We start from the raw sequence: 72,089 nt of genomic DNA on the forward strand, positions 1-72,089 counted from the left end.
GAGAGGAGAGGAGAGGAGAGGAGAGGAGAGGAGAGGAGAGGAGAGGAGAGGAGAGGAGAGGAGAGTCGGGAACAGGCAGACAGCAGGGCTGTTTAATTATCTGACTGGCCCAGCAGGATCGGCCACAGCCGCGTCTGTCTGACAGGCTTCCTCCCTCCTGGCCCGGGCCGGTCTCCACGCCCCAGTTGCATACTAAAGCTAACCCACATCCCCTTCTGTACTGAGAGCCAGGCCCACTGATACACACACTGGAGGCTACATGCTACCAGAGCACACTATTCATATTTCATGCTCTCTTACTGTAAGCACACGCTACGTTGACAAGAGGAATATGGATGGATTTGGAAAAAGAAACCCTTTCCTCTTTCTCATCAGCTTGCACAGGCCTAGAATGCATTGCCACTGCAATTCAAATCAAAGCGTTCTCTGCTGCTATGTTATTCCATCGTCAGCTCCAGAAGAAGTGAAAGCTTCAGGTAACCCTTCTTTGCGAGCTTGGCTGTGTGTCACTTCATCATTGTTTTGCACGCCCAAACCACTCGTCCTCGGGGGGGAATCGCAATTCACTTCTCAAACCGGATGAACTTTTTCAACGCCATTCTAAAGTGCTGGTTCATGTCATTAAATATGCAAGACAAGCATGTAGTATACACCCCTTGGCTTTTGATTTGGCCTGAGGGAGAGAGTTTCTATCAAAATGATCTGCTGTTGACACTTAGCCCTTTGTGTTCTGTGAGAGCTTGTCAGATGTGCCAATGAAATGTGGAAAAATCTAGAGGGACCGAAACAAATTCTTGCAAAGTCCCCTTCAAACAACTGACCTTCTGTCCCCAACAGTTTGTTTAATCTGTTAATCAAGGATGCCTTTACGTTCCCTAATCCTTGTAGAGCACCATCCTCTATGTTTTACTAGCCTTGTGAAAACGATTTGGTCCGTTGATGTTGTTGAGTGGCATACAGTGTGCCTCTCTGCACAGAGAGCAGCTCCAGCGGATCTGAGTAATCATGAACAACAGGTGTGCTGGATGCTGTTACTTCCACTGCAAACAATTTGCTTTGAAACCCAAAAAGCCGAATCCAAGACAGGGAAAACTTCCCATTAGTGCTGCTTGTTTTCTTTCATGGACCACACAAGCGTGCGCATGTACGCATATATATACATATACACACAATTGCGCGCACACACACACACACACACACACACATGCACACACACACACACACACACACACACACATGTACACACACACACACACACACACACACACACACACACACACACACACACACACACACACACACACACACACACACACACACACACACACACACACACGCACATCCTCTTCGGAAGTCAATCATAATAAACAACATGAAATCATACGAGCATGTGTCTCCTTAAACACACACACACACACATACACACACACACACAAACTGGATCCAGAGACAGAAAAACCGACTCATCTGCACTTTCTCCTTTCCTTTCTTCTGGGTCTGTAGCTCTGCTCTGGTGGAGAGAGAGGGCAGAACAGAACAGAGCTAGGGTCTGTAATCAGAGCCCCGGGTCGTCCGCCGTGCCCTGGGGCCAGACATTCCTGAAGAGATCGCCGCCCAGACATCCAGCAGCAGCCAGTCAGCACCGAATTCCAGAATAGCAGTGCCCCCGCTAAAAATGTTCCTCTAGACAGGAGAGCCAGGGAGCGAGGGGAACAGGACCGGGTGCAGGATGGGGGGACAAAAGAGGAGAGAGGAAAGGAGAGGAGAGAGGAAAGGAGAGGAGAGAGGAAAGGAGAGGAGATGGAAAGGAGAGGAGATGGAAAGAAGAGGAGAGAGGAAAGGAGATGAGATGGAAAGGAGAGGAGAGAGGAAAGGAGAGGAGATGGAAATAAGAGGAGATGGAAAGGAGAGGAGATGGAAAAGAGAGGAGAGAGGAAAGGAGAGGAGAGAGAAAGGAGAGGAGATGGAAAGGAGAGGAGATGGAAAGGAGAGAGGAAAGGAGAGGAGAGAGAAAGGAGAGGAGATGGAAAGGAGAGGAGATGGAAAGGAGAGGAGATGGAAAGAAGAGGAGATGGAAAGGAGAGGAGATGGAAAAGAGAGGAGAGAGGAAAGGAGAGGAGAGAGAAAGGAGAGGAAAGAGGAAAGGAGAGAGAAGGAGAGGAGATGGAAAGGAGAGAGGAAAGGAGAGGAAAGAGGAAAGGAGAGGAGAGAGGAAAGGGGTGGTTTATTCCATCTCCATTCACCATGTTATCACAGTGGCTCAGAGGGAAAGGAGGACCGGGGAGATCTGAACTTGTGACCGGCGTGTATACAGAGTGGCCTTCACTCACACACAGCCCCTAGCTCCTTTTAAAACAACGTGTCAGCTATCTGAGGAACACACGCTCTCCTGTACTCAGGCCTGCTCTGGGCCCGACCCTGTGTTTATTTTTCCGGCTATGAACGGGCAGCTCAGTTTACAACACCCACCCTAAAACCCTCAATGTGGAATATCCTGACGGCTGCTTGCAGCAGCAGCCAAACGTGCCAAGGCAGCACTGACTAGGCCAGATCTTAACTGCTGTTCTTGCTCTATTTGCAGAAATTCTCCTAATTGGCTCTCATTTAAAACCGTTTTTTCTTCAGCCTAAAGATTAGTCATCTGTACAGAAGTATTATTTGCATTTTATATAGATTCTCTACCCTGTACGCAGCAAACTCCTCTCTGCGGGTTGTCTTTTGTCCATTGCAGCTTAGTTAAATAGAATGGAAAAAACAGTGGTCCCTTTTGACTAGACGCTCCGAGGCCAAGCTGTAGTAGGATCCAAACCCTAATGTATATCGACTTCCATGTCTCCCAGGCAGAATCAGGGTCAAAATATAGGACCGGATGGGGGATTTGAGTCTGGGTATTGGGTCTAACCCCCTCCCCTCTCCTTCCCATCCATGGATAAACTCACAGGGTTACCTTCAACAGAAAGGGGGGGGGGGGGTGAAGGGAGGTAGTTCAGAAGGTCTGGCAGCTGCATTTTATTTGAGGGTCAAAAAGTGAAACGGGTTTTTCCTGAAGAAGCCAGAAGAAAAAAACTATTATTTGAAACTCAGGTCAAATCAATGTCAGTAGTTATAGTGTGTAGTTCTGATTTGAACATTGCCGTTTTAATCCATGCTATTGCTGACTGTCTGCATTATTTTACCTAGATGATGACAGACATCAGATTTATTACATAATTATTCCTTTGTACCTAGCTACAGTGTTTTGTAACTTCCTATCTCTGTTCTGACCTGCTATTCATTTCGGGAAACTGTTGGCTGAAGACTGATCTGAGTGCAGCACTGAGGTAAACCTGGCTCATAGCCCAGCCTCACTAAAACTACGGATCCTAAAGAGCTGCTCAGTCTAGTTCCTTATTTCATCCTGTTCATTCACCTCTGATATTCTCCCTCCGAGGCTTTTCCAAACACACGTTATGGAAACTCAATGCCAGGAATCTAGTTACAAATTAAAAAGACTGATTCATAGTGGTGTATAATGAATGGTTGAATTTGTTAGTGTTTTCAGGGCCCAACAGTTTATGAAGCACAGCACCTATAACAGTAATGATGTGTGAGACTAAAAACTGCTGGAGGTACAGTAGTTGTTCTGTAAATATAAACACGTGACAGATTATACCCTATATCGTGTAGATATTGAGTAAGCCAGCATGATATTTGGGGAGAAGTTTCTAGATCCCTTTAGATATACCATGTTTCTCTTCCTGGGCTTGTTGCCCTGTCTGGTCTGGACAGCACGAGCCAGGGGTGCCGCCCCACACATCAGCACCAAAGGCCAAAGACTCCTTAGCTACAGCCAGCCAGACCAGCCAGACCAGCCAGCCAGCCAGTCAGGCCAGCCAGCCAGCCAGCCAGACCAGCCAGCCAGCCAGCCAGCCAGCCAGACCAGCCAGCCAGCCAGCCAGCCAGCCCAGCCTGCCAGACCAGCCAGCCAGACAGACAGACCAGCAAGCCATCCACTCCCTCTTAAAGTGGATCAAATTAACCTCACAGCAGAAATGTTCTCCAATGACAACCAACCGATTCTCTCAGTTCTGCTCTCACTAACAGAAACTATTCTTTCTCCAAGACACACACACTCACTCCCTTTCTTGTCTGACCTTGAAGTTTCTCAGAGAGATCCCACTGGGCACAGACGTTAGTTCAACGTCTAGCTTTGATATACATTTGGTTGAGTTGTCAGCTAATGTGAATTCAATGTGAAATCAACCAAAAATGTCACCCTGTCAGTGGACTTAGGTTAAAAGTTGGGTTCCCTGACGTTGATTACTTTTTGCAAATACAATCCGTTTTCCACTTTGATTCAACATCATCACATTGAATGTCTTGGTTGAAATTACATGGAAACAACGTTTGTTTCAACCAGTTTTTGCCCAGTCGGATTCGACCAATTCTCCAAATTTGCAAGGAGATTACAGTAGGACTTAAATGCCAAGAGAAGCAAGACAGAGAAAAAAAATGAACAACACAGAAAGACAGACGCAGAAACACAACTTCTTTGACGTGATCCATTTATTTGAGTTGGTACAGTACTACAGTAGACGGTTTGTAGTAGAGGGACACATGACGTTTGGTTCCTCACCAGAAAATGTCTTGAGACTTATTCATACACGATGAAATCAGATTGTAAATCCCAAAACACATACTCGACCAATGCTTTCACAATGAAATGAGACATCATCACTCCCTTAAGGCTGTATCCCAGACAATGACATCTCTCCATTTACGTTATGAACACATCCCCAAGCAGGCCAAAGCATGGACAGAGTAGCTTTATACATAAAATGAAATGGCTTAATCGCCAATAAATACAAGTATAAAAAAAACACCTTGATAATAATTAGCATTATCAACAAAGAAATACCTGGATCATACAATATAGAAAGGGCATTCAACTTAAAGCACCTTGGCAGTCCAGGTTCAAAATCAGAACCATGGCAACAGCCAAGAAAAAGAATGAGCCGTAACAAAAATAATACTTAAATAACATAATAATACTATTATTATTATTGTCTTAATACCATTAATCCAGTCAGGTTTTTCCTATGATTAAACGATCTGCTACTAACGGATATGCACCAGTTAATTCCAGTTTGGCAGATAGAGTTTAATCAGATTCTTTCCTTTGTTTTTCCTGATATCACTCCCTTAGTTTAGGAATTCCCTGCTTTGGTACAGATGGAGTCTTACCATGACTTGTCTGGGGTCAAACAAGTGGTTGTCAATGTGATGGCACCTACAGGTATGTGTTTATCCCTGTGTTATGTTATGTGTTAGCATTTTAGAGAGGTCACGGACATAATAAGAGGCCATGGATTTCCCTTTTGGGGGGTGTCAATGGGCACCTCTTTCTTTGGAAGTGTACAAATGTACAAGGCCCTGTTCTCTGTGGTTGGGTCACCAGGCTCTATAACACAGTCGGTTCTCCATCTACGTGATGTAAGTTCACAGGTACAACACTGCAATATGACTGATCTTAGGTCAGCTGTTCTCACCCCTCAGGTGTACCAAAACAGAGGAAATATTCAGATCCCACTGACGTCAGATCAGTCCTCTGATCTCTTACGGCCAAACTCAGGGAAGAAATACTTTCTGCCATAACATAAAGCAATATAAAGTTTCTATATTTTGGAGAATCAAAAACAGAAGCGTAATGAAACAAAATACTAACATAGTATAATTTTATCACTGTAAATCCAGTTGACAATAAAAGGCAATACAAAGGGCAATAAAATGCAATATAATACAGAACGGGTCTGTCGTTTCAATCAATACCCAGGACTTTGCACCAGCAGACCTTTGACAACATTCAACATGTTCATTCTGCTGCTTGGGGGTTGCTATAGTTTCCCATGCACATGTTCTGATAATATATTGGAAGTATCAGTCACAGATCTGACGCCCCATCCCAGGGTTAAAATGTGTTGCACACTAAGGCCATTCTAAACACGCCACACAAACACATTCCACAGAACACACTTCGGCCTATGACACAACTTTCTTTAACAGCCTCTAGCGTTTGGCTTAAAACAATTCCTTAACACTAAAGTAGAAATATAACAAAAGCCTGCCAGGCTATTATTGTTGTAAAATTAATTCATTTTCAGATGGGTTTTCCCCATCTATGGTTAAAAGTTCCAGGGGCACATTCAGAACCCAATCCATTTCATCCCCTGAATCATTGAAGCTTCTTCCCATCTTTGGTTTAAATAAACCACAAAAAACCCACAAAAAAACGTTCAATTTCCTTTCTTTTTACTCCGAACTCACTTTCTCTATGTCACTTTCACTAGTCTACATATCTGTTTCCTTCAACTCTTTCGCCCTTTCCAACAGGAAAGGCCTCTCAAATCGCACCATCACCAGGAACATTTCTCTTTCCCTCCAACACTTGTTTCCCACTCAAACCTCTACTACACTCTACCTCTCACTTTCACTCCACCATCATTTTCCTCTCTGCTACATGCTACTTTCCTCTAATAGAAACAATAGCTGGCTAATTATGCTAAGTTGACATAATGGCCCTGTACACACAGCTGGAGGCCTGACAGCACACACACCACAGAACCCCCCCCCCCCCCCCCCTGCCAGGTGCCGATAACATCTCCCGCACCAACACGTCTCCAGCCATTGTCTGTGGAATGTGCTGTGTCATTAGAGCACTGAAACAAATCCTCCTGCTTAGCCCTTTGTGGAGTGGGAAGGGGCGCCTGGGTTCAAAATGAACTAGGCTATAACATCCACAAATAACAACCTGAGCATTGTGTGGGTCTGCACATGACATGGACACTCTTAGAAAAAATAAACGGTGCTATCTAGAACCTAAAACGGTTCTTCGGCTGTCCCCATTGGATAATCCTTTGAAGAGCCCTTTTCGGTTCCAAAAGGGTTCTACTTAAAGCCAAAAAAGGTTCTACCTAGAGCCAAAAAAGTTTATCCTATGGGGACAGCTGAACAACCAATTTGGAAATCTTTTCTCTAAGAGTGTAGGGTTTCTTTGCCATTTCCAGCTGGTATGACTCTGTAGCCTAGTTATGCCAATTGAGAGAGAAGTCCTCAAACCAGAGGCAACTCCAGCACTATAGACAGACAGACAAAACAACCACAGACATGGCTGTTTATTTGCCAAGAACATTCCAGGGCTATGAGGGCATCTGAGCCATCTACCTTCACTAAGGTGAGCAGCTCCAGACCCCTCCAGCTCGCCTGTCCAGGTCGTGTGTTTAAACCAAATCCCCAAACTGCTGACACATCTATGGGGGAACAAAAAAACAAGAAAGCACTGCATGAAAAGGCTTGTTTAAGACTGTCATCTCTCTGGGCTTGGATCTTGTTCCTGGCAGTGTTTTTTGGGGGACGGAGACGGGACTGTTTCCTCTAAACTGCTGTTTTAGGTCTGTGTGACCCCTGACCTGTGACTGTGTAAGGCTATAGGCTGCTGTGGGTTCCATTAAGGTCCTGGGTCTCTCTCACCACATTCACATGTATATGAATCAAAACAGCACAACTGGTGACAGGTTGGCCTGGCAACCATCTCTCTCCACTTTCAGGAAATGACATACATAATTTTATATAGATCTAAAAGGCACTTCCTACATATTCCCTAATACCATATGCTAATTTATAGGACATGCGCTTTTATGGTGATATACATAGCTGCATGTTTTACTTATGCGGCCATATTAATATATCATGTATACATGTTTCATTTTACTGGGTAACATAATAATTATATATGTCAATCCACACAAAGGGTTGGAGACAATGAGCTTTGGACTCTTCCAGTACTGCCAGAACCCACCAGTTTTCTATTCAACTAAAATCTACGCAAATATGAATAAATAATTAACATTGTCAGTTATTTTGGCGCAAGACCCTGGTTTGTTTTTTACAGGAAGTAAAAGATCCCAAAAAACATGTGCTCTGTGTGAGTTCTAAGGTGCTTTTTTAAACTCCAACTCAATTCATGGCTCGCTTCGAGAGCCAACCAGTTTCTGGTTGCTGCAATTGTGATTCTAACTTGCCTTTTGCTGAATATGTAAACATTTGAACACAGCAAAGTCTACGGGCGGCTGGAGGAGGCAGGCTGGGTGGCATTCTCTCGTGCCAGTGGTTTTTCTCTCTCCATCGTTTGAAAACCCTGCTAACTGAATTTCCTTTGACTGAGAAGTGCATAATAGTGTATGTATGAGTGTGTGTGTGTAATGATATAGTTTCTAACAAGGATTCAATTCCTGGTAAGAAAACAATAACCTCCCAAAAAGTGTAGGCAGGCTATCCCAGCAACACCCTGGTCAATGGTTGTCAATGACATACACATTCATGTACATACACACCAACAGAGACAGATGTTATAGCCTCAGCCTGGCAAGCTGGCTGCCTCTTCTATCCCCCCCGGGCCCTCCCCGGCTAGGTGAGGTTGCTGCTGATGTCCAGGGCTTGCTGGTACACCTGAGTCATGTCGTCCAGGTCCCCCAGCAGGGAGAAGCTGCCGTTGTCCCCCGGGGACCCCAGCTCTCTGGGGGACCGGCTGAACTTTGACCCGTGGAGCGGTGGGGCCGCCTGGAAGCCCTTGAAGCTGGCCAGTTGCAGCAGGTTTTCGGCTGACACGCAGGCCCTGATGTTGGGGCGGTGGGGGGCGGTGGGGGGCCAGTCGGGGGACAAACTGGGGGACAGGACGTCGTCCTCCAACACCATGCTGGACGGACGGCTCTGGCTACGGGACAGGCCTGAGTCACCCGCTGAGGAAGGCTCCCCGAGAGCACCAGCTGAGGGAGGGCCGCTGTAGGTGGAATACTTCCCGTTGCGCTTCAAGATGCCCTTCCTCCCCACCACTCTCCTAGGAGGGGAGCTGCAGGCGGTGACCCGGGACATGGTGGTGCCCCCTAGCAGCTCGGAGGACTCGCTGCGCTCCGGGGAGGAGTAGTACCCTGATTCCCGTTGTTGGTTGTTCTTCAGGATGCCCTTCTTGGGGAGGCTGGGCACCATCTTAGCTGGCGAGCCCCCTGCCAGGGCAGGCTCCTCCTCCTCCTCCTCTTCCTCTCTGTCGGGGCTAGAGCAGCTTCCTTCTCCCTTGGCTGGCCTGAGCTCCATCATCGCTCCACTACTCCCCAGCTCCACCTCCTCCAGGCTGGGCGAGCGCTGCTCCTCCGTCACCCTGGTCTTGAGAATCCCCTTGGGCCTCTTCAGCCCTGGCTTGTCCCCCTCCCCTCCACCGTGGGGCCCACCCCCCACTTCATTCTCCTTCTTGGACTTCTTGGGACGCTGGCGGAGGACTAGGGGCAGCAGGGTGGTGGGTTTTCCCGACCGGGGCTCGGTGCGGTTCTGCCAGTCAATGAAGCGGGCCAGCATGGGAGAGGAGGTGCCGCTGTCCCGTTGTGTCTCACAGTCGCACACGCTGCTCTTCCAGCCCCAGTTGACCCACCAGTGGTTGGCGATGTCTTCCACCGTGGCCCGCCGCTCTGGGTTCACCATCATCATCCAACGGATCAGACCGCGGGCATCTGGGAGGGGCAACAGGAGGGGAGCATAGACTGACATTCTGGATATGAGCACAGCAGAAGGCATATATGAGCCGGGTTACACTTCAGGGTTTTATTGTTGCTACAGTATTATCTAATAATAGTTCTACTTAGACCAGGGCCGGGCAACGTTAGTGGCCCCCCGTCTTTACAGCGGAGAGAAATGTTCTGTACGTTTTAGAGTCCATTTTGTGCAATTGTACACATTTTGCCACGGGGCTTAGAGAAAATGTGGCCGTTTTAAAGCAAGTTTGCTTAAATGCCACACATTTTGTTATGGGGCAGAAAGAAGATTTAGACATGCATTTCTACTCATTTTGAAATGGGGCAGAGAGGAAAATGAGTTGTTTTATAGCCAATTTCATGCAATTCTACATATTTTGCTTTAGGGTGGAGATGAATGCTTGCAGTTTTTAATATGATATCTGAAAAAAAGTTCAAATAGGGCCCCCCGGCCGGTAATTTGACCATGATAACAAGTTTAGATAGCTGGCTGCTAAACTACTTTAGCAAGCTAGCAAATTTTAGCTGACACGGGCTAATTGACTGACTATCAGTGACTGACATAACAAAAGAAAACTGCTAATACACAACCACATTTCAAAATTGCACCATGTGTATTCTACTATTCTAACTCGCAACAGTAAGTTGGGGGGGGGGCGCATGGCCGCACGTTGCCTATCCCTGACTTAGACAGTGTACTGTAGACACTCTTAGAAAGAAAGGTGCTATCTAGAACTTAAAATGTTTCTTTGGTTGTCCCCATAGGAGAACCCTTTGAAGAACCCTTTTTGGTTCCAGTAAGAACCACTTTTTGGTGCCAGGTAGAAATACTCATTTGGGTTCCACGTAGAACCCTTTTCACAGAGGGTTCTACATGGAACCCAAAAGGGTTCTACCTGGAAACAAAAGGGTTCTCCTATGGGGACAACCATAGAATCCTTTTGGAACCCTTTTTTCTAAAAGTGTAGAGTAGAGGGTGTATACATAGAGGGAGACTAGATCTTCGACTGTGTAGTTGAGAGTTTTGTTCTGCACCTGAGGACTGGGTGGGCTCTCTGTACTCCCCATTGCTGATCTGGCGGATGAGGTTCTTGTGGTCTCCTCCATCGAACGGCATGGTTCCATAGACCAGGGTGTACAGCAGCACCCCCAGAGCCCAGCTGTCTACCTACAGCAATACAAACACACGTGTCAATACACAGGTCCCTACACAGATCAGGATCAGATAGACTCAACGTGAGAGACTCAACGTGAGAGACTCAACGTGAGAGATCAATCAGTTAAATCAGTCACTGGAGACGCAGTTGAAAAGGAATCTCACATTTCCCTTTTCCAATTTCCAGTAACTGATAAATGAGGCTCAATGCCATTACTGAGTTAACAGCAGATTGTCAAAACATTAACAAGGAGCGTACTGTGTCTGAACTGGAACGACGTAGCTATGGTGTAGCAACAGCTGAAACACTGTAAGCACCGCACAGCTATACCATATTGCTCTTGGCCCTACTTTCCTTCTCCATCCCCTCAGCCATAGAAACAGTGATAAACACCAGAGTGTGGAGCCGGGAGTGTGCCAGTTTGTTTCCATGTAGACAGAACTCTCCAGTTCTCCCTCTGTCTTACTTTCTGTCTCTGTCTGTGTGTCAGCCAGAAGCCTGCGCTTTGTGACCACTAACCTAATGCAATGTGGCTTTCTTAGTAAATGGGTTATGTAAGACCAGTGTCTGGGGCATGGGGTGGAGGGTGGTTAATGAGTCCAGCAGAGATGGCAGAGCTGTGATATCCTGGCCCTGACATATCTCAGGAGACACACTGCCAGCCACTGATTAGCCAGATGTCAGGCTTGGGAAGGGAAGGACAAGACTCCTGGAGGAATGTGGCTGGCTGTTGATGGCCACGGGGTTATAGCCAGCCCAGCACTGGGACTGAGGTCTGGGACTGACTGTCAGGGACTGACTGTCAGGGCACAGGAAAGTAGATAGGGCTGCTCCAGCAGCTCCACACTGACTGGACTTCCTCTAGGGCCAAAGCCAGGAATGCCTCACCCTGAAACCACTCTGTCATTGGTTCACTGACTGAGACCTCTCATTGGTCGGCTGGCAGGGCCGCTGGGAGGGTGAGACAGGGCGAGTGCCATTGTTGTGTTCTGTTTTTGTGTCAGCTGTAATTTGTGGATTTTCCGCAACTGGGTTCTGCCATTTTAATTACAATCTCTGTTGAGTTTTTTTGCATAGTGAATTATATAAATTTAATGATTGGACTTTTCGGTCTAAAAATACAACTTTATTTTATAACACACAACTCTTCTTGCAATTCGGGAAACGCCCTGAAGAACAATTACTTTGGAATTAGTCAATAAATAGTTTGGGGCTATTTTGTCACTCTTTCTCTCTTTTTCTCAACCAAACAATTTCTCAGTCCCACCCATCATTGGCAATGAAGTTACTGGGCCTGTCTGTGTAACTGCTAAAGTCTGGAAGTTTAAAGTCTTCAAAGGGAGCTGAGACACCATCTGAGGCCTCCCACTGAGGATGTGAGAGTTGCTGGGAGTAGCAACTGACTGGAGTGTAATCCCATCAAAGAGGAGACCTAATCTCTCTCTCTCTCTCTCTCTCTCTCTCTCTCTCTCTCTCTCTCTCTCTCTCTCTCTCTCTCTCTCTCTCTCTCTCTCTCTCTCTCTCTCTCTCTCTCTCTCTCTCTCTCTCTCTCTCTCTCTCTCTCTCTCTCTCTCTCTCTCTCTCTCTCTCTCTCTCTCTCTCTCTCTCTCTCTCTCTCTCTCTCTCTCTCTCTCTCTCTCTCTCTCTCTCTCTCTCTCTCTCTCTCTCTCTCTCTCTCTCTCTCTCTCTCTCTCTCTCTCTCTCTCTCTCTCTCTCTCTCTCTCTCTCTCTCTCCCTCTCTCTCTCTCTCCCTCTCCCTCTCTCTCCCTACACCACTATCTCTCTATTAGCTCTGGGACTCCCGCCCCACAGTGCCAGGTCCTGGAGATTAGTAATAACTTCTCCCAGGGACAAAAGAAACCCAGTCTCATTGTGTCCGTCTCTGACCTCTGACCTGTGTGGTGCCTAGTCCCTACCTCTGGGCCGTGGTAGGGTCTTCCGTTGACTATCTCCGGTGATGCGTAGAGCGGGCTGCCACAAAACGTCTGCAGCAGTTTGTCCTTATGGTAGAGGTTGGATAGCCCAAAGTCAGCAATCTGGTGGGGAGACGGAGACAGAACATCATAGTGGTTTGGTAAAACATCATAACAAAGTCTCATGGCACTGACAAGGTGCCAGAAAGGACCGGCATATCTAAACTCTATTCAAAGTTACAGACTCTGTTAAACATTTACAGACTCTGCTCCAAGGTCACAAGCCAGGTTGATAGAGCTGATTAAAAATGACTCTTGCTTACCTTAATGTTACAGTTTTCATCCAGTAGCACATTTTCCAGCTTCAGATCCCTGTGCACCACGCCGTTCTGTGAAAGACAAACAGTCCATAGGTTGTCTCTAGCTCGGTACAGTAGAGGGCCATTTGTTCGCAGTTCAATCTGCTTGCTGACGGTGTGGTGATTTACAGAGACCAAACTCCTGTGTTGCTCTCAGGGGATAGAGTCAGAGTGGGCCAACTGGTCTCGTGCTGTTTCATTTCCCTGCCTCACACTCTATCGTCTTTGTGTTGACATCTGCAGAGATTTCCCCTCGAATGTGTCACAATAAAAAAAAGAGCCTGTAATTACGGACCCAGATAAATCATGTTCTCACAACAGCCCCGGATTAAAAACAACTCTGTAGTTAGTGGCCCTTTCAAGGCAGGCACTAACATGTGGTACACATAGGGAAAGGAAACACATGCAGCCATTTCAGATCTGGAAGTGATGGGGTGACTTCATTACAGCTGTGGCCGGGTTCTGTGTTGTGCTGTGCGTCTTCAATTGGTTAGCAGTGACAGGGAACACTTGTTCACATGCTTCTGATTGGAGAGGGGGGAGGTGTCTCTAATCAGCCCTCTCACAGTGCACCTCCTTCCTGTGTCAGTCAACCACACTATATCACCCCTGGGATAGGATGACATCATCCTATCCCAGCTGTAGAGATGAGGACTATGGACTATGGGGGGGGGGGGAGTATGTGGGCCAGGATCCATTCTATGGGGGTGGAGATGATGGAGTGTCCCGGTTTGAGCTAAGGGGTGATCCAGGGACATGGAGAGACATGACCGCAGATGAGGACCCAGGGAACCACGGCAGAGGCTGGGTCTGCTCAGCACACTATGGGTGACACTGGCTTGCATTGAATCTGTCCTCCCGAACACCAAGAGGCCAAGGAAAGCATAGCTAATACATCAGACTGCTTGACAATGTGAGGGATATATACGGTTATAGGCACACGGTTCTGATATTTCGCCCTGCGTCTGATTAGTAGAAGTATGTGTGTGTGTGTGTGTGTGTGTCTGTGTGCGTTTGTGTGTGTGTGTGTGTTTCTCTACAGAATCTTACCTTATGACAGTGGTGCACAGCAGAGACTATCTGTCTAAAGAAGTGTCGTGTCTCTCTCTCGCTCAGGCGCCGGCGCTCACTGATGTAGTCGTACAGCTCGCCCTTACTGGCGTACTCCATCACGATCACGATCTTGTCCTTGTTCTCAAACACTGGAGGAGGCAGAAGCAGTGGAATGGACACAGTCAGCGTGGACACACAGACAGATACCATCTGTTTCAGTCAGCGTGGACACACAGACAGATACCATCTGTTTCAGTCAGCGTGGACACACAGACAGATACCATCTGTTTCAGTCAGCGTGGACACACAGACAGATACCATCTGTTTCAGTCAGCGTGGACACACAGACAGATACCATCTGTTTCAGTCAGCGTGGACACACAGACAGATACCATCTGTTTCAGTCAGCGTGGACACAGACAGATACCATCTGTTTCAGTCAGCGTGGACACACAGACAGATACCATCTGTTTCAGTCAGCGTGGACACACAGACAGATACCATCTGTTTCAGTCAGCGTGGACACACAGACAGATACCATCTGTTTCAGTCAGCGTGGACACAGACACATGCCATCTGTTTCAGTCAGTGTGGACAGACAGACAGATGCCATCTGTTTCAGTCAGAGTGGACACACAGACAGACACCATCTGTTTCAGTCAGCGTGGACACAGACAGATACCATTTGTTTCAGTCAGCGTGGACACAGACAGACAGATACCATCTGTTTCAGTCAGCGTGGACACAGACAGACAGATACCATCTGTTTCAGTCAGCGTGGACACAGACAGATACCATCTGTTTCAGTCAGCGTGGACACAGACAGACAGATACCATCTGTTTCAGTCAGCGTGGACACAGACAGACAGATACCATCTGTTTCAGTCAGCGTGGACACAGACAGACAGATACCATCTGTTTCAGTCAGCGTGGACACAGACAGATACCATCTGTTTCAGTCAGCGTGGACACAGACAGATACCATCTGTTTCAGTCAGCGTGGACACAGACAGATACCATCTGTTTCAGTCAGAGTGGACACAGACAGATACCATCTGTTTCAGTCAGCGTGGACACAGACAGATACCATCTGTTTCAGTCAGCGTGGACACAGACAGATACCATCTGTTTCAGTCAGCGTGGACACAGACAGATACCATCTGTTTCAGTCAGCGTGGACACAGACAGATACCATCTGTTTCAGTCAGCGTGGACACAGACATATACCATCTGTTTCAGTCAGCGTGGACACAGACAGATACCATCTGTTTCAGTCAGCGTGGACACAGACAGATACCATCTGTTTCAGTCAGCATGGACACAGACAGATACCATCTGTTTCAGTCAGCATGGACACAGACAGATACCATCTGTTTCAAAGCAGAGGTTTCATCACAAAACATTTGTGGAAAAATCTACTTCATCTTCTCAGTGGACATGTTGAATATCATCTAGATGAGAACCTCTGCCAGATTCACAGCAAACTGGTTGTGTTCAAACTCCAGAGCACGTTGCATCTCTGATTACATTACATCACCACCAACCCCACCTCATGTGTCTGGCTTGAGTCTTAACAACACTTCTGGGAGGGAGGGGGTGTTTTAGTAATCAGCCAAACGCCTTGGAGAGGAGAGGACATGAGAGGAGAGGACCTAGGAGGAGAGGAGAGGAGAGGAGAGAGGAGAGAAGAGAACATGAGAATAGAGGAGAGGACATGAGAGGAGAGACCTAGGAGGAAAGGAGAGGAGAGAGGAGAGAAGAGAACATGAGAATAGAGGAGAGGACATGAGAGGAGAGACCTAGGAGGAGAGGAAAGGAGAGAGGAGAGAAGAGAACATGAGAATAGAGGAGAGGACATGAGAGGAGAGACCTAGGAGGAGAGGAGAGGAGAGAGGAGAGAAGAGAACATGAGAATAGAGGAGAAGACATGAGAGGAGGAGAGGAGAGGAGAGGAGAGGAGAGGAGAGGAGAGGAGAGGAGAGGAGAGGAGAGGAGAGGAGAGGAGAGGAGAGGAGAGGAGAGGAGAGGAGAGGAGAGGACCTAGGAGGAGAGGAGAGGAGAGAGGAGAGAAGAGATCATGAGAATAGAGGAGAGGACATGAGAGGAGAGGAGAGAAGAGGAGATGAGAGGACCTAGGAGGAGAGGAGAGAAGAGAACATGACAATAGAGGAGAGGACATGAGAGGAGGAGGAGAGGAGATGAGAGGAGAGGACCTAGGAGGAGAGAAGAGGAGAGAGGGGAGAAGAGGACATGAGAATAGAGGAGATGACATAGAGGAGAGGACATGAGAGGAGAGAAGAGGACATGAGAGAAGAGGACATGAGAGGAGAGGAGAGAAGAGGACATGAGAATAGAGGAGAGGACATGAGAGGAGAGGACATGAGAGGAGAGAATAGGACATGAGAGGAGAGGAGAAGAGAAGAGAGAAGAGGACATGAGAGGAGAGGACATAAGAGGAGAGGAGAAGAGAAGAGAGAAGAGGACATGAGAGGAGAAGAGAAGAGAGAAGAGGACATGAGAGGAGAGGACATAAGAGGAGAGGAGAAGAGAAGAGAGAAGAGGACATGAGAGGAGAGGACATAAGAGGAGAGGAGAAGAGAAGAGAGAAGAGGACATGAGAGGAGAGGACATGAGAGGAGAGGAGAAGAGAAGAGAGAAGAGGACATGACAGAGGGAGGACGAGACTAGAAGAAACTAGTAAAGAAAGGAAGAAAAGGGAAGAGAAGGGAAGTAGTCAAATAGAAAATAAATACAGGAGGGGGCCTAGTTAACAGAAGGTCCATAGTGTCTTCTTGCCTTGACCTGGACAGTAAATCATCAACTTCTCATCATGCCACTAACTTTCACCACTCGCTCCCACATTCCAAGCCCCCATTCTAAGCCCTATTCACATGGAGAAGAGATAGGAAGCCTCAACGCCCTACAGACTAGACACAGGACAACCTGTTCCACCACTATCTATCTAGCCTCCCATGTATCATTACGTCTACCGCCAGGGCATGTTGCCGTGCCAACAGCAGTGCACCATGTGAGGGATGAGAACTGTCAATGTATTTTCCCACACAACAGGAGCTCCAAGGGTGGAGACCTAGTCACCCATGAGCGAGCACCTTCACAGGCCCACCCCTCCCCTCTTCTTCCCCCTCCCCTTCGGAGAATAATCCTGTGGTAAAAACATGTTGATGCTGATTGATGGTAACCCTCCCTGATTTTGGCTGTTCCGCCGGGCAGGGCAGGCAGCACGGAAACCGGGCCAGCTGTCCTGGGGGTCGGATCTGATTGGCTGATAAAGCTTCGACCCGGGACGACCCTTCCGGGCGAGCCGTGGCGGGGGTCCGTTTGAGAGCCAGCCCCCCAAGATTCACAGTGATAATTACCTGGTTCACATAACGGAGGCCTGTTATCCACGGCCCGCTGGGCTGGTTAGCGCTAGCTAGCTGCCCCCTCCGTCTGTCACTCATTAATTCTTTGTTCCGCGGCCAGCAGGTCTCAGATCATACTAATTAGCACCTATTGTCCCACTGCCCTGGACTTTGCTTGGTCAGAGTCACGCTTAAATCGCTACTTCAGCGGAGCGCAGGGGACAGTGAAGTTACAAAGAACATTTACTTTGTGTGTTCAAATGTGTGTTGTCTGACAGAGGCCTTTAACATGGACATTTAGTGCTTTGTCATATTTCACAATTAGGGCAATGTACAGTAGTCATAAGGCAGAGCAGTTTCCATTCAAACCAGAGAATGAGTAGGAGAAATCTCCCTCTTCTTAAAGTCCTGTCTTTTCTAAACCAGAGAGGGGTGTGCTTGTCCCTGTCACACCAGGCTTGTTTTACAGCCTTTAAGTTCGCTAGGGAACAAAACACAAAACACTACACAAACAGCCGTTGTGAATACCATCTCAAAGGAATGGACCATATTGACTGCTTCAGGAAGACTTGTCTTGAAATTGTTCCCTTAAAATTGAGTTATGAGGTTATGAATTATGCTGGAAGTGACAAGCAAATGTGCTTCAATTGCTCGCAGGCCCGCTGATGGAGGCAGAAAAATATATTTTTCAAAAAAAAATCCATCAACACTACACATCTGGTTCAGCTTTGTTTCACACAAGCAGTTAGCTGTTGACACGGGCGTTGCCGGATACACATGTGTGTGTCTATACATTTGCAACACTATTCTGGGTGGGGGCCAGCACACAACAGTAAACAAGAGAAACACCAGAAACCAGGCAACCTCTCCAAAGAAATGACTGGCAAGTGTTGGTAGCAGACAGTGGGTCTGACTGCACGGCAGACGCATAGGAGGGAGCAGCACCCCGTCTCCTTGTAAGCTGGTTTATAGAAGTGTTCCCCTAATCAACCTCTCAGACACACACAAACTAGATTTAAAAAACAATAACCACAGCACTCACGGACGACTGGCCCGTTCCCAGGACAAATGTCTCTGTTTGACTGTTCGTCACCAACACGTGGGGTTTGGTAGACTTTGAACCCAATCAGAACAGTCATAGTCAACCGGTTTGGGCACTGTTGTTAGGCGATGTGGCACAACAGTTCTGACGTGGCAGAGAAAATGGTTTTTGAACGACTTGGGATATAGAAATAGGTACTAGGCATTAGTCTGATGTTGACTCATTGTTTAACTGCCCTTCGAAATGGCGGCTCAAACTTGGATTGGAAATGTAAGGTAATGTCGGCTGCATCAACATTCTCTGTTGATCACAATTCCTCTCTCAAACGGAGGTGTGGGGTCAAGTCAAAAGAGTGAATATGCAACACAAGACATGAGTGAAGCCTTTGTGTCTTGGAGGGTTGTCTAGTGGGACTGATACACTGTATGGATGTGGCGTTAGCGTGAGCTTGGGGCCTCTCCTCCCTGTGCATATCTGTGGAGTCAGGCTCAGGGCTAGCCTTCTCTCTAATGGAGTGCTAACCACTGAGGCAATCTCTCTCTACCTCTCTCTACCCCTCTCTCTCTCTACTTCTCTCTCTCTACCTCTCTCTCTCTACCTCTCTCTCTCCCACTCTCCCTCCTACTCTCCTCAGTCTCAGTCTGGCTCCCAGCTGGAGATCTCTCTAAGCACTAACAGATGTATGGCCCTGAGACCGCGGAAGACACAAGAGGAGACCTCTCAGATGTGGGAGAGAAAGGCAAAACCTCACGGACACCTCCCCCCCCCCCCCCCCCCCCCCCCCGACACACACACGTGCACGCACGTGTCCACACACTCTCTGAAAGACACTAGGCTCAGGGCTCAGACAGAGAAGCAACAGAGGAATAACATCTCAAAACCCAAAGGTCCATGATTGTATTATGACATCTGCCTGCCATAACATGGCAATCCTAGAGCAGCACCAGGAAGGGGAAGGAGGAAGAGATTGAAAGCTGTGTGTGTGTGTGTGTGTGTGTGAGCGTGTGCATATAGACAGACACCCTACCTTCGTAAATAGAGATGATGTGGGGGTGTTTCAGGGAGGACATGATCTCTATCTCCCTGCGGATGTGGACCATGTCCTGCTCCTCCTTGATCTTCTCCTTCCGGATGGACTTGATAGCCACCTGGGGAACAGAGAACAGACATGTGTTCTGGTCAGTTTGACGTGGACTACTGTGGAAAATTAGTGGGCAGGTCAAATCAAACCCACAAAAGAGGTTGTGATGATAAACCAACCGCAGGCCAAACCGCGAGTCGACACACCCACACAGCATATCACAGACACCTTGTTGCACGTACATCAGCAAAGACATTTGGACAGCCAGAATGCTTGCCCTGTTGACCTTCGCAGAATACAGTATGTCTTACATAACATAATCTAAATGAACACTCTTTGACCCTCCTTCCCAGAGCCCATATAGTGACCCGCCCGTTGTGACCTCTGCTCTCCACTCAGCCCGTCAACACAGACAGGAGAGGCACTGAGACTCGGTCATCAGAGGCTCCTGCTGTGTAATTCCCCGTCTCTTTAGAGGAGAAAAGGATGGTGCTCTCGGTGGAAAGAAACAGCGTTGGCGCATGGTGCAGTAATGAGAACTCCTTTGTACGGAGTGTTCACCCTGGTATTAACAGACAGCTGGTGCTAGGGGCTTGGTCTATCTAGTCTGTGATGTGTGTGGAGTGGGGCGGGGGCGGGGGCGACTCCCTCTAGCCTGACTCCGGTCTAATGGACATATCAGGTGGAACATCAAGGAGAATAGGGAGTTTCTGGGCTGTGGGTTTCCATGGCAACTGCAGCTCGGGGGCGGTGTGTGTGCCTGCCAGCAGGGGGAGTGGATTGATGAGCTGAACCTTCTCAACTAGCCTGTGAAGACATTACAGTAGATGCAAGTGCCAAATGAACATGATTTACACCATGCCGCCCACAAACACTTACACACGGCGTACAGTATGTAGGCTTACACCCACATCTGTTGTAAAAACTACAAACCAGAGGCCTAAGGTCAAGGGCGACAGGCAGCCTAGTGGTTAAGAGTGTTGGGCCAGTAACCAAAAGGTTGCTGGTTCGAATCCCCAAGCAGACTAGGTGAAGAATATGTTGATGTGCCCTTGAGCAAGGCACTTAACCCTAATTGCTCCTGTAAATTGCTCTGGATAAGAGTAAAAAAAAAATCGGGTCAGCAGAGACTTCCTCCTAATTGTCCTCCCCCTAGTCTCTGTTAGCTAGCCCATAGGGACGACAAAAGCTTTCCTTACTAAGAGAGAGGTCCATTACAGTGGAGGCCAATTCTACTCCAGAGCCAGGCAGCAGTACAAACCACACACTCAGTGTGCCAAGCTAATTACTGTGTAAATTCATAAAAATAACCCAACCAGAATAACTCTCCTCATCCAGAGCATGACTTGATTACATAGAATAAAAAAATATGTAAATACAAACAAGGAAAGGCCCTGTTTTGTTTCCACACACTGAGTGGTAGTCTTTAGGTCTTAGTTAGTCGCTGGTCTCTATTGGTTAAGTGTTGTACCTCCACTATTATCAACAGCATTAGTACTGTATTCACTTCCTGCCAAATCCTAAACCATGAGTGGGAACGTAAGTCCCCAGTCTGTCTTTATGTGAAGCAGCACACTGTCTGCACTGCCGGTCCGTTTTTCAATTGTGCTGTTTTTGAAGGCCGGGATCTTTCAGTTCCTATAGAAGTACAATACAGGACACACTCTACTTGGAGATGGTGATGTAGAAATAGGCTTGCAAAGGGTCAGAAACTTTCCAGTAAATTTCCAGAATTTTTCTGGAAAATTTCCATGGGAATTTGGGGAATTTTGCTTAAATTCGTAAAAAAATGTAGCTTATAACAATTGACCTTTTTGTGGGATACACATAAGGCAATTCTAGGTCTTGCGGCATATTTTGGTTCAACTATCACCAATTCAATGGAATTGCAACCCTCTGCATGCAAAGTGCATTCTTCCATCACATGTGCAGCTGATTCTCAAGATCTTGCACACTAATGAGATGCTATTGAGCCCACACTACTACACTGTCTGAGCCAAGAACTACATGCTTTCTGGTAAAATTTTATTACAATACTGGGTGAATATATTTTATATCACATACATTATTTTTTGTTAACTAGTAAATAGTAGCCTACAGCAAAGTGTATTTAAATCATTTCTAACTTGTTAACCATTTCTGCTAGTTAGTTTTTGCTACCATGTGGGTTTTAGCTTGCTTGAGCCTGCTAACTGAGGAGTGTTAATTCACCTGTTTCCATACATGTTTCATTTTAAAACATTTATCTAACAAAGGAGTTGTTTAATATAACTGCTTAACTATTTATCTGTACATGGAATTGTATTTGTTTTTTTTACCAATTGTTTTCTAATCTTTACAGGAAAATGCCACGGGCTCTATCTGATGTGTGGGGACATTTCACTGCAGCTAATGTAGAAGGAAAAGCTGTATACATTTGCAAATACTGTGCCAAATCATATGTGAAGAATGCAACAGATGCAGAATCAACTGGCCAAGTGCATAATGTTCCCTCATCACTCACAACAAGCAACCTCTGACAAATGTCCCTCTGCTTCTATTCGAGGTGAAATGATGAATCAGACACCTTATCGATAGCAACAGCTCATGGTCCTCCTGGAATGAGAAGTTTTTTTGACTCAATAAAGGAACGTAGTCAGAAAAATGCTGATGAATGTCTTGCTCGAGCTGTGTATGCAACTGGTTCACCTCTGATGCTCACAGGCAATGTGTATTGGAGAAGATTTCTGAATGTTCTTTGCCCAGCATAACATGCAGACATGCTTAATCTACTCATTTGCTGGATGCAGAGTTCCACAGAGTTCAAGTGAAGGTCAAGCAAATCATTGAGAAAGCAGACTGTATTGCAATCATCTCTGATGGGTGGTCGAATGTTCGTGGGCAAGGAATAATTAACTACATCCTCTCCACCACTCAACCGGTATTGTACAAGAGCACAGACACAAGGGACAACAGACACACCGGTCTCAACATTACAGATGAGCTGAAGGCAGTCATCAATGACCTTGGACCACAGAAAGTATTTGCACTGGTGACAGACAATGCTGCGAACATGAAGGCTGCTTGGTCTAAAGTGGAGGAGTCCTACCCTCACATCACACCCATTGGCTGTGCTGCTCAAGCATTGAATCTGCTTCTCAAGGACATCATGGAACTGAAAACAATGGACACACTCTACAAGAGAGCCAAGGAAATGGTTAGGTATGTGAATGGTCATGGTCAAGTTATAGCAGCAATCTACCTCACCAAGTAAAGTGAGAAAAATAAGAGCAGCACCTTGAAGCTGCCCAGCAACACCTGTTGGGTGTTGTCACCATGTTTGACAGTCTCCTGGAGGGGAAGGAGTCTCTCCAAGAAATGGCCATATCACAGTCTGCCAATATGGACAGCCCCATCAAGAGGATCCTCCTGGATGATGTATTTTGGGAGAGAGTGGTACGCAGCCTGAAACTCCTGAAACCTATAGCAGTAGCCATTGCACGGATTGAGTGAGACAATGCCATCCTGTCTGTTCAGACTTGCAGATGTAAGAGAAGACATCCATATTGCCCTGCCCACTTCACTGTTGCTCCAAGCAGAGGAGACTGCAGTTCTGAAATACATAAAAAGCGCAACGACTTCTGCCTGAAGCCCATACATGCCGCAGCGTACATGTTGGACCCCAAGTACAGTGGCTTGCGTAAGTATTTTCCCCTCTTGGCATTTTTCCTATTTTGTTGCCTTACAACCTGGAATTAAAATGTATTTTGGGGGGGGGTTGTATCATTTGATTTACACAACATGCCTACCATTTTGAAGATGACTTTTTTTATTTATTGTGAAACAAATAAGAAAAAAAAATAATAATAATATACTTGAGCGTGCATAACTATTCACCCCCCCCCCCCCCCAAAAAGTCTATACTTTGTAGAGCCACCTTTTGCAGCAATTACAGATGCAAGTGTCTTGGGGTATGTCTCTATTATTTTGGCACATCTAGCCACTGGGATCTTTGCCCATTCCTCAAGGCAAAATTGCTCCAGCTCCTTCAAGTTGGATGGGTTCCGCTGGTATACAGCAATCTTTAAGTCATATCACAGATTCTCAATTGGATTGAGGTCTGGGATTTGACTAGGTCATTCCAAGACATTTAAATGTTTCCCCTTAAACCACTCAAGTGTTGCTTTAGCAGTATGCTTAGGGTCATTGTCCTGCTGGAAGGTGAACCTATGTCCCAGTCTCAAATCTCTGGAAGACTGAAACAGGTTTCCCTCAAGAATTTCCCTGTATTTAGCATCATCCATCATTCCTTCAATTCTGACCAGTTTCCCTGTCGATGAAAAACATCCCCACAGAATGATGCTACCACCATCATGCTTCACTGTGGAGATGGTGTTCTCGGGGTGATGAGAGGTGGTGGGTTTGCACCAGACATAGCATATTCCTTGATGGCCAAAAAGCTCAGTTGACCAAAGTACCTTCTTCCATATGTTTGGGGAGTCTCCCACATGCCTTTTGGCATGTTTGCTTATTTTTTTCATTAAGCAATGGCTTTTTTCTGGGCACTCTTCTGTAAAGCCCAGCTCTGTGGAGTGTACAGTTTAAAGTGGTCCTATGGACAGATACTCCAATCTCCGCTGTGAAGCTTTGCAGCTCCTTCAGGGTTATCTTTGGTCTCTTTGTTGCCTCTCTGATTAATGCCCTCCTTGCCTGGTCTGTGAGTTTTGGTGGGTGGCCCTCTCTTGGCAGGTTTGTTGTGATGCCATATTCTTTCCATTTTTTAATAATGGATTTAATGGTGCCCCGTGGGATGTTCAAAGTTTCAGTTTTGTATTATCCAACCCTGATCTGTACTTCTCCACAACTTTGTCCCTGACCTGTTTGGAGAGCTCCTTGGTCTTCAAGGTGCCGCTTGCTTGGTGGTGCCCCTTGCTTAGTGGTGCTGCAGACTCTGGGGCCTTTCAGAACAGATCATGTGACAGATCATGTGACACTTAGATTGCACACAAGTGAGTGAACTTTATTGAAGTAATTATGTCACTTCTGAAGGTAATTGGTTGCTCCAGATCTTATATAGGGACTTTTCTGTTTTTTATTTTTTAACATGTAACATGTTAACATTTCACTTCTCCAATTTGGACAATTTTGTGTATGTCCATTACATAAAATCCAAATAAAAATCCATTTAAATTACAGGTTGTAATGCAACAACATAGGAAAAACATCAAGGTGGATGAATACTTTGGCAAGGCACTATATGCTGGCAAATGCATCCTGTCTGGTGCAGAGATTAACAAGGCCTATGGTGCCATCAAAAAACGTGTCTCGCCACCTCGGCCTGGATGAGGGCAAGGTTCTTGGTAGTCTGGCGAAGTTCACTTCCAACCAAGGGCTTTGGGATGGAGATGCAATATGGCAGTCGGTTTTGTGGATCTGAGGCTCTTTCACCTCCTGCCTCCATCATCCTCCAAATCCCACCAACATCAGCCGCCTCAGAACGCAACTGGTCCTTGTTTGGGAATACACACACCAAAGCACGCAACAGGCTAACCAATACAAGGGTTGAAAAATTGGTGGCCATCCGGGCAAATTTGTGGCTTTTTGTGCCTGACAACGAGCCACCCTCAACAAGATTGGAAAGTGACAGTGAAAATGAGGCCTCAGAGTTGGATGTTCAAGAGGTGGACATTGAGGAGGTCCAGGGAGAAGACATGGAAGCCTGAGAGGAAGACAACCGAAGCTTTAGTTTCTAGACTATCATTTTACAGATATATGTTGAAAACGTTTTTGGGAGATGCAATGGATCATTGGGGATTATTCAATATTCACTTTATTTTGTTGTTCAGTGAAATCATCCCATGTGAAGAGTCAACTCATTTAATTAAAGTTAAATTCGTAACTAAATTGTTTTTTTTTATTTCCATTGGAAGGATTTAATCATTTGCAATTGTCTACTTATGATAAGGTCAAATGCTTATTTCTGTCTCCATTTGATATGGTAAATATATCCAATGCAATAAACATATACATTTAAATGGTATTAATATTAATTTGCATATATTTCCATTAATTTTCATATATTCCTGTTAATTCCCATATATTCCCGTTAATTCCCACAGAAGGTTTACACCTCTTGTAACGGTTGTCTGTGGTGGAAGAAGGTGAGGACCAATGCGCAGTGTGGTAAGTGTCCATATTGTTTTAATAAGAATCTGAACACTGAACAAAAACAATAAAACGACAAAACGAACAGTCCTGAACGGTGAAGCAAAACACAGAACAGAAAATTAATCACCCACAACTCAAAGGTGAAACCAGGTTGCCTAAGTACGGTTCTCAATCAGGGACAACGATTGACAGCTGCCTCTGATTGAGAACCATACCAGGCCAAACACAGAAATCCCAAATCATAGAAAAAAGAACATAGACTCCCCACCCCAACTCACGCCCTGACCATACTAAAACAAAGACAAAACAAAGGAACTAAGGTCAGAACGTGACACCTCTGAATATTCCCCAAAATGTGCAACCCTATGTATAAATACACAAAGATCTTACTGTGGTGTGTGTGGTTTAATTTTTGAGAGATTTGTGGACGACTGGACCTCATGTATTGCAGATAGTACAGTATCAATAGACACTGCCCTTTGACCCTCATTATACTGTAAGTTATGTTTTTAATGTCACGTGTGAAATGCCTTTCTTGCAAATGCAAAACCCAACAATACAATAATCAACACGAAAAACACACGAGAAACAAGAAGAAATATGTCAACCTATTAGAGACAGCATTCCAACAATACAGCGCAGACAAAACTCCATCCATCCCACCGGGCTCGTCTCTTACTCCCCTGGGACCCTGGAGTGGGTGGGATCATTAAACACGCAGGCCTGTGTATCATCCACCTGCCAGCTGGCTGACTGGCTACAGTACTGCAGCCCTGCATTTGTCTTTAAGTGGTGGGCTATTACTGTCAGTCACACAGATGGCTGCCCTGCCGGCCTTGCCCAGCCACCCTGTGCCAGGTATCGTCCTCCTCTACAGGCTGTAGGCTGTAGTGTGTTTGATGCGAGAGGCCGCGCTCCGCTCCCCTAGAGCCTGACAACGACCGGCGTTTTCTCAGCCCATTAAAATAGATGAGTGTGTGTGTGTGTGAGTGTGTGTGTGTGTGTGTGTGTGTGTGTGTGTGTGTGTGTGTGTGTGTGTGTGTGTGTGTGTGTGTGTGTGTGTGTGTGTGTGTGTGTGTGTGTGTGTGTGTGTGTGTATGTGTGTGTGTGTGTGTGTGTGTCAGGGGAGTTAACAATAGCAGGGAGGACCCTATGATTGATTGAGAGAGCTGAGCCATCTTTTTACCACAGTGCCAGAGTGAAGAAGAAAAACTGCTGATAACTGCACAACTACAGCCCATAACAGTGAATCTCAGTAATTTTCTCCTCCCAGTTAATCCCCAGTGAATCCATTGTTTGGGGGTGAGGTAATCTAGTGCTTTAAACTCAAATGAATGTGACTTTCTAACCCCTAAACTAAAGCCCACCCCTTCCATTATGATGGGGTTCCCTATCTTTAAACTGCTCCCTCCCTCCCTTCTCCTCCCCCATCCCTCCCTGACTCATTCCCTCCCTCCCTCTGCTTTGGACCCCCCCACAGGATAATAACTTTCCATTCGTGTCTTATTTCCTGCTGGGGACGGCCTTTCATGTGTCAATGCCCACTGCTGTCACCACAACTTTTTCCCTTTGTGCAAGGCATCTCCTCCCTCACACACACTAAAACGGACAGGCATACACGCATGTAAGCACACACATGCACCGTTTATTAAAAAATATATGTTTATTTAACAAGGCAAGTCAGTTAATAATAAATTCTTATTTACTATGATGGCCTAGCCCGGCCAAACCCTAACCTAGACGACACTGGGCCAATTGTGCGCCACCCTATGGGACTCCCAATCATGGCCGGTTGTGATACAGCCTTGAATCTAACCAGGGTCTGTAGTGACGCCTATAGCACCGAGATGCAGTGCCTTAGACCGATGTGCTACTTGGGAGCCCTTATGCACCCAAACACACAGACACAAGAGTCAGAATTGCATACACATTGACCTTTGCACATCCAAGCCCATGCACACATACAGTAGTCAAATCAAACCACACATACAGTAGTCAAATCAAGACACACATACAGTAGTCAAATCAAACCACACATACAGTAGTCAAATCAAACCACACATACAGTAGTCAAATCAAACCACACATACAGTATGAGGACACAGACACAATGACCTTCCATCCAAAGTGAGCAGCCGACAAACACAACAGAAGGTTGTGCAGATTCTATGTCGACAGGCTGTCACACTTGAACACATGCTCTCATGCACCCCGACATCTAATCAATCTCTCTGCAATGATAAACCCACAAACACAAGTCATCAGTCTCTTCTCTTTGCCCTTTTGCTCTTCTCATTTAGTCCAGCTGCAAAGGAAGCTGGGGCATGCCAGGGAAAGTAATACGGACAGGGTCAGCAGAGGGATTCCATAACGATCACCCTGTTGCTATCTCTATCACATGGACACCAGGGGCTCTTTAGGTCAGGGGTCATGTACACTCTCACAGCACCATGCCAGACACACGTGCCCTGGGGCCACAGTCTGCACACCCTCTCTATCTCTGTCTGCGTGCCTCTGAACTGAATGTACTCAAGTGTTGATTTACAAAGGGCCCATGGCCACTTGTACTGGTAATAATGTTGTGACACATTCAACGGCAACAGTTCAGGTTGATTTATAATTAGCTACCACCTACACACTGTTCCAGGGTCAGCTCTGCTGCCTGCTATTTGAAGTGGAATCATTAAGGGCTGAAGAACTAAGGCAGGCCAGGCTAACTGATAGAGGAGGAATGCATGGGGATCAGGCATTACCATCACTCCATAAATCTCTAGAATGATGTCAGGGCATGTGGAGATGGCAATGACATACAAAGTGGTGAAACTGTGGTAATTAATGGGATATAACATAATAGCCTTAAACATTTCACCAAATGTGACTAGGCTTTTAGAAACAGACCCAAACATATCCTGATTTTCACTTGAACCAAGCACCCTGTCTGTTTAATGAGTTGGAAAACTTGCAATAAGGCATTGATGCCATAAAGCAATGGCACCAGCCAGGCAGGCCATGTGAGGGTGCTATTTGAGCTATGGGTTAATGGTGCCCCCACCAAGCATGCATGTGCCAGGAGCTATGGAACACAGAGGGACGTGTTGACCCGACTGAGTTTCCCCCCCCTGGCATTCTGAATCTGAACACACGTAAGGAAATTTCCTCTCGTTGTGCCAAAAGGGGATCATGGGTAAAATTATGCAGCACATAGAAATATCTGAAGAGGTGAGGTGAGGTGCATGGGTCCCCAAATATGGTGCATGGGGGCAGATGACGAGCACTCAATGACATGCTGCTGTCCTCCCAGTCATGGATAAACTCCAGGAAAGTGTTGATCAAAACAACACCAAGACACAATCAAAAACAAAACAGTTTAGGGACATTGGTCAAAGAGACACAGTCATGGGTCCGGTAGGTAGCATTGGGCCAGTAACTGAAAGCTTGGTGGAATGAATCCCTGAGCTGACAAGGTAAAAATACGTCGATCTGCCTCTGAACAAGGCAGTTAACCCACTGTTCCCCGGTGGGCCGTCGTTGTAAATAAGAATCTGTTCTTAACTGACTTGCCTAGTTACAGTTGAAGTCTGAAGTTTACATACACCTTAGCCAAATACATTTTAAAAAATAATAATAATCACAATTCCTGACATTTAATCCTAGTAACAATTCCCTGCCTTAGGTCAGTTAGTATCAACACTTTATTTTAAGAATGTGAAATGTCAGAATAATATTAGAGAGAATTATTTATTTAAGCTTTTATTTCTTTCATCACATTCCCAGTTGGTCAGAGGTTTACATACACTCAATTAGTATTTGGTAGCATTGCCTTTAAATTGTTTAACATGGGTCAAACGTTTAGGATAGCCTTCCACAAGCTACCCACAATAAGTTGGGTTAATTTTGGTCCATTCCTCCTGACAGAGCTGGTGTAACTGAGTCAGGTTTGTAGGCCTCCTTGCTCGCACACGCTTTTTCAGTTCTGCCCACAAATGTTCTATAGGATTGAGGTCAGGGCTTTCTGATGGCCATTCCAATACCTTGACTTTACTGTCCTGAAGCCATTTTGCCACAACTGTGGAAGTATGCTTGGGGTCATTGTCCATTTGGAAGACCCATTTGCAACCAAGTTTTAACTTCCTGACTGATGTCTTGAGATTTTGCTTCAATATATCTACATCATTTTCCTACCTCATGATGCCATCTATTTTGTGAAGTGCACCAGTCCCTCCTGCAGCAAAGCACCCCCACAACATGATGCTGCCACCTCCATGCTTCACGGTTGGGATAGTGTTCTTCGGCTTGCAAGCCTCCCCCTTTTCCCTCCAAACATAACAATGGTCATTATGGCCAAACAGTTCTATTTTTCTTTCATCAGACCAGAGGATATTTCTCCAAAAAGTACTATCTTTGCCCCCAAGTGCAGTTGCAAACCGTAGTCTGGCTTTTTTATGGTGGTTTTGGAGCAGTGGCTTCTTCCTTGCTGAGCGCTCTTTCAGGTTATGTTGATATAGGACTCGTTTTACTGTGGATATGGATACTTTTGTACCTGTTTCCTCCAGCATCTTCACAAGGTCCTTTGCTGTTGTTCTGGGATTGATTTGCACTTTTCGCACCAAAGTAGAGAGAAAGTGTGAACAGTACAAGTGATTTATTTATTTTTTAAAGAAGAGAAAAAAAAAGAAATGTAACAATTAAGTTAGGAAAATCTGAAAGTACGTATTAGGGTTTTACGACTACAATATCTCTGTCTGCGTGCGTCTCTAGGAGACAGAACGCGTCTCCTTCCTGAGCGGTATGACGGCTGCGTGGTCCCATGGTGTTTATACTTGTGTATTATTGTTTGTACAGATGAACGTGGTACCTTCAGGCGTTTGGAAATTGCTCCCAAGGATGAACCAGACTTGTGGAGGTCGACAATTGTTTTTCTGAGGTCTTGGATGATTTCTTTTGATTTTTCACTGATGTCAAGCAAAGAGGCACTGAGTTTGAAGGTAGACCTTGAAATACATCCACAGGTACACCTCCAATTGACTCAAATGATGTCAATTAGCCTATCAGAAGCTTCTAAGGCCATGACATATTTTTCTGGAATTTTCCAAGCTGTTTAAAGGCACAGCCAATTTAGTGTATGTAAACTTCTGACCCACTGGAATTAGATACCGTGAATTATAAGTGAAATAATCTGTTGGAAAAATGACTTGTGTCATGTACAAAGTAGATGTCCTAACTGACTTGCCAAAACTATAGTTTGTTAACAAGAAATGTGTGGAGTGGTTGAAAACTGAGTTTTAATGACTCCAACATAAGTGCATGTAAACTTTCCACTTCAACTGTAAATAAAGGTTACATAAAAAATATAGATATATTCTTTTAACATGCAGTTCAATTATTTCAACAACATCAAAAAGAGGTGTTATTCTAGGCCAGCTCTCAAGTTTGAGTTTGACAAACTAGAAACCTCTTAACCTTACCTCAATAAATGGCACATTCCAGCCCATTCAATGTGAGTAGGCTGAAGTGTCTTGGAGGACTGTTGGCCTGTTTCAATGATGTGTATCGTTGAGGACAGCGCGTGCTAAAGATATTCCCAGGGTCTCTAGGGCCTTATGAGCACGGGGAAATTCCCAGAGGAGAAAAAGACACACATGTCTAGAGCACAGCAAAGTAGCTATTTGGGGCCTCTTTGTTGTAGCTATGTTTTCTATGACTCAGGATTGGACGTCTCAGGTCTGTAGACTTCAATTACACAGGCAGCCCAATTCTGATCTTTTTTCCCGCTAATTGATCTTTTGGCCAATTACATCAGATATTTTCCTGATCTGATTGGGCAAAATACCAATTAGTGAAAAATAGATCGGAATTGATTGCCTGTGTAAACGCAAGAATAACTTTTACAGATGTCTCAGGCATACAGGGTTCTTGAAACCCCTATACGTAAAGAGTGTTTAAAACCCCTATGCATAAATAAATGTCTCACCTCTCTGCCGGAGTGTCGTTCAATTGCCTTCTTGACTTTGCCATAGGTCCCTCTTCCGAGAGTCTCGAGCAATTCGTAGCGGTGTTTCAGGTTATGCTTGTGGTGGTGTTTCTTGAAGCCTGAATTTCTCCTGCTGCCATCGCTAGCTGCCGGTGTCTCTGCCATTGAATGACCGGCAGGTAGCGATGGAGGGGACAGATCACCCCTAGATGGTTTACCCGATGAGGTGGGGGTTTGTTTGGCCTCAGGACGGGTCAGCCCTCGGTGGGCCGAGAGACAAGCTGTTTCCATCTCTGGGGAAGTATTCAAACTAACTTCCCACGGTTAAATATCTTAAACTAAGCTATTTGTTACAAATATTTATACTATAGTTATACTTATTATAGGCCTAATAATAGTCGTAATAAATAAAATAAATTACAAGGAATAATGCGTAAATATTATAGTAATAAACATAGAAATTATTCCGATTGTCTAATGATCACTCTCTTTGTTCATTCTTTTCTGATCAAAGAATTCTCTCCACATCTAGTCATTCCTTTGTCGGCTTATAAGAGTGAGTCATTATTATACGATTAAATAAAAAAGAAAAAGGTTATAAAGGAGACATGTGACATCACCTGTCTTTGCGCGACTGATACATAATGCAATGCATATTATACATGTTTTACTATGAAGGTATATTCTAGGGCTGCAGTCCTCTAAATATGTATTCAGCATTCGACAGACGAATGCATGTCGGAAACTGAATCCACTTTCGATTGTATGTCTCCTCGGGTATGAACAATGGTGCTCAATATTTAGCAATCCAGAAATATTTTATTTTATTTAGGTTATTTAAACATCAGGCTATTCTATTCTCGTTATCCGTGTAGTAGCCTATACTGGCATTATTATCTCATAGTCTTTCGTTTATTCTAGGCCGTTCACATAATCTACCGTAAAAATGCTGCCAACATCGTTAACTCACAACTAACAGGCGAAACCTTCAGCGTCATTGCCTCCCGAGAAAGCAGCGACGAAACCGGCGTTCTGGATGAAGATGACCCTCATTTTGTCCTCAAACCAGGTGTAACGTCATTCAGCTGAGCTCTGTGTATGGCGCGAGTGCTCCATGCCCAAGTCGACGTTGCAGATGCGCTATGATCGGATATGTCAAGCTCAGACGTTTTGATTATTGCCATTGTCGTTTTGCTCTCCTTGTTCTTGTGCCCTTCTTCTCCCTTTCTCTATATTCTCTAACGTGAGGGGCTGTGAATAAGGAATGTGAAATGATCGAGTCCGGAGGCGGAGTTTACAGTCCTCCTTCCTTCTCTCCGCTGTGCTCTCTGCCTCTCTCTGGATTTTGGACTGCTGCTGCTGACTGCTTTTCCCTTGACAGAGGCTGTGGAAGTACAGCCCTGTTTTTGGCAACCTACAGTCATTTTACTATAGCCTAATGACTAAACTGTGTTTCAGATACAAAATACAATATAAAGTCATGATAAAACCTAACATTGTAATAACCCGTCAAGGAATATCCTCTTACCTGCCTGTCATTCATTATTTGAGCTGTTATTAGAGTGCAAGAGAACATACAGTTTTGATTGGCAACTCAGGTTGAGGCAGTTTAATTATTAATATTGCTGAAACCTTTATGAAGTCACAGGAGGTCCTTCACTTTGTCTTTCACTTTCACAGGAGGTCCTTCACTTTGTCTTTCACTTTCACAGGAGGTCCTTCACTTTCACAGGAGTTCTTTCACTTTCAAACCAATATTTTTTCCATTAATAATACAACCACTGCTGTTACTGTGGGCGAGTCTATAAGAGCCAACGGTACTTATGAATCAGGAAGCAGAAACAGGTATCCAATGTTGGGTTTATCACTAAATACATGTTATGCATTCCTACTCTGGCATGACAATGACGGATGACATACAGTAAGACCCGTTGAAAACCTGGCTGTGCAGAATTCACAATCTATCTCAGTGTTACTGTCATTCCCTGGGGATACCACAGTATGTATGTTATCATTACGCAACATGTTTGCATCTGGTTCTTAGAATGGAAAGGAACGCAACAGAATATCATAAGGGATTTTCTAATTAAGGCCTACCAATTTGCTGAAGGCCACATCACATTGTATAACACTACTGATCCCTACGTGCAAGAATATCACGTTGTTGTCTGTAGGTTTTTACAGAGTGGATATAGTGGCCATTTACTGCGGAATAATAGATTGTCATGGAAATATTCTTGAAATATTACTTTTATTTTTAAGCAGCAGAGGCCAAAGGTTGCCATATTAACTCTAACACTAATCCACAATACATGTATTCATTTGATTTATTATTGTCACGTTCTGACCTTTATTTCCTTTGTTTTGTATTTATTTAGTATGGTCAGGGCGTGAGTTGGGTGGGCAGTCTATGTTTGATTTTCTATGATTTGGGATTTCTATGTTTCGGCCTAGTATGGTTCTCAATCAGAGGCAGGTGTCATTAGTTGTCTCTGATTGAGAATCATACTTAGGTAGCCTGGGTTGCACTGTTTGTTTGTGGGTGATTGTCTATGTTAGTGGCTTGTGTCAGCACAGGTCTCATTTGTAGCGTCACGGTCGTATTTGGTTTATTGTTTTTTGTTACTCTTTTGTATAGTGTTCAGTTCTTTCTTTAATAAAAATTCACTATGAACACATATCACGCCGCATATTGGTCCTCTGATCCTTCTCGCCTCTCCTCTTCAGATGAAGAGGAGGAAGACCGTGACAATTATCTATAGATTAAATATTTAAAGATTATTCTGAGTGAGTCCAGGTTTTATCCCTCTTCTGAAGGAAAAAAGAGCCCTCTACTGTAAGATATCACTTGCCTTTAGTAGCCAGGGAAGGAGAATAGCGTAGTGAATTCTTCACCCCTGGGCTATGCCCTCATCCTGCTCAATCTAGCTGCAGTATCAGATGGCCCAGTGCCATTCTGCTCAGGGAGCCTCATCTCACCTCTGGTTCTAAACTGGTTTGTATTTAGTGAAACATTCAGAATGTTGCAGCTAGAATTTCAGTCTACTTTCAATTCTACTCGGCAGACGATCATAGTTCTACACAATACATTTCTACACAATACAATAGTTCTACACAATACATTTCGATCTGAGGGTTCTGTAATGTTGCACACCCCAGAGAGACTCACCTCACTTCTGGTCCTAATCTAGACCCAGACTCTGAGACGTTACCAGGAGATGACCTGATGCAGCCTGCAGCTCATTGGGTTTACTGCAATTGCTCTTGTTAATGTTGGGCTGTGTATGGTGTAATTTATGCACTAATTAGAGAGAGGGGAAGTTTATGTCAAACATCATCTGATTAGAGTGACCTGTTTTCCTCTATGACCTATACGATAGCAGAATACATGCAGAACATTTGTGTTATTTTTTCTCTCTAAACATGGTCATTGGGGTATCCATTTATAGCAACACGGACTCAGTCAAAGATTTATATTTGATATGATGCAAAGTTGGCCTTATTTGCACTCGTGCAAATATTTGTTCTTGGACAAATATAATGTACATACTGCCCTCTAGTGTGGAGAGATATGGAGATGTCCCATCAAATCAAATCAAATTGTATTTGTCACATGTCCTGAATACAACAGGTGTAGACCTTACAGTGAAATGCTTACTTACAAGCCCTTAACCAACCATGCAGTTTTAAGAAAAATACCAACAAAAAAATCAAAAATTAAGTAACAACTAATTATAGAGCAGCAGTAAAATAACAATAGTGAGGCTTTATACAGGGGGTACCAGTACAGAATGTGTGGGGGCACCGGTTAGTCAAGGTAATATATACTGTACATGTGGTAGAGTTATTGAAGTGACTTATGCATAGATAATAACAGAGAGTAGCAGCAGCGTAAAAGAGGAGGGGGGGGGGGGGGGGGGTCAATGCAAATAGTCTGGGTAGCCATTTGATTAGATGTTCAGTAGTCTTATGGCTTGGGGCTAGAAGCTGTTTAGAAGCCTCTTGGACCTAGATTTGGCACTCTGGTACCGCTTGCCATGCGGTAGAAGAGAGAACAGTCTATGACTAGCGTGGCTGGAGTCTTTGACAATTTTAGGGCCTTTTAGGGCCTGTCTCTGACACCGCCTGGTATGGAGGTCCTGAATGGAAGCTTGGCCCCAGTGATGTACTGGGCCATACACACTACCCTCTGTGGTGCCTTGCGATCGCAGGCCGAGCAGTTGCTGAGGACCCATGCCAAATCTTGGTGTGCTTGGACCATGTTAGTTTGTTGGTGATGTGGACACCAATGAACTTGAAGCTCTCAACCTGCTCCACTACAGCCCCGTCGATGAGAATTTGGGCGCGCTCGGTCCTCCTTTTCCTGTAGTCCACAATCGTCTCTTTAGTCTTGATCACTTTGAGGGAGACGTTGTTTTCCTGGAACCACACGGCCAGGTCTCTGACCTCGCTGTCTCGTCGTTGTTGGTGATCAGGCCTAAAGCTTTACCAAGTCAACCAAGAGGACAGGCTTAACAGTCACATTATTCTCCTGACGCAGTTTATTTCCAAACAATAGCAGCAGTTCCAAATAAAAATGTATTCCTCTCCACTAAGGTTTTTTATTTATGAATTTATCATTTTAGAGTTCCCAGCTAGTCAGAACCCAATGAGTTAACCATTAGACAGAGGATGATTGCTGCCAAATGGCCATAAAAGTGGATTCTGGGCAGCACCTGTGGAAATAAATCGAATGGCTTCTACATAAAAGAGATGTTGATCTGCTTGTATTTGTCACAGTCGCCTCTAGGAACATATTTACCACTATGTCATATTTTTGAAATAATATTCTCTAATCAGTAAACTTGTATTTTGTAGGTTACCCCATGAAGGTTCAAATCAAATCAAATCAAATGTATTTACATAGCCCTTCGTACATCAGCTGATATCTCAAAGTGCTGTACAGAAACCCAGCCTAAAACCCCAAACAGCAAGCAATGCAGGTGTGGAAGCATGGTGGCTAGGAAAAACTCCCCAGAAAGGCCAAAACCTAGGAAGAAACCTAGAGAGGAACCAGGCTATGAGGGGTGGCCAGTCCCCTTCTGGCGGTGCCGGGTGGAGATAAGTTATAGCCTATAACAGTCAGTGACAGATGTCACTATAGATAATTTCCAAAACAGTGGAAACTGATATAGAACGTATTTTATGTTTCCATGTCAGTGTGTTCAATAATATTAGGCCTCAGCTATAACACTATACATAGCCCTGTCCCAAATGTCAATTTCCATTCTCTGCAATGTACCCAACCGAAAAGTTATAACAGGTAATTTATAAAAGAGGTTATGTAACTTTATGGTTATAAAACACAAAATAAAAAATCTGAGTAATAATTCACAAACTACAATTTCATGTTGTGCTCTTGGTGAATCCGAAAAACATCTCTGAACTCTGGATCAGTGATTTCCGTGAAATGCATGGCCACGTCCCCAATGGCACCCTATTCTCTATATAGTGCACTACTTTTGAACTGAGACCTCTGGTACTCTGGTCAAAAGTAACGCACTATATGGGGAACAGGGTGCCATTTGGGACACAGACTATGTGTTTCTGCCAGGTATTCAGAACCCCTGGGCCACTGGCAGAGGTAACTCACAATAACAACTTCAAGATCAACAAAACTATTTGGGCACACAGTGGGCATCCAAAATAGAATATTTTTCATATGACATAAGAAACTAGGCCACTGTAAAGAGAAAACAACACTGCTGTATTTAGAATGCCCAAAATAGGGACTGATCCACACTTCAAGAATTCAGACATACTTTGGATATCTGGGATACAGTCATAAAAAAACGCTATAATTAAGAAACAATGTAAACATTACAGGTGAATAGGCCTACGGCTTCTATTCTAAAAATAGAAACAAAAAAAGAGGTGGGTGTCAGCCTAATTGGGCATATAGTTTCATCCCAATGTCAACAGAACATCATTCCATCTTTCTCGACTCACACTGACTTACCAAATCACCTCATCATAAATTGTATATAGTGAGTGTCCCACCTGTCTAAGATGGAAAGTTGTGTTAACTGCCAATAGACCAGGAATAGCCTGAGGGAACGTGGACAGAGGTGAAACAAGGACACGCTGTATCCAAATATATGTATATATATCTTTTTTTTACATAAACTGATTTGACTTGTATACTGTGAGTTATGCAAAAACACAACCACAAGGAAACACGTTTGGCTGGAAAGTCACTCCACATCACAGCCTACCTCACATGGACCAACATCTAAGCAAAGATGTCGTCCAAGGTCAAAACAAGGTTATTTTCAGTATGATGGAGGGGTCTTGAAGCTGGCAGGCCTTCCCAAGGATAGAATAGCAATGCTGGTGGACCAACATCCAAGGAGAGATGTCTGCCAGACACACAGAGATCATATGTTTCATGGGGGTTGGGTCAAAGATAGTTGAGTGCCGTCAGCACTCAGAGAAACCATGTGAGGATGTGAAGAAAAAAACAAGTGAACCAACACCAGGGAAGGGATAAGGTGCGGACACTGATACTTTCCATGAGAGAGTGCAGAGCCGGAGACATATTTGGAATAATACGAATATTACAGGTACAACCTATCTGTGATTCGGCATGCGTTGCATTACCAGCCTTTTCTGCTTCGGTCTCATGAAACTCCAGAACTGCCAACACAGAGAGAGAGCAGAGCAAGAGTAAGGAGTAGATCATTCTGCCTAAAATCATTCTAACAATCGCCCAGGCCAGGAATCAGCATATGCTTTTACCAATTTTAGTGTGAGGCTAATGTATAGGGTTTCTTGACAATAATATTCTTGACAAACAATTGAGTAAAACAAGCGTGTATTTTGAGTTCTGATGGGGTACGACAGGTGAACTAAGTTCATTAAGTACTTACACATGTTCCACTCTGCAAGAATCAATAGGCCTAGCTATTTAATTGATTCAAAATTCTAATTTGTCAGTCTGTTCTATTGGCAACTGAAGAGGAACTATTTTGCACTGTCTCTCGAGGATATGATGTCCCCTAATCAGGGGTACAGCAAGTCTGTTTTGAAGGTAAAGTAAACAAGAACAAGCAGTAGAAATGTAGCTACTAGCTGGGTCCCCAGGAAATAACAACTCTTATTTAGTGTAAAATGTGTATTCTAAAGGGCTTTGAATATAAAATGAGGTGTTGTTTAAAAACGCAGAGATATAGATATCTAAGGGAATTTGATGTGTTTTGTTTTTAGTGGATGTAGGGTTTTTTGCCATGTCTCTGTGTGCTACTAATCAACTTCTATGAGAAAAATAAGTAATTTGTCACGCCCTGACCTTAGAGAGCCTTTTTATGTCTCTATTTGGTTTAGTCAGGGTGTGATTTGGGGTGGGCATTCTATGTTTTGTTTTCTATGATTTTGTGTTTCTATGTTTTGGCCGGGTATGGTTCTCAATCAGGGACAGCTGTCTATCGTTGTCTCTGATTGGGAACCATACTTAGGTAGCCCTTTTCCCTCCTTTTGTGGTGGTAGTTAACTTTGTTTGTGGCACTTAGCCCTGTTAAGATTCATGGTTGTTTTGTTAGTTCTTGTTTTTATGGCAATATTTTACATAAATAAAAGAAAATGTACGCTCACCATGCTGCACCTTGGCCTCCTTCCAATGATGGCCGTGAGATAATTAAATATTTTATAATCCTACTTAAAATCTCTCTCATCAAATTTTTTATTTTTTCATGATTATTGTATTTATTATTATTATATTTAAGATGCTCTGTGTCCCTGATTTCACTTTACACTATTGTTTGTAGTAACCACCTTAAAAAAAAAAACAGCCACAATGACATCACATTCAGGAAGTGTCCACATTTTGGGGGTGGGAAAACAGTGGTCTGAAGCTAAATAAATGCAAACACTTAGTTTTATAAAATGTTTCATGATGTTAGTTTGTCTCACTCAAACATTTCCACCCTGTTGGGCTAAATTATAGAGAATATCAAATTTGCACATTTTAAAATGTCTACTCATCCTAGAAGGATTGAGGGGGGGGGGGGGAACGATTTAATCAATTTTAGAATAAGGCTGTAACCTAACAAAATGTGGAAAAAGTCAAGTGGTTAGCCTCAGTGAAATCCATGAGCGGTTTCTTTCCTCTTCAGCAACTGTAGTGACTGGGTGTATTGATGCACCATCCAAAGTGTAATTAATAACTTCACCATGCTCAAATGGATATTCAATGTCTGCTTTGTTTATGTTATTTTTTACCCATCTACCAATAGGTGCCCTTTACGAGGCATTGGAAAAACTACCTGGTCTTTGTGGTTGAATCTGTTTGAAATTCACTGATCGACTCGGGGACCTTACAGATAATTGTATGTGTGGGGTACAGAGATGAGGTAGTCATTAAAAAATCACGCTATTATTGCACACAGAGTCAGTCCATGCAACTTATTATGTAACATAAGATAATTTTGACTCCTACACTACATTGACAAAAGTATGTGGACATGTGCTCTTTGAATATCTCATTCCAAAATCATGGGCATTATTAATATAGAGTGGGTCCCCCTTTGCTGCTATAACAGCCTCCACTCTTTTGGGAAGGCCTTCCACTAGTTGTTTAAACATGGCTGCGGGGACTTGCATCCATTCAGCCACAAGGGCATTAGTGAGGTCGGCACTGATGTTGGGCGATTAGGCCTGGCTTGCGGTCGGCGTTCCAATTCATCCCAAAGGTGTTCGATGGGGTTGAGGCTCTGGGCAGGCCAGTCAAATTCTTCACACCATTTCTATATGGACCTCGCTTTGGGCACGGGGGCATTGTCATGCTGAAACAGGAAAGGGCCTTCCCTAAACCGTTGCCACAAAGTTGGAAGCACAGAATCGTCTAGAATGTCATTGTATGCTGTAGCGTTAAGATTTCCCTTCACTGGAACTAAGGGGTCTAGTCCGAACCACAAAAAACAGCCCCAGATCATTATTCCTCCTCCACCAAACTTTACAGTTGGCACTATGCATTGGGGCAGGTAGCGTTCTCCTGGCATCCGCCAAACCCAGATTAATCCATCGGACTGCCAGATGGTGAAGCGTGATTCATCACTCCAAAGAACTTTACACCACTCCAGCCGACACTTGGCATTGCGCACTGTAATCTTAGGCTTGTGTGTGGCTGCTCGGCCACGGAAACCCATTTGATAAAGCTCCCAGCGAACAGTTATTGTGCTAACGTTGCTTCCAGAGGCAGTTTGGAACTCGGTAGTGAGTGTTACAATCGAGGACAGACTACTTTTACGTGCCACGCGCTTCAGCACTCAGTGGTCCCACTCTGTGAGATTGTGTGGTCTGCCACTTCGCGGCTGAGCTGTTGTTTCTCCTAGATGTTTCCACTTCACAATTACAGCACTTACAGTTGAGCAGGGCAGCTCTCGCATGGCATAAATTTGATGAACTGACTTGTTGGAAAGGTGGCATCCTATGACGATGCCACGTTAGAGTAACTGATCTCTTCAGTAAGGCAATTCTACTGCCAATGTTTGTCTATGGAGATTCCATGGCTGTGTGCTCAATTTTATACACCTGTCAGCAACAGGTGTGGTTGAAATAGCCTAATCCACAAATTTGAAGGAGTGACCACATACTTTTGTATATATATATATATATATATAGTGTATTTAGGCTTCCCATAACAAAGGGATTAAATAGTTGTTGACTCAAGACATTTCACCTTTTTATTTTTTTTGTATTTTGTAAAAAATTCTAAAAACATAATTATATAATAATAATAATATATTATAATTATATAATTATTATAATAATTATAATAATAATAATTCATAATGCTATCTCTTTCTTCCCTTTCAAATATCGTGCGATTGATGACGTTTCCCATTTCAACCAATCAAAATATCCAACTTTTATATAGATTTTTTTTGGCCCTATCATACTTAATTCGGGTTTGGTTGCGTTCCCCTCTGCTCAAATGTTGCATACATAAACCAATGGTTGCATGCCACTTCATTGACTGTGTCATCGACTGACAGATTGGGCTTGTTCCGACACTGCAGCCGATGGTGCATGCGACTGCCGACTGACTGGTCTACAAATCAACTTGCATTATAAATAATGACTCATTATTATTTGTATATCTGTCAGTCAGTCACAATCAGACCTATGATACGTCATGGTTTTGATGCTCTTAAACACAGACATAGTTATAGGGGGCACACTCTTTTCAGGCCACTTCAATATAAAGTGATTTTCATAGCAGGTTAAGGAGAGCATTTTCCCAAACCCTAACCCTTTCCTAACCTTAATCTCAGTCTCCTAACCTGCTACGTTAATTCTCCTAACCTGCTACGAAAAAGTGGTGTGAAAAGCATGTTTCCCATAGCTATCGAGCTTTTAGTCCTAAAACCTGGAAATGAGTTACCTCTGGTTCGTTCAGCCATTCCTAGGGGGCAAATGAACAGGGAAAAACAGGGTTATAGTCTGAAGCTAACACAGGTTTAGGGGATTTTATAGGCTACGTTTTGTTCTATGAGATAATATCAGTCAGTTAAAGCTGCAATATGTACGTTTTTGGGCGACCAGACAAATTAAAATAGAAATATGTGTTATAGGTCTGTTGTTCTCTTTGAAAGCAAGTTTAAGAAGTGGTAGATACGTTCTATGTGCGCAATTTTTATGCTTCCTGTTCTTAAGTTTCGTTTTTGTGCCTTTTGCTTTCAGTTTTGTACACCAGCTTCAAACAGCTGAAAATACAATATGTTGGGTTATGGAAAATATATTTCACAGCGGTTTAGATGTTACAATGATTCTCTCTCTTCTTTTGTGACATAAAAAAAAAAAAAAACTGGAATTAGGGGAACTATTAGAATTTTTGCAACCAGGAAATAGCGGACGATTTCTGCATAGGGCATTTTTAACATGCCCTTTATGAATTTTGATACCTTTATGTACTTGATTTGATTATGTAAATACTTCACAATTCACAAAAAGTGACATTAGCTGATGAAGATTATTTTATATAACAAAATATATAAGATCTCATAAGCCTGTGTTTACCACAGAATTTATTTTCGGTACCTGATTGCTATAACATGACATGGTTAGCTGATATATAAAATACCTATCCAGGAAGTAAGATTTGGCTTAAATCCGCAACGCCTGAGCAGTAGAACGCGCCCAGAGGCTGGAGGCAAACAGTAAAACAATTTTAACCAGGTCGTTAGCTTCTTTGACACTACCTTTTTTTGGACCATTTGGACAGAGCATCATGATAAAGTCCTCCATTATTTTACCCAATATCATTATTGTGAGAGTAAAATGTCATATTCAGTCAAATTAAAATGTTTCGTTTTGAGCAATTGACAAAAACCACCATAGCTGATTAAATAAACGTTGTATATACTTGTTAAATAAATGACAGTCGGCATTTCAAGGCCGCTTGAAGAATAGTCTCCCTAGGCCAGGGATTATCAACGAGATTCAGACGCCGGACGATTTTTTCTTGAGTAGATGACCAGGGAGCCGATGTGAAGTAAATAGATCTTTTGGAATGTGGAGATGGAGCGTTTATAGAGCCCCACGGTAAAGGTGTCATAATACCTATAAAACCTAGCGGTCAAACAGGGAAATGGTCCCAATCGTTTTCCACCATTCATTTTCACATTGGGAATTTTGGAAACACTTCAAATAAGGGCTGTGTTTCATGTAGGCTAACGCTGGCAAGAAGTTTTGATAGCCATATAAATATTTTTCAGACAAGGTGACTTTTATGGGTATTATGACTCAATGTGTACTCAATTGCAGTTAATTTAGTCTTTGACTTAATAAGTCAAATATCTTTGAGTACTTAACAGGGGAACAAAGAGTCCCAGATGGTTTGCAATAAAACATACTAGAGAGGCGTATCGTTTACAAGGATACCTAAATTAGTGGGATCATTTGGTTATCACTAGTGTTTAGAATACATTGAGTTTGTTGACAAAACAGCATGGGACACTTTTTCACGCGGAGATGTATTTGTCAAAGGAGCGCATTGTGTCTGTGTAAACTATATGATTATATTGGGGACAGGTTTATAACAGTGAATGTCATCTATTAATTTGCTGTTTTAGTATTTCTAAGTAGCAATGCAGCCATATCAGACAGGGAAACTAATTGTTCTCGTTTTATGACAGAACATTCAGATTTTTCTGCCTGACTGTAGCGCTTTTCCCCTGAATTGTTAGGATTTTCTTGTGATCACAACAAAAATACTTATTTTGCTCAAATAGAGATAGAATTAAATAGTTTTCTTTGAAAAGATGGGCATGGCTGAGAATGGAACTTTCCGTGTTCTGCCTGAGTGTGGCGCTGTTTACAGCAATTTTCTGTATTGTCTTGTGACCAGAACAAAACAACTTATTTTACTCAACTAGAGACTGAAATAAATGGTGTTTCTTTGAAAAGATGGGCCTGGCTGACATGAAAAATACATTAACGGGAAAGGATTCACAGACACAGAGGCTGATTATCTTTTCTTTATTTACAATGCTGGCTGCCATGGTTTACAAAAACACAGTACATTGAATGTTTTTATTTATTTGTATGTATTTTTATTTAACTAGGCAAGACAGTTAAGAACTAATTCTTATTTACAATGACGGCCTACCAAAAGGCAATAGGCCTCCTGTGGGGACGGGGGCCTGGGATTAAAAATAAATGCAATACAAATATAGGACAAAACACACATCACAACAAGAGACAACACTACATAAAGAGACCTAAGACAACAACATAGCAAGGCAGAAACACAGCATGGTAACAACATGGTAGCAGCACAAAACATGGTACAAACATTATTGGGCACAGACAACAGCACAAAGGGCAAGAAGGTAGAGACAACGGTAAATCACACAAAGCAGCCACAACTGTCAGTAAGAGTGTCCATGATTGAGTCTTTGAATGAAGAGATTGATATAAAACTGTCCAGTTTGAGTGTTTGTTGCAGCTCCTTCCAGTCGCTAGCTGCAGCAAACTAAAAAGAGGAGCGACCCAGGGATGTGTGTGCGTGCTTTGGGTACCTTTAACAGAATGTGACTGTCAGAAAGGGTGTTGTATGTGGAGGATGAGGGCTGCAGTAGAATCTCAGATAGGGGGGAGTGAGGCCTAAGAGGGTTTTATAAATAAGCATCAACCAGTGGGTCTTGCGACAGGCATACAGAGATGACCCGTTTACAGAGGAGTATAGAGTGCAGTGATGTGTCCTATAAGGAGCATTCGTGGCAAATCTGATGGCCAAATGTTAAAGAACATCTAGCCGCTCGAGAGCACCCTTACCTGCTGATCTATAAATTATATCTCCGTAATCTAACATGGGTAGGATGGTCATCTGAATCAGGGTTAGTTTGGCAGTTGGAGTGAAAGAGGAGCGATTACGATAGAGGAAACCAAGTCTAGATTTAACTTAGGCCTGCAGCTTTGATATGTGCTGAGAGAAAGACAGTGCACCATCTAGCCATACTCCCAAGTACTTGTATGAGGTGACTACCTCAAGCTCTAAACCCTCAGAGGTAGTAATAACGCCTGTGGGAGGAGGGGCATTCTTCATACCAAACTCCATGACCTTTGTTTTGGAGGTGTTCAGAACAAGGTTAAGGGTAGAGAAAGCTTGTTGAACACTAAGAAAGCTTTGTTGTAGAGCATTTAACACAAAATCCGAGGAGGTGCCAGCTGAGTATAAGACTGTATCATCAGCATATAAATGGAGGAGAGAGCTTTCTACTGCCTGAGCTATGGTGTTGATGTAATTTAGGAAGAACATGGGGCCTATGATTGAGCCTTGGGGTAGTCCCTTGGTGACAGGCAGTGGCTGAGACAGCAGATTTTCTGACTTTATACACTGCACTCTTTGAGAGAGGTAGTTAGAAAACCAGCCCAAAGACCCCTCAGAGACACCTTAGCCAGCCCACAAGAATGGAATGATCTACCGTTGTCACGCTCTGACCTGAGAGAGCCTTTTTATGTCTCTATTTTGGTTTGTTCAGGGTGTGATTTGGGTGGGCATTCTATGTTCTGTATTCTATGTTCTTTAGTTCTATGTTTTGGCCGGGTATGGTTCTCAATCAGGGACAGCTGTCTATCGTTGTCTCTGATTGGGAATCATACTTAGGCAACCGTTTCCTCTTTGTTATTTGTGGGAAGTTAACTTTGTTAGAGGCATCATAGCCCTGTTAAGCTTCACGGTTGTTTTGTCTTGTTTATTGTTGGCGACATTTATCTAATAAAAGGAATATGTACACTCACCACGCTGCACCTTGGTCCACTTCTTACGATGCCCGTGACAGAACTTCCCACCACCAAAGGACCAAGCAGCGTAGCAAGGAGAGGCAGCCCCCCAAATTTTTTGGGGGGGGCACACGGGACGGTCGGCATAGCCGAGGATGGAACCAGAGCCAGTCGGAGTGAACTTGGAGGGGAGCGAAGGTAGTTAAGCAGAGACAGTGAAGGAGTTGATGGGGAGATTGGAGGAGAGAGCCATGAGAGGGCTGCTGTGTGCATGAGGCATGACATTCGCCCTACGAGCGTGTACTCGGTTTGATGTCACCTAAGCCAGCTCTCCATACTCGTCCTGAGGTGCGTGCTAGCTGTCTGGTGAAGACTGTGCCAGCCCCACGCACCAGGCCTCCTGTGCGCCTGCCCAGCCCTGCATGTCTTGTGCCAGCTCGGTGCTCCAGACCTCCAGTGCGCCTCCACAGCCTGGTGAGTCCTGCGCCGGCTCTACGCACAGTTTCCCCAGTTTGCCAGGAGAACCCAGTGCGGCCTGTTCCAGCTCCCCGCACGTGCCCGGGCTAAAGTGGGCATGCAGCCAAGAGGAGCAGTGCAAGTGCTAAGCACCAGAGCTCCAGTGCTCCCGCACAGCCTGGTTCGACCTGTGCCTGTGCTTTGGAGGTGCCGGGCGAGAGTGGTCATTCAGCCTGGAAGAGTGGTGCCAAGGCTACGCACCTGATCTCCTGTGCTCCCCCACAGCCCGGTTCATCCTGTGCCTCCTCCAAGGACCAGGTCTCCAGCAGGTCTCCCCAGCCTGGTTCATCCTGTGCCTCCTCCACGGACCAGGCCTCCAGTAGGTCTCCCCAGCCTGGTTCATCCCGTGCCTCCTCCACGGACCAGGCCTCCAGTAGGTCTCCCCAGACTGGTTCATCTGGTGCCTGCTCCACGGGCCAGTCCGGGGCCTCCAGCAAGGGTCCCCAGTCCGGGGCCCGCAACGAGGGTGCCCAGTCCGGGGCCCACAGCGAGGGTGCCCAGACCGGTGCCCGCAACTTAGGCAGCCTTAGGCAGCCTTTTCCCCTTTGTTATTTGTGGGAAGTTAACTTTGTTCGAGGCATCATAGCCCTGTTAAGCTTCATGGTCATTTTGTCTTGTTTATTGTTTTTGTTGGTGACATTTATGTAATAAAAGGAATATGTACATTCCCCACGCTGCACCTTGGTCCACTTCTTACGACGCCCGTGATAACCGTATCAAAAGCTTTGGCCAAGTCAATAAAAATAGCAGCACAATATTTCTTAGAATCAAGGGCAATGGTGACATCATTGAGGACCTTTAATTAAGGCTGCAGTGACACATCCATAACCTGAGCGGAAACCAGATTGCATACCCGAGAGAATACTATGGACATCAAGAAAGCCAGTCAGTTGATTATTGACAAGTTTTTCCAACACTTTTGAGAAACAGGGCAAAATAGAAATAGGCCGATAACAGTTAGGATCAGCTTTATCTCCCCCTTTAAATAAAGGGCAAACCGTGGCTGCCTTCCAAGCAATGAGAACCTCCCTAGAAAGGAGAGACAGGTTAAAAAGGTTGGAGATAGGCTTGGCGATGATAGGGACAGCAACCTTAAAGAAGAAAGGGTCTAAACCATCTGACCCAGATGTTTTTTTTTGTGGTCAAGTTTAAGGAGCTCCTTTAGCACCTCGGACTCAGTGACTGCCTGCAGGGAGAAACTTTGTAGCGGGGCAGGGGAAAAAGAGGGAGAAGCATCGGGGATAGTCGCATTAGAAAGGGTGGGGGATGAGGAAATGTTGGACGAGCAAGGAGGCATGGCTGATTCAAATAGGAATCCTGACTTAATGAAGTGGTGATTAAAGAGCTCAGCCATTTGCTTCTTGTCAGTAACAACCACATCCTCAACATTAAGGGACACAGGCAGCTGTGAGGAGGAGGGTTTATTCTCTAGGTCTTTAACCGTTTTCCAGAACTTTTTGAGGTAAAACCCACAGAGAGAGAACTGCTCCTTAAAGTAACTAACGCTGGCCTTCCGGATAGCCTGAGTGCATGTATTTCTCGTTTGCCTGAACGAAAGCCAGTATGCGTGTGCCAAGCCTTTTGCCAAATGCAATTCTAGAGGTGGAAGTCAAGATCACGGTCGAACCAGTGGCTGAACCTGTTTTTAATTCTAATTTTCTTTATGGGCACGTGTTAACAATATCACTGAAAATATTAAAAAAGAAGGTCCAAGCGTCTTCGACAGAGGGGACCAAGCTGATTCTATACCATTTTACAGAGGCCAGTTCATGAAGGAAGGCTTGCTCATGAAAGTTTTTTAGAAAGCGTCTATGACAAATCAGGAAAGGTAATTTCACTGAGCAGCCATTACGAACACAGGCTGTAAAACAGTGATCACTAAGGTCATTACAGAAAACACCTGACTGATACCTATCAGGATTATTTGTGAGGATAACATCGAGGAGAGTAGCCTTTTCTGGATGTTTTGAGGCATACCTTGTGGGATTGGTAATAATCTGAGAAAGATTTAGGAAGTCCCGTTGCTTTAGGACTTGGTCTGGTGGTTTAAGCATGTCCCAGTTTAGGTCACCAAGCAGGACAAATTCAGACTTATTGTAAGGGGCCAGGAGAGAGATTAGGGCAGGTAGGGTACAGGCCGGTGCTGATGGAGGACAATAGCATCCAGCAACAGTCAACAAAGAGCTATTTGAAAGTTTAATGTTTAAAACCAGCAAATCAAATTGTTTGGGGACAGACTTGGTGGAGACAACCGAGCACTGAAGGTGTTCCTTGGTAAAGATGGCCACTCCACCACCTTTTGGAAGATCTGTCTTGCCAAAAAAGGTTATAACCAGATAGGTTAGCATCAGTGTTCAAAACACTATTTCTTAACCACGTCTCAGTAATGACCAACACATCTGGATTGACCAACACACTCCTGTCTCAGCCTCCAGTATTTATGCTGCATTAGTTTATGTGTCGGGGGGCTAGGGTCAGTTTGTTATATCTGGAGTACTTCTCGTCCTATTCGGTGTCCTGTGTGAATTTAAGTGTGCTTTCTCTAATTCTCTCTTTCTCTCTTTCTTTCTCTCTCTCGGAGGACCTGAGCCCTTGGACCATGCTCCAGGACTGACTCCTTGCTGTCCCCAGTACACCTGGCCGTGCTGCTGCTCCAGTTTCAACTGTTATGCCTTATTATTATTCGACCATGCTGGTCATTTATGAACATTTGAAAATCTTGGCCATGTTCTGTTATAATCTCCACCCGGCACAGCCAGAAGAGGACTGGCCACCCCACATAGCCTGGTTCCTCTCTAGGTTTCTTCCTAGGTTTTGGCCTTTCTAGGAAGTTTTTCCTAGCCACCGTGCTTCTACACCTGCATTGCTTGCTGTTTGGGGTTTTAGGCTGGGTTTCTGTACAGCACTTTGAGATATCAGCTGATGTACGAAGGGCTATATAAATACATTTGATTTGATTTGATTTGGATTGGAGCTGCGAACCCAAACTTTCAATTGATCCATTTTAGGTAATAAGCTTCTAGTGTTAACGTGCAGAAACCCCAGGCTTTTAAGAGAGCAGAAATCAGTGAAGCAGATATCAGAGCACGAGTCAGAATTGGGGCTAGCAACAGTAGATGGGCCAGTGTGTACATACACATTTCCAGATATCATCAACAGTAGATGGGCCAGTGTGTACATGCACATTCCAGATATCATCAACAGTAGATGGGCCAGGGTGTACATGCATATTTCCAGATATCATCAACAGTAGATGGGCCAGGGTGTACATGCATATTTCCAGATATCATCAACAGTAGATGGGCCAGGGTGTACATGCATATTTCCAGATATCATCAACAGTAGATGGGCCAGTGTGTACATGCACATTTCCAGATATCATCAACAGTAGATGGGCCAGGGTGTACATGCACATTTCCAGATATCATCAACAGTAGATGGGCCAGGGTGTACATGCATATTTCCAGATATCATCAACAGTAGATGGGCCAGGGTGTACATGCATATTTCCAGATATCATCAACAGTAGATGGGCCAGTGTGTACATGCACATTTCCAGATATCATCAACAGTAGATGGGCCAGGGTGTACATGCACATTTCCAGATATCATCAACAGTAGATGGGCCAGGGTGTACATGCATATTTCCAGATATCATCAACTGTAATACAATCAAGGCACGGCATAGGACAGGGAGAGCTCTGCAGTGCTGATTTATGACATCTGAATGTGCATCAGATGGCAACAAGATCATATTGTACAGCAATTTCATCAGGTAACATGAATACAAAGCCGGTCAGAGGTGGTTAGAATAGGATGGGAGGCCAAAAGTCTATGTAACCAATAGAGAGTCAGAGTCCCGAGGGTGGGAACAAACATAGTCTGTCCCACGGTTGGGTAAAGAAAAGTTTGTAGTCAAGAAAGTATACAGGAGTCATGAGGCAAAAAGCAAAATAGCAAAATGCACAAGAAAAAAAAATATATATAACGACTTGGGGCTAGCCATTGTAAGTTCAGAGTCACTCGCCCCAACAGTCAGTGAGTGCTGGAGGCGAGCGAAAGCTCGGGAGGGAGAGGTGAGTGTGGTGGGGGTACCTGTACCAGACAGGGATCTGCTACCTGAATTGTCTCAGAAAAAATGAAAAAAATACATAACTAGGCCTACAGTACAACAGCGAGGTCAAACAGGTGTGTGTGTTTCATTATCTAGTATCCACAGAAACAATATTGATAGTTCTCAACCATCAGTGCATGTGATGTACTATCTTAGCCATGCTCTCATTAACCCTAATCTTTTATCTTTCTCCACTTCCGGAGGCCCTGAGGCTCTTGGACCACAGACCTTATTTTCAGCATTTATCCAAAACCCCTTCAAAAGTGGCATTCATTTCCCAGTAGGCTTTTACCAATGAACCGTGGCAGAGTTACTCCTCATCCTGAAGTTGCGCCATCGACTAGCTTTTGGTGTAGTGCCGACTGGTAAAACGCTTCAGAAGGGTGGTCACGTGTGCTAGCAAGGAATTTGAGGTGGTGCGATGAGACACTTGAGGGAGGACGGTCAGGCAGTGTGTTTGTGAGGCAGAGTTCCCAAGTTCGAGCCAGATATTGGCCGAATCGGGAGGCAGTGTTACTCGTTAAGCAAGCAGCGTGACGTCCTTTACACCAACAAAAAGATGCCATTTCTATTTCCCTCTATAGTAGTGTTATATTAACGAGGCTCTACTCTATGTCCCTGTCCTGTGTGTGTATGAACCAGTGATGATTCACTCACCCCCCTACTGACCAGGAGATGAGCCAAGCCACCCTGCCTTGCTACCTCCCAGACTGTCTGGAGGGTGAGATACAGTATATAGGTCTCTCCATGGGTGGAAGATGGATATTTAAGCTTATAAACACTCTCTTTATTTTACTGACTTGTTGAATGATTGATCCATTCATCCCTCCCCAGCTTTCCTCTCCTCTGAGTGCCCAGTGAGGGTGGAGCTCAGTCAGAGAGCTGTTGAGGGACTGGTTAGGAAGAACACTTCTACAGCCAGTGAGGTGAGAGGTCACACATGGTTTTGATGGTAAATATGTGTCCCGCAAGTAAAAGGGAATATGTTACATCATCTATGTTCATTTACATTTGTGCAAATTGCCCACCGATATTCATGTCATTTCTCACCCTTTTTGTTATTATGAAAGTTTATTTCCCCACATGTTTCTTTACATTGCTTATGTACTGTATATTTGGTGGCCTGATTGCATCCAGACCTTCACTTGGATTCACCTGTTCAGACTGTCATGGAAAGAGCAGGTGTCTATAATGTTTTGTACACTCAGTGTACATACCATGCACAATTTTGACAAGGTGGAAGATACATACTGAATTTATACTTTTTTTCATACTAAGATGAACTAAGATATGTGTTTTGCAAGAATTGGTTGATTGGATGGTTCAATGGTTTTCCAAAATGTTGATGCCATTGGGTAAAAGAGTAAGAATAGGATACAATGCCTAACCCAAACTTGAAGCTTGTTTTACTCCATTGTTTGTAAACAATATAATTTTACATAGCTAATTCTTAGTTGGCTGGCTTTTGGGTTAAGCGGGCATTGTGTCAAGAAACAGTGCGGCTTGGCTGGGTTGTGTTTCAGAGGATGCACGGCACTCTACCTTCTCCTCTCCCGAGTCTGTACGGGAGTTGCAGCGATGGGGCAAGACTTTAACTACCAATTGGATACAGCGAATTTTGGGAGAAGAAGAAGTTAAAAAATATATATATATATATAAACGATCCTGGTGAGGACGATGAGCACGCAGATGAGCTTCCCTGAGACGGGTTCTGACAGTTTGTGCAGAGATTCTTCTGCTGTCCAGGTGACTGGTCTCAGATTATCCTGCAGGTGAAGAAGCCGGATGTGGAGGTCCTGGGCTGGCATGGTTACACATGGTCTGAGGTTGTGAGGCCGGTTGGATGTACTGCCAAATTCTCTAAAATGACATTGGAGGTGAAATACAACTACAAACAGCTCTGGTGGACATTCCTGCAGTCAGCATGCCAATGGTACGTTTCCTCAAAACATTGGCCATCTGTGGGATTGTGTTGTGTGACAAAACTGCACATTTTAGAGTTGCCTTTTATCGTCCCCAGCACAAGGTGCACCTGTGTAATGACCATGCTGTTAAATCTGCTTCATGATATGCCACACTTGTCAGGTGGATGGATTATCTTGGCAAAGGACAAGTGCTCACTAACAGGGATGTAAACACATTTCTGCACAAAATATGAGAGAAATAAGCTTTTTGTGCATGTGGAACATTTCTGAGATCTTTTTAGCTCAGCTCATGAAACATGGGACTAAGACTTTACATGTTGCGTTTATATTTTTGTTCAGTGTCAACGTTACATGAAATGCAAATATGAAATATCAAAACTGAATGGAAACCCATTTGTTAATATGTATTGGCAATAATTCACTTAATGGTGAGGAATGTAATAAATACAAATGTATATTTTGTCACGCTGGATGTTTGAAATATGAGGTTATTAATGCTTCTTCAGTAGTGGAATACAGTTAATTCGCAATTGTAAATGAGAACTTGTTCTCAACTTGCCTACCTGGTTAAATAAAGGTAAAATAAAAATAAAAATAAATAAAAATTAGCACTTGGATGTTGCAAATAAAGCTGGAGTGATTGTGTGATTATTAATAAAATTGTACATAGACCAATTTCTGATACTGTGCACATGTGTATGCAAATACATTGAAATTATGTTGTTTTCAATTTCAACCAAAACCGAACATCGATTGGACGTCTGGCACAGTCGTCTTTTCAACGACATTTTGCTAGAGTGGGATAAGTTATCTATATTATGCGGGGAATACTTTGGAACAGATTTCCCCCAAAATTTAAATCACTTGAAGCTGATATCATGGTGTTAGAGTTTTAAAAAAAATGGTATGCCCCCCCCTAAAAAAAAAATGTTTTGCTCAGATAACTTGGGGGGGCAAACCGAATCAACCGCGGGACGCCAGATAGGGACAGACCTGTTTTTTCAATGCTCTTGCTAACGTTCGAGTTGGCGGGACTATTTGAAGAAAGGTGTCCGTGTGCGCGCACGCAATTACATATTTTTAGTCGCGTGTGTGAGAAAGCAGCACGTGAACACATTTACGAAGAGCAATTTGCTGCAACAGAGGTATGTTGCCTTGTACAACAATTTCTCAGGAATAAAGCAATATTTTATTAGTTAGGTTATGCACCGTGTTGTATTTTCATCACGTTTATATAGCTACAAACCTGCAATAAAGACGAGTTTTGGAAGCATAATGTCAGTCAACTAGCTACTGTTCGCATAGCTGCCAACATTAGCGTGCTAATAAATTAGATGCAACGGCAATTGTGTTAGCTATCAAGTGCAATGCGTTGCATGACCGATAAAGCAATCAAGTGCAATAGTGGCCACACTTATGTAAATGAGTTTGATAAACCACCAGTCACATTGTTTTGTTTTCCCCTCTGCCCTCATTTACAGTAGCACCACCTTCAGCATCTAGCTACTTGCAGACATGGTAACAGCAGTGCAGTGTGTGATAGCCAAGTTGCTGGCCCCACTATGGAGAAAGGTAGAGGAGGCTGAAGTGGATGGGTTATATGGCGCAGGTAAGTCTTTAAAGGAGCTCACCAAGCAGCCTGACAGCTTCTCAATGCACCTGTCCTGTTTCAGTCGACAGCAAATGAGTGCTATAAATCCCAGAATGTGATCGATCCAACATTGCCAGTGGCTACAACCCACCTCTTCTCAAAGGAATTTTAACTACTTTTCTGTGTCAAATCTCTGATTTAGTCAAAACCCTTGACAGTTACAGTGACGAGAAAAAGCATGTGAACCCTTTGGAAATACCTGGATTTGTGCATAAATTGATCATAAAATGTGCTATCTTCATCTAGGTCAAAACAATACAAACACAGTCTGCTTACACGAATAACAAACAGTTATACATTTGTCTTTATTGAACACAGTGTAAACATTCACAGTGCATAGTGGAAAAAGTATGTGAACTCTTGGATTTAATAACTGGTAGACCCTCCTTTGGCAGCAATAACCTCAACCAAATGTTTTCTGTAGTTGAGGATCAGACCTGTACAACTGTCAGGAGGAATTTTGACCCATTCCTCTTTACAAAACCGTTTCAGTTCAGCAATATTCTTGGGATGTCTGGTGGGAACTGCTCTCTTGAGGTCATGCCACAGCATCTCAATCAGGTTGAGGTCAGGACTCTGACTGGGCCACTCCAGAAGGTGTATTTTCTTCTGTTGAAGCCATTCTGTTGTTGATTTCTGTGTTTTGGGTCATTGTCCTGTTGCATCACCCAACTTCTGTTGAGCTTCAATTGGCGAACAGATAGCCTAACATTCTCCTGCAAAATGTCTTGATGAACTTGGGAATAAATTTTTCCGTCGCTGATAGCAAGCTGCCCAGGCAGTAAAGCAGCCCCAAACCATGATGCTCCCTCCACTATACTGGTTTTGATGTTGGTGTGCTGTGCCTTTTTTTCTTCACACATAGTGTTTTGTTCCTTCCAAACAACTCAACTGTAATTTCATCTGTTCACAGACTATTTTGCCAGTAGTGCTGTGAAACATCCAGGTGTACTTTTGCAAACTTCAGACGTGCAGCAATGTTTTTTTGGACAGCAGTGGCTTCTGTGGCATCCTCCCATGAACACCATTCTTGTTTTAGTGTTTCACATATCGTAGACTCGTCAGATGTTAGCATGTTCCAGAGATGCCCAGTCTTTAGCTGACACTCTAGGATTCTTCTTAACCTCATTGAGCATTCTGCACAGTCATCTTTGCAGGATGGCCACTCCTAGGGAGAGTAGCAACAGTGCTGAACTTTCTCTATTTATATACAATTTATCTTATCATGGCCTGATAAACATCAAGGCTTTTAGAGATACTTTTGTAACCCTTTCCAGCTGTATGCAAGACAACACTTCTTAATCTTAGGTCTTCTGAGATCTCTTTTTGTTCGAGGCATGGTTCACATCAGGCAATGCTTCTTGTGAATAGCAAACTCAAATTGTGAGTTTTTTTTTAATAGGGCAAGGTAGCTCTAGCCAACATTCCAATCTCGTCTCATTGATTCAGGTTAGCTGACTCCAATTAGCTTTTTGAGAAATCATTAGCCTAGGACAGGGGTGGGCAAACTTTTTGGCTCGAGGGCCACATTGGGATTTTGAAAGTCAATGGCGGGCTGCATTTTGAGGGACCAATTGTTTGTTAAAATCAATTTGCGGGGGCCTCCCGAGTGGTGCAGCGGTCTAAGGCACTGCATCGCTTCACTACAGACCTAGGCTTGATCCCAGTCTGTTTCACAGCTGGCCGTGACTGGGAGACCCATGAGGCGGCGCACAATTGGCGTCGTGAGGGTTTGGCAGGCAGAGATTTCCTTGTCCCATCGCGCTCTAGTGGCTCCTGTGGCTGGCCGGGGGCGTGCACACTGACACGGTCGCCAGGTGTACGGTGTTTCCTCCAACACATTGGTGTGGCTGGCTTCCAGGTTAAGCGGACATTGTGTCAAGAAGCAGTGCTGCTTGTCTGGTTCGTGGTTCAGAGGACGCATGGCTCTCGACTTTCGCCTCTCCTGAGTCCGTACGGGAGTTGCAGGGATGGGACAAAACTGTAACTACCAAACCACGAAATTGGGGGTAAACAACAGTCTCGTGGGCCGTACTGTGCCCCCAAGGGGCCTATACTTTTCCCAGCCTACACTGTGAATGTGTAAATGACGTATTCAATATAGACAAAAAAATACAAATTGTGTGTTATTAGTTTAAGCACTTTGTTTGTCTATTGTTGTGACTTAGATGAAGATCAGATCAAATTTGATGACCAATTTTAGCAGAAATCCAGGTACTTCCAAAGGGTTCACATACTTTTTCTTGCCACTAAGTTTTTCAATGCACTGATCAATGACCAGTCATAATCTTTTGTGTGTCAGCGATGGAGGAGGTCCGCAACCTGCGCTGCGGCGTGGTGACCCTGCTGTGTCAGGACTACGGCATGATCGACGACGATGTCTACTTCACCACTGGAGAGGTGCTGGGTGGCGTGCCGCTCAGAGTCGGGGATGCAGTCAATGGCCTTGCAGTTCGAGATAGTGCCCAAGGAGGGTGGAAAGCACTGAGGGTGTGACACTTTGACCAAGACCTTACTTTAACCAGTATGGTTTTGTTATCTACGAAGATGAGACCTGGCTGGGTCTCACTATTTAAATTGGTTTCTTACTTCTTATCCTGGCCTTTATTTACAATTGCCGGGTGAAATGACTAGAGCCCGACCGATGTGAGATTTTTGGTCCGATTTTAGAGTGGAAATATAATATACAATATCTGCATACTTTTATTATAGCTATAATAATAAAATAAAAACGTCTGTAAGGATTGTGCTTTCAACAGCCCTATAAAGATACTCAGAAAGCTGATTTCTTCAATTTGAGGAAAGAACATTAATGTGAATGGCGTCAAGTACACTCACAGGTAGTTAGCTGGCTAGCTAGCTAGCACTCGTCATGGAAACGGGGTTGGCGAAAAGTGGATTTGCACCAGTCCCTGACAGGTGACAACACATGCATCCAAGCGTAGCTATGAAGCACTACTTTGTAAACTTCTATGTTTTTTTAGTGTATCGGAAAATATTTGAATGACAGAGCTTGAGGAATACCCTTGGCAAAGAGCAAATATAACACTCCAGATTTTGCAGTCTTCACTAAGGGCTGTAACGATAATATTACCACAGAGTAGAACATTCTGCTTGCTTTACATTTGGGCATAGCATCCATTGTTTGTCAAAAAAACTACCATGACACTTTACGTAACAGTATATGGCCAGTGTGTATTTTTTGCACTTTATTGATTTGGTAAGCTTCTATCTACTCAGCACTCACCGTAGAAGCAGTAACTTCACTCTCTTCTCTGACTGGTGTAGTTGCGTTGGAGAATAGTGTTGAGTCTTGCTGTAGCGCTCCAAGGAAAGATAAGCTTATTGCCATGTAAAGAGCACCCTCTTTACAAAAAGTCAGTCTATGATGGGGATGTGGATTTTGGTGTGTTTTCTCTGCATCTTATATTGGTCCTTTTCGGAGGATTAAATATCTGATACAAATACATCTGTAAAAGGCTAATATCAGCCGATTTAATATCGGTCAACCGATAAATAGGTCAGGCTCTAGAAATGACTATAGGTTTCAACAATGTCTTTTTTTACAATATGTTATTTTTATTTAAAGACTTAATCATGGAAACTTACTGACAGTTGTGGCTGCTTCGCGTGATGTATTGTTGTCTCTACCTTCTTGCCCTTTGTGCTGTTGTCTGTGCCCAATAATGTTTCTCCCATGTTGTTGTGCTGCTGCCATGTTGTTGCTACCATGATATTGTAATGTTGTTGCTACCATGTTGTTGTCATGTGTTGCAACTAGAGGCCGACCGATGAATCGGAATGGCTGATTAATTAGGGCCGATTTCAAGTTTTCATAACAATCGGAAATCGGTTATTTTTGGACACCGATTTTTTGTTACACCTTTTTAATCTTTATTTAACTAGGTAAGTCAGTTAAGAACACATTCTTATTCAATGACGGCCTAGGAACAATGGGTTAACTGCCTCGTTCAGGGGCAGAATGACAGATTTTCACCTTGTCAGCTCGGGGGATTCAATCTTGCAACCTTACAGTTAACTAGTCCAACGCTCTAACCACCTGCCTCTAATTGCACTCCACGAGGAGACTGCCTTTTACGTGAACGCAGTAAGCCAAGGTAACTTGCTAGCTAGCATTAAACTTATCTTGTAAAAAACAATCAATCATAATCACTAGTTAACTACACATGGTTGATATTACTAGTTTATCTAGCGTGTCCTGCGTTGCCTATAATAGCTGTGGTGCGTATCGTTGCTCCAATGTGTACCTAACCATGAACATCAATGCCTTTCTTAATCAATACACAGAAGTATATATTTTTAAACCTGCATATTTAGCTAAAAGTAATCCAGGTTAGCAGGCAATATTAACCAGGTGAAATTGTGTCACTTCTCTTGCGTTCATTGCACGCAGAGTCCGTGTATATGCAACAGTTTGGTCCGCCTAATTTGCCAGAATTTTACGTAATTATGACATAACATTGAAGGTTGTGCAATGAAACAGGAATATTTAGACTAATGGATGCCACCCCTTAGATAAAATACGGAACGGTTCCGTATTTCACTGAAAGAATAAACGTCTTATTTTCGAGATGATAGTTTCCGGATTCGACCATATTAATGACCTACGGCTCGTATTTCTGTGTGTTATTATGTTATAACTAAGTCTATGATTTGATAGAGCAGCCTGAGCGGCGGTAGGCAGCAGCAGGCTCGTAAGCATTCATTCAAACAGCACTTTTGTGCGTTTTGCCAGCAGCTCTTCGTTGTGCGTCAAGCATTGCGCTGTTTATGACTTCAAGCCTATCAACTCCCGAGATTAGGCTGGTGTAACCGATGTCAAATGGCTAGCTAGTTAGCGGGGTGTGCGCTAATAGCGTTAGCTAATAGATAGCTAATAGAGTGGTTGTTCCCCTTGCTCTGCATGTGTAACGCTGCTTCGAGGGTGGCTGTTGTCGTTGTGTTCCTGGTTCGAGCCCAGGGAGGAGCGAGGAGAGGGACGGAAGCTTTACTGTTACACTGGCAATACTAAAGTGCCTATAAGAACATCCAATAGTCAAAAGGTTAATGAAATACAAATGGTATAGAGAGAAATAGTCCTATAATTCCTAAAATAACTACAACCTACAAACTACAACCTCTTACCTTGGAATATTGAAGACTCATGTTAAAAGTAACCACCAACTTTCATATGTTCTCATGTTCTGAGCAAGGAACTTAAATGTTAGCTTTTTTACTTGGCACATATTGTACTTTTACTTTCTTCTCCAACACTTTGTTTTTGCATTATTTAAACCAAATTGAACATTTTTCATTATTTATTTGAGGCTAAATAGATTTTTATTGATGTATTATATTAAGTTAAAATAAGTGTTCGTTCAGTATTGTGGTAATTGTCATTATTACAAATACATTTAAAAAATCGTCCGATTTAATCGGTATCAGCTTTTTTTGGTCCTCCAATAATCTGTATCGGCGTTGAAAAATCATAACGGTCGACCTCTAATAGAGACACATGCATACTATGTTCTGTGGTGACAACTGTGGCCATTCCATTCCTCAGGTGGAGAAGAACGCTGATGCCTGGGAGGAAGGAGGGGGAGGAGCCTCCCTGGAGGCAGACAGCAACCAGCTCCGTCCTCTGATTGGTACTGTGACGTCATGTGACCGGGACGGTGGCTTCATCAATCAGACCACTTTTTTCCCACGAGAAGCTCTTTGTGATGGTACTGTCAACGATCAAAATAGATTTACTCCTATTTATGTTCTACTATTCTATTTCTATGCTGCCAAGCTGTCCCAGATGCTATACCCATTTAGCCTTTAATTTCCTATTCTATGCTTCCTTTTTTTCCAATTCCTTGCTCCTGTCCACCAGGTTTTGAACCCATGAAAGGGGACTGGGTCCAGGCCCAGTACTTTATTAGTCCCACCCAGTGGAGCAGCCAGGCCCGGTCTGTGTCACCCTTACGCTACCGCCGCATGGACCAGGTCAGTCCCTCCTCTAGAACTTCATTCATACCTTGCAAATGGCATTTCAACTTTACCTCACTGAAGACATGTCAACATGCAGTACCTACATGTTTCGTGCCCATGGACTTTGATCTGTAGTCCAATTATCACTGTCAAGTCCACATTAATGTGATGATACAAACTTTTAGTCTCACCCCCTTCTGATTTGGAAAGGCACAAATCTGTCTATATAAGGTCCCACAGTTGACAGTGCATGTCAGAGCAAAAACCAAGCCATGAGGTCGAAGGAATTGTCCGTAGAGCTCCGGGACAGGATTGTGTCGAGGCACAGATCTGGGGAAGGGTACTAAAAACATTTCTGCAGCATTGAAGGTCTAGTCTCACTTCCTTCTCTGCACACACACTCTCCCCCCGTAACCCCACCCTACCCAGGTGCGTGTGTCCAGTGTGTTTGGCAGCAGCGGCGTGGTGGAGGACAGTGTGTTCTTCAGCCTGGACAACCTACTACTCCCGGCCGGGTACCGTCCCTCCCCTGGGGACATGGTCAGCCTGGTGGTGGTGGAGAGCAGCCAGTCCTTCTACTGCTGGAGGGCTCTGTGCATGGCTACCAGCCAACACAGGTAAATAACCACCAACAGATCTGCTGGAGGGCTCTGTGCATGGCTACCAGCCAACACAGGTAAATAACCACCAACAGATCTGCTGGAGGGCTCTGTGCATGGCTACCAGCCAACACAGGTAAATAACCACAAACAGATCTGCTGGAGGGCTCTGTGCATGGCTACCAGCCAACACAGGTAAATAACCACCAACAGATCTGCTGGAGGGCTCTGTGCATGGCTACCAGCCAACACAGGTAAATAACCACCAACAGATCTGCTGGAGGGCTCTGTGCATGGCTACTAGCCAACACAGGTAAATAACCACCAACAGATCTGCTGGAGGGCTCTGCATGGCTACCAGCCAACACAGGTAAATAACCACCAACAGATCTGCTGGAGGGCTCTGTGCATGGCTACCAGCCAACACAGGTAAATAACCACAAACAGATCTGCTAGAGGGCTCTGTGCATGGCTACCAGCCAACACAGGTAAATAACCACCAACAGATCTGCTGGAGTGCTCTGTGCATGGCTACTAGCCAACACAGGTAAATAACCACCAACAGATCTGCTGGAGGGCTCTGTGCATGGCTACTAGCCAACACAGGTAAATAACCACCAACAGATCTGCTGGAGGGCTCTGCATGGCTACCAGCCAACACAGGTAAATAACCACCAACAGATCTGCTGGAGGGCTCTGTGCATGGCTACCAGCCAACAGGTAAATAACCACAAACAGTTATGTTGGAGGGCTCTGTGCATGGCTACCAGCCAACACAGGTAAATAACCACAAACAGTTCTGTTGGAGGGCTCTGTGCATGGCTACCAGCCAACACAATTCTCTACAAAAATAGGCCCTGGACAATGATCAGTGAATTAATACATTTCCCACTGCTACACACACAAACCCTTGTGTCAATGAAATTATCTATGATTGTTTCATGGCATTATCAGAATTCCACCATGTATGTTGGGTGAAATCTCAGGAGGAATTCATATGGTATTAAAGGCTGATAATGAATTAGGACTTGGGCCACTAACCTACACCATTACCTCTGGTCTTTTTCCTCAAACAGTATGAATACTGTCAATAACAGGTCCGTCCCAGAGGCGGAGATCAATAGTCTCCTGGAGGACAAGGGGGGCCTGGTGGTTGGCGACAAGACACACTTTGGGGTTCTGCTGCTGGGAGAGAGCCGGGAGCTGGTTGTCTGGATACAGTGAGTCAGCCATGGAGTGTACTTGTCTTAAATGAGAGAGAACTAACCTGTAAATCTGTAAATACCCTGATGAAGGCTTTTGTAGAAATGTGCTTGTTTTACAGTGCATTCGGAAGGTACTCAGATCCCTTTTTTTTTACCAACTTTTGTTACATTACAGCCTTATTCTAAAAATAATTTAAAAAAATGTTTTACTCATCAGTCTACAAACAATACCCAATAATGACAAAGTGAAAACAGGTTTAGACATTTTTGCTAATTTATTCAAACAAGTATTCAGACCCTTTGCTATGAAACTCGAAAATTGAGCTCGGGTGCATCCTGTTTCCATTGATCATCCTTGATGTTTCTACAACTTGATTGGAGTCCACCTGTGGTAAATTCAATTGATTGGACATGATTTGGAAAGACACCAACCTGTCTATATAAGGTCCCACAGTTGACAGTGCATGTCAGAGCAAAAACTAAGCCATGCGGTCGAAGGAATTGTCCGTATAGCTCTGAGACAGGACTGTGTCGAGGCACAGATCTGGGGAAGGGTACTAAAACATTTCTGCAGCATTGAAGGTCCTTAAGAACACATAAGGGACTGCGACTCTGACTCGACCATAACACGATGCATAAAAGACATCAGCGAGGACATCGCTAAGCAACTGATTACTGACAGATCCGTGGCGCCGTGTTTTAGTATTGTGCTTGACGAAAGCACTGATGTAAGTGACATTGCCCAATTATGTGTTTGGATCCGCTTCCCTCAAAACGAGTCGTTCCGAGAGCAACTTTTAGGTTTACTGCCCCTCCAGGGACAAACACGAGGAGAGGATATTCTGAAAGCCCTTGATACATTTTTTTGCTGTTAATAATATTGACCGGTCAAATCTGGCAACTATGTGCACTGCCGGTGGTCCAAACATACGAGGGAAGGAGAAGGGACTCATAGGCCTGATGAGAAAAAGTGAGGATATTCCCAAATTTGTTATGTTTCATTGTATCATTCATCAGGAAGCACTTGTGGCTAAACTCAAAGACTGTGACTTACAGAATGTGATGCAGCAAGTCGTGCTCGTGGTGAACATTTATTATTGCGAGGGCACTGAATCACCGGCAATTCCACCAGTTACTGGAGGAATACCAGACAATACGGCAACTTGATATTTCGCAATGAGGTGAGATGGCTGTCTCGAGTTTTTGAAAGATTTCTTTCTCTCCATCCTCAAATCTGTGAATTTGTTGCAAGCAAGGGGAGAGAGGAGCCAGAGCTGGATGATCCACACTGGATATTAAAGCTGTTTTTTAAAAACTGACATCACCTGCCACCTGAACACAGTGTATCTCCAGCGCCAAGGGAAAGCTAAAACTCTGGGCAAAATGCTGCGTGTGGTCACAGCGTTTCAACATAAAATCACCACACTGTTCATACCCACATACCCAGTCACCACATCCAACCCTGACATACTGCCACATTTAAGCTATGATGCATTTGTTGGAGGAGTTGAATTTGGAGTTTGAGTAAAGATTCATGGATATGGAGTACAACATCATTGAGAACCCCTTTTCATGTGCTAGTGTCATCTCTGACCCCAGTCATCACAACCCTCTGTCCTGACCGTGCTGGAGATAGTGGAGCTGCAGGCCTATGACATTTCTGGAGCCTTGTGTCAGACACAGAGTATCCACTTCTAAAGCAGTGTGCAACATTTTCAACAATGAACATTGTGAAACTAAAGCAGAGAAACAGACTGACCAATGCACACCTGGATTGCCTCACAAGAATAGCAACAACAGACTATACATTTAGAATGAATTCAGTCAAGGAGCAGAAGGGACATTTTTTGCTCCTCCAACTACTGAGGTAACCCTTAATATGGGTCTAATACATGTGATGTAGCATATTTGATGTGTGTATGTATATATTTGTGATGTGCTGTACATGAAATCAATTGCATGTGCTCTAAATTTGCTCTCAATTGTAGTAAAAAGTACAACAAATAAAGATCTGTGCGGCCCTCTGTCTCATCTCAAAGTGGTCCCCTTACAAAAAATTGTGAGTAACACTCCCCCTAATTATTGCCGTCGGGGTGCCCAGCACAGGTACTCCCAGCAGAGGGAGCCAACGTCGCGGCACATATCTCCCCTCTATCACAAACCCCCGGGGTAGACCTCCCAGGGTACCGCGAGGGGGAAAAAACTATTTAACCTTTTGTGACTAGGGGGCAGTATTTTCATTTTTGGAAAAATAACGTTCCCGTAGTAAACGGGATATTTTGTCAGGACAAGATGCTAGAATATGCATAACATTGACAGCTTAGGATAGTAAACACTCTGAAGTTTCCAAAACTGTAAAAATATTGTCTTGAGTATAACAGAACTGATATTGCAGGTGAAAGCCTGAGAAAAATCTAATCCGGAAGTACCTCATGTTTTGAAAGCGCTGCGTTCCAATACATCCCTATTGAGTAGTGAATGGGCTATCAACCAGATTACTTTTTCTCCATATTCCCCAAGGTGTCTACAGCATTGTGATGTAGTTTTACGCATTATGTTGAAGAATACCCGTAAGCGGCTACATTGCGCAACTGGTCACCTGATGGTTCATTATTCCAATTGGTCCTACTGAAAAACCAATTGTTCCGGTGGATATATTATCAAATATATATTTGAAAAACACCTTGAGGGATTGATTATAAACAATGTTTGCCATGTTTCTGTCGATATTATGGAGCTAATTTTGAATATTTTTCGGTGTTTTCGTGACTGCAATTTCCGGGCGATTTCTCAGCCAAACGTGAAGAACAAACGGAGCTATTTCGCCTACAAAAATAATCTTTTTGGAAAAAAGGAACTGTGGCTATCTAACTGGGAGTCTCGTGAGTGAAAACATCCGAAGCTCATCAAAGGTAAACGATTTAATTTGATTGCTTTTCTGATTTCCGTGACCAAGTTACCTGCTGCTAGCTGGACAAAATGCTATGCTAGGCTATCGATAAACTTACACAAATGCTTGTCTAGCTTTGACTGTAAAGCATATTTTGGAAATCTGAGATGACAGGGTGATTAACAAAAGGCTAAGCTGTGTCTCAACATATTTCACTTGTGATTTTCATGAATAGGAATATTTTCTAGGAATATTTATGTCCGTTGCGTTATGCTAATTAGTGTCAGTCGATGATTACGCTCCCTCATGCGGGATGGGGAGTCACTATTAATCCATTTTAGAATAAGGCTGTAATGTAACAAAAAGTAAAGGGGTCTGAATACTTTCCAAACGCACTGTAATAACATTTAAGCACAATTTTTGGGACCATTGTCCTACCAAGACTCTGAATATAATTTTATTGTGAGACATATTTAACCTTTTTATTTCATCAGGTGAGCCCTGAATGACATAAATCACAGAAATAAGCACATCAATATGCAAATGCAGGCAGAAAGAAAACACAGTTGTAAAAAAACAATCAGGTCCTCAAAGAGCTTTCTGAATTGACCTAGAGGCACCAGAACGTTTAACATTTTGAAGATTTTACCCCAAAAACAGTGCAGAAAAAGCTAGACGCTGATTTACCTAACGCTGTAGAGACGATGCATTTCCAGAGTTGGCCATCCCTGAGACTGTGTGGTAACTAGTATGTCTAAAGGTTAGTAATGATGTTCGATACAGTGGAACTTTTTTCTAAAAGGGCTTTATAAATGCAACCATAGCAATGTATCAACCTACGTGACATCAGAGGGCCAACCATGCAGTGATGAGTACTAAACCTAATGACCCTGCGTGGCATATCTTATAGATATCTGTTATAATCAGCTTCTTGATATGCCACACCTGATAGGGGTGGCATATCTTGTCAAAGGAGAAATGCTCACCAACAGGGATGTAAACAAATTTGTGCACAACATTTTGAGAGAAATAAGCTTTTGGTGCTTATGGAACATTTCTGAAATCTTTTATTTCAGCTCATGAAACATGGTACCAACACTTTACATGCTGAGTTTATATTTTTGTTCAGTATAGATACGCTTTTGGCACGAGCGCATCCAGTGGTGGAAAAAGTGCCCAATTGTCATCCTTGAGTCAAAGTAAAGATACCTTATTAGAAAATGACTCAAGTGAAAGTCACCCAGTAAAATACTACTTGAGTAAAAGTCTTAAGTATTTGTTTTTAAATATACTTAAGTATCAAAAGTAAACGTATAGACCTTCCCGAGTGGCGCAGCGGTCTAAGGCACTGCTTTTTGTGGAACATTTCTGGGATCATTGATTTCAGCCCAACACTTTACATGTTGTGTTGATATTTTTGTTCAGTATAGATGCCCAGATATTTGTAAGCAGGGACACAATCAATATGGGCACCATTTGTAAAGTACATATGCTTAAATCATCAGTTATTTGTATGTCTAGAGAACAACATATACTTAGTTTTAACTGCATTCAATACTAATTTCAGGTCAAGAAAGTTTTTCTGTAATACAATGAAGGCAGACTGTGGTTCAGATAGAGCCTGTTCAACCGTGGTGGAAATACCATACACAACAGTATTCTCGGTATACAAGTGGTTACAAGTCAATATTGCTAATGTAAACATGGTGAAGTACAGGACTGTATCTCTATTTTTTTCAAACTTGTGGACAATTCAGGATATGTCTCAATTAAATAATAAAATAATGATTGTTCTCTAAGCGGCGTTGTACAATTAAAGGTCAAATACACTGCATATCAAATGAATTCAGGACTTGTGAAGTTATACCCAGGCTAAATATAAGCCAACCACAAGACCCACTAATAACTTTATTTTATCCAAATAGTTTAAAATTTGTAGAAAAAAAATATGCATCTAGAACCATGCATAATGCACATGACCTAATACTGACTAAGTTCTTGTAGCAGACGTCAGGCTATCAAATGTAACTGCTTGTCGGAGGAAGATGTGCTCTCTCAACGCAGGGCGAGGGCTTGGTTTGTGTGTAAACCATAGAGGATAAGGCAAAGTGAGAGGTTTCACTCACGCTAAAATTGGTCCAAAATAAGCCCAATGTGTTTCAATGGGCTTATTTTGGACCTAAGCTTGTCGCCTGCCTTTGTGACAACTCCCATTGTTATGGCGGAGGCATATACATCTCGTCATTATATATAGACCTCTGGGGTAAATGGGGAGGTGAACACAGCACAGAAGGAGCGAAAGAGACGACCCAAAATACAAGACGAGAACAAGCGGACATTTGGAATATTGCGCAAAAACATACACTTTAATTAATCCGATCATCCAGCCCTATGCAGGACCCAGAATCAACACCTTTCGTTATATCCAGAAAACCTGACTTAGAACTCAAATGTGTATTATTTGATGGTGTTATCTGTGAAGTAAACTAGTTACAACAGGATGGGCATCTTTGATGGGGGTGGGGGCCCCAAAACATCTGAACTCATCATGGGTCTGTGTACTCACATCCATACCCACTGTCAGTGCTGACCCTAGCTTATTGGGTGCTTTAAGCAAAAATGTTGTGTGTGTGCCCCCCATCTTGCGAGCAAAACATATTTGCTCGCAAGATGTAGCGAGAAATTGAACGTTTTAGAGTACATTTCCTGAAGTCTGCACATTTTGCCAATGGCGTAGAGAAAATGTTGCAGTTTTTTATAGCAAGTTTGCGGCAATTCTACACATTTTACGATGGGGCGGAGAGAAAAGTTTGCAGATTTTAATAATTTATCTGAGCGAGAGTGACTAACAATCATGCCCCCTCCCGGTCGTTAATAGATAGCTGGCCGCTTAACTACTTTACCAATCTAAAAAATGTTAGCTGACATGGGCTAATTGAGTTACTGTCTGTGACTGACATGACAAGAGAGTAACTGCTGATGCACAACCAAATTTCGAAGTTGCACCTTGTGCAATTTTCCATCCCTGAGCTGCAGATACATGCAGCCTGGTCTAGCCAATTTGAGGAAAGCCTCTGAATTAGCAAGTGATCAATAGTATCGAAGGCCTTTGACAGGTCAATGAAGAGGGCAGCACAATGTTGCCTTTTATCCGTTCAATTAACCACTTTTATAACTAGGGATGCAGTGCATTGACCTGGTCTAAAACCTAACTGATGTACATTTTAGCTATGAAATGTGTTCTAAGAAAGATCTGAGAATTAATCAAGGATTTTAATATTTTAGCTAGGTAAGGAAGTTTTGAAATGGGTTGATTTTTAGATATGTAGGCCACAAGGGTCAGCAGCTTTGAAGGGGGAGTAGATTAGCTGCCTTCCAAACCTTGGGGATAGCACCAGACAGTGGAGGAGCTGACGAGTGGACGACTCTTAATGGCTGGAACGGAGCGAATGGCAAAAAAACATGGAAACGATGTGTTTGATATTGTTGATAGCTTTCCTCCTGTGGTACCAGATATACAGTGGATTCGGAAAGTGTTCAGACCCCTTCACTTTTTCCACTTTTTGTACGTTACACATAATACCACATAATGCCAAAGTGAAAACAGGGTTTTAGACATTTTTGCTAATTTAATTAAAAAAATAAAAACTGATACCTTAAGTTTTCAGAGGCCACTGTGTTCAAGTTGTAGAAACATCTCAAGGATGATCCATGGAAACAGGATGCACCTGAGCTCAATTTCGAAGGGTCTGAATACTTATGTAAATAAGGTATCAGTTTTTTATTTTTAGTACATTGGCAAACATGTCTAAAGACCTGTTTTCGATTTGTCATTATGTAGTATTGTATGTAGAGTAGGGATAAAAAATTTAAAAAATTTAATCCATTTTAGAATAAGGCTGTAACGTAACAATGTGGAGAAAGGGAAGGGGTCTGGATACTTTCCGAATGCTCTGTATTCTCTTTTCTCTTGTCAGGAACCGAGGATCTGAGACCCATAGACTGAAGTGCTGTGAGTTTGCTGGCTGGGACTCAGAGGAGCAGTTCAACCTAGGGACTGTGACAGACCCACCGGGACAGAGAAAGGGTGTTGTACAGCTTCCTGCTCTAACACAGATCCTCTATCGGGGTATTCAGGGCCTATCCAGCAAGCACACTCCCATGGTGGGTCCCGCTCTCTACCCGCAGTCCGGGTCTGCTGGGCCTACTGTACTGCTCAATGGTGATGGGAAGGAGATGAGTGAGATAGATGGAGATGTGGTTGGAGAAACTGGTGAGGCACATCAGGACACTGTTCACAAGCCTGCCATACGGACAGATGAGCGAGACGTGGAGATCGCACCCGGGGAGAAGGTATCTGTGAAAGTGGGCTGCCGAGCCAAGTAAGTCATGCTTAGCTAGCTGCTATACAAGTCTGGTATAGTTGTCTTTTTCTGGTGGTGTCACTTATCTGACTGAATCAATTTGTTCTGAAGATTCAGGTTTTTTAAAACATTGATTATGTATCCCTCCATCTTACCCTAGGAACTTGGGGCGTTGTGCGGAGCTGCTGCTCCTGCACTTCCCCTCTTTCACCATTGGGAGGCGTCTGGAGGTCACAGTAGGCAGTAAAGAGGAGAGTCTTCTCCAGCCCGTTGCTCCCTACTGCCCGGCAGCCCCCCTGCCCCTTCCTCAGGCTGCCCAGGTGGTCACTGTGATGGCTGCACATCCACCTCAACGGTAAACTACACCCTGATAGTGTCTCTGTGCTGTGTTCGGCCTACCTGCAAACCACATTTCCCTATAGAATAATGACGATTATCTTGACTAGTTGGTGATACTGTCCACCAACGTTTTCTCTATAATTAAATGTTTTTTTCCCCCGAACCTAGTTACTCTACCCATGTTGGACATGTTGAATGATGACAGTTTGGTCCACATTGATGTATTACACCCCTCCTGGGTAGTTAGAATTACACCCCTCCTGGGTAGTTAGAATTACACCCCTCCTGGGTAGTTAGAATTACACCCCTCCTGGGTAGTTAGATAAAATTGCTAGCCTATGACTTTCTTATTTTATTTCACAGGCTGACTAAGCGCCACCTGCCTAACTTCCTGGGTAACTACCCAGTGCCCCAGGCTCTACGGGACTGTATGGAGGCCGACCGTGACGTTTTGGTGGCCCAGCCATGTCTTGGAGAGGTAAGGGAAGGAACTCTTCTATCGTCAATTACATGCTTTTCACCAGCCTACAGGAATCTGGCTCCAATTCTGTTTTGATTGAAAAGTCGCTCTGGATTTTGATATGGGGGCCTTTGCGCCTCCACTGTAAAATAATGGATTAGTTAATCTCCCTCTATTTCTGACAGACTCTGTCGGCGGCCAACATGCGTCTCCGTTTCTCGTCCCTGCTGTGGCTGGAGGAGCTACAAGCTGAGAGCGAGCTCAGGGAGTTCAGCATCAGTGGAGCCCTTCTCAGGAGAGGCGCCATCTATCTGCACCTAGAAGTGCTTGGCCTGGCTGAGGGCAGGCCCAGTCTCTTCATAGGTATCTGTTGAGTCTTAATTTGGCCTTGTAATAATAATGGAACGTTTGATTGTCACACACACCAGATTGAAATGTGTCGTTTCACAGAGTCAGCCATACTTGAATTGAGATGTTTGATATAGTGTTTTGTCTGCTCTACAGGTGACAGAGTGGCACTGAAGAAGCCAATCAGTGGAGGCGTGGTGATGGAGTACATCGGTTATGTCACAGAGGTACTCAGAGGTTTTGATCTTAGCGTTTTGCTTGCCGCGCTGATATTTCTCCTTGTGCTTTGTTCACACTGACCTGAACACTGTTTGTGGACCATATCCACAGATCAGTGATGAGGACGTGAGTCTGAGGGTGAACACTGAGTTTCAGCATGGCTACCTGGGAGAGCCTCTAGATGTTGAGTTCACCTTCAACAGGTACCTGCCTTGTCCTGGTTCTAGGAAGGATCCTTTCTGTGTCACTAAGTGTTGATCTCTGTTCCTTTAGCATAGATAACGTGTGACAGGTTGACAGTATACAGGTTGACAGTATACAGGTTGACAGTTAATGAATTATGTAGGATGTTTGCGTTCACAGTATATGAATTATGTATGATGATGTTTGTTGACAGTATATGGATTGTGTATGATGTTTGTGTTGACAGTATATTGATGATGTATGATGTTTGTGTTGACAGTATATTGATTATGTATGATGTTTGTGTTGACAGTATATGGATTGTGTATGATGTTTGTGTTGACAGTATATGGATTGTGTATGGTGTTTGTGTTGACAGTATATTGATTATTATGTATGATGTTTGTGTTGACAGTATATGGATTATGTATGATTGTGTTGACAGTATATGGATTATGTATGGTGATGTATGTGTTGACAGTATATGGATTATGTATGATGTTTGTGTTGACAGTATATGCATGTAGTATGATTGCGTTGACAGTATATTGATTATGTATGATGATGTTTGCGTTGACAGGTTGTCCATGAGGCGATGCCACTTAGCACTGGACCAGAACAAGCACTTTGAAGAGAATGGTGATCTTGGCTTTTTTCTCTCAATCCCATTTCCAAAATGTGTTGTATTTACCGTAATTTCCGGACTATAAGCCGCTACTTTTTTCCCACGCTTTGAACCTTGCGGTTTATACAATGACGAGGCTAATTTATGGATTTTTCCCGCTTTCACAAGATTCATGCCGCCAAAAAACTGAGCACCGTCCCATAATGTGACGTAAATTGAGCGCGCTCAAACTTCCCATCATTCTGATTACGGTAGTCATTTTGTCACCCTCATCATGGCAAAGACACGGAGAAATGCATATGATGCAGCTTTCAAGTTGAAGGCGATCGATCTGGCTGTTGGAAAAGGAAATAGAGCTGTTGCACGGGAGCTTGGCCTTAATGAGTCGATGATAAGACGTTGGAAACAGCAGCGTGAGGAACTGACTCAGTGCAAAAAGACAACAAAAGCTTTCAGAGGGAAGAAAAGCAGATGGCCCGAACTAGAAAATGAACTTGACGACTGGGTCAACACACAGAGAGCAGACGGCCGAGGTGTTTCAACTGTGCAGATCCGACTGAAAGCCAAAACAATCGCCACCGCAATGAAGTTTGAGGATTTTAGAGGTGGACCATCGTGGTATCTTAAGATTTATGAGACGTAAAGGCCTGTCCATCAGGGTACGGACAAGTCTGTGTCAGCAGCTCCCTCGTAGTCGACTACGAAGAAAAAGTTTCAAACTTCCGCAAATTCACTGATGCGAAGATAGAGGAGCATTCCATCGGCCCGCAC

The 72,089-nt window shown here is 44.0% G+C and overlaps 2 protein-coding genes across 4 annotated transcripts in view; one reads left to right on the forward strand and one right to left on the reverse strand.

The window, feature by feature from the left end:
• Positions 1 to 4,527: 4,527 nt before the first annotated feature.
• nuak1b (NUAK family, SNF1-like kinase, 1b) lies at positions 4,528 to 32,990 on the reverse strand. 2 transcript variants are annotated; one of them, XR_002251825.2, is made up of 8 exons: positions 31,643 to 32,990; positions 19,471 to 19,591; positions 14,037 to 14,188; positions 12,951 to 13,016; positions 12,631 to 12,750; positions 10,593 to 10,725; positions 8,370 to 9,536; positions 4,528 to 7,286 (listed from the first exon to the last, which is right to left on the reverse strand). XR_002251825.2 is itself a non-coding variant. In XM_020456797.2 (7 exons), the coding sequence occupies exons 1-7, from the start codon at positions 31,931 to 31,933 to the stop codon at positions 8,443 to 8,445; spliced, it is 1,977 nt and encodes a 658-aa protein (XP_020312386.2). In that variant the 5' UTR covers positions 31,934 to 32,990; the 3' UTR covers positions 4,528 to 8,442. The 2 variants fall into 2 exon arrangements, 1 of the variants encoding a protein (XP_020312386.2); XM_020456797.2 differs by having other exon boundaries at positions 4,528 to 9,536.
• Positions 32,991 to 53,468: 20,478 nt separating this feature from the next.
• The window catches only part of mov10l1 (Mov10 like RNA helicase 1), a 23,756-nt gene continuing 5,135 nt past the window's right edge, over positions 53,469 to 72,089 (forward strand). Inside the window, exons 1-14 of one of the 2 annotated variants that reach the window (XM_020455689.2) lie at positions 53,469 to 53,604; positions 53,941 to 54,068; positions 56,413 to 56,600; positions 59,674 to 59,836; positions 59,989 to 60,101; positions 60,516 to 60,703; positions 61,762 to 61,905; positions 68,758 to 69,162; positions 69,305 to 69,499; positions 69,847 to 69,961; positions 70,129 to 70,306; positions 70,448 to 70,518; positions 70,622 to 70,713; positions 71,274 to 71,332. In XM_020455689.2, the coding sequence (XP_020311278.1) occupies positions 53,975 to 54,068; positions 56,413 to 56,600; positions 59,674 to 59,836; positions 59,989 to 60,101; positions 60,516 to 60,703; positions 61,762 to 61,905; positions 68,758 to 69,162; positions 69,305 to 69,499; positions 69,847 to 69,961; positions 70,129 to 70,306; positions 70,448 to 70,518; positions 70,622 to 70,713; positions 71,274 to 71,332 (2,005 nt within the window). In that variant the 5' untranslated portion in view covers positions 53,469 to 53,604; positions 53,941 to 53,974. Of the gene's footprint in view, positions 53,605 to 53,940; positions 54,069 to 56,412; positions 56,601 to 58,180; positions 58,229 to 59,673; positions 59,837 to 59,988; positions 60,102 to 60,515; positions 60,704 to 61,761; positions 61,906 to 68,757; positions 69,163 to 69,304; positions 69,500 to 69,846; positions 69,962 to 70,128; positions 70,307 to 70,447; positions 70,519 to 70,621; positions 70,714 to 71,273; positions 71,333 to 72,089 lie in introns of those variants that run through there. The other variant, XM_031802110.1, reaches the window with a different exon arrangement.

The sequence above is a fragment of the Oncorhynchus kisutch genome, linkage group LG22 (assembly GCF_002021735.2).
Source record: "Oncorhynchus kisutch isolate 150728-3 linkage group LG22, Okis_V2, whole genome shotgun sequence".
Lineage (NCBI taxonomy): Eukaryota > Metazoa > Chordata > Actinopteri > Salmoniformes > Salmonidae > Oncorhynchus > Oncorhynchus kisutch.

Bases quoted from the DNA above. Each gene is read 5' to 3' on its own strand.
- nuak1b (XM_020456797.2), bottom strand. From the start codon at position 31,933: ATGGAAACAGCTTGTCTCTCGGCCCACCGAGGGCTGACCCGTCCTGAG. The intron at 19,592-31,642 runs GTGAGACATTTA...TCTGTTCCCCAG, and splicing joins AACGACACTCCGGCAGAGAG to GTGGCTATCAAGTCCATCCG. The intron at 10,726-12,630 runs GTAGGGACTAGG...GTATTGCTGTAG, and splicing joins GACCCTACCACGGCCCAGAG to GTAGACAGCTGGGCTCTGGG.